Here is a 72,089-nt window from a genome sequence, read left to right as displayed (position 1 = left end):
TTTAAAGGCCTATCCCATTATTGGACTTTATTTAAAGGCCTATCCTATTGTTGGACTTTATTTAAAGGCCTATCCCATTGTTGGACTTTATTTAAAGGCCTATCCCATTGTTGGACTTTATTTAAAGGCCTATCCCATTGTTGGACTTTATTTAAAGGCCTATCCCATTGTTGGACTTTATTTAAAGGCCTATTCCATTGTTGGACTTTATTTAAAGGCCTATCCCATTGTTGGACTTTATTTAAAGGCCTATCCCATTGTTGGACTTTATTTAAAGGCCTATCCTATTGTTGGACTTTATTTAAAGGCCTATCCCATTGTTGGACTTTATTTAAAGGCCTATTCCATTGTTGGACTTTATTTAAAGGCCTATCCCATTATTGGACTTTATTTAAAGGCCTATCCCATTGTTGGACTTTATTTAAAGGCCTATTCCATTGTTGGACTTTATTTAAAGGCCTATCCCATTATTGGACTTTATTTAAAGGCCTATTCCATTGTTGGACTTTATTTAAAGGCCTATCCCATTGTTGGACTTTATTTAAAGGCCTATCCCATTGTTGGACTTTATTTAAAGGCCTATTCCATTATTGGTCTTTATTTAAAGGCCTATCCCTTGTTGGTATTTATTTAAAGGCCTATCCCATTGTTGGACTTTATTTAAAGGCCTATCCCATTGTTGGACTTTATTTAAAGGCCTATCCCATTGTTGGACTTTATTTAAAGGCCTATTCCATTGTTGGTCTTTATATATACTATATTATATATACTACTTGTTGTGTGTATGTACTGACAAGTCTGTGGAACTGATAGATTCACACACATGCTACATGTTAATATATTTAAATGTATGTAAATTGTAATGGTTTTAAATGTATGTAAATTGTAATGTATTTAAATGTATGTAAATTGTAAAGTATTTTGCCTGTAATGACTTTTTTAAATTAAAAAAAAAAATGTGTCGGACCGCAGTAAGACTAGCTGTCACCATTGGCTAATGAGGATCCTGATAAATACAATCAAAGGCACATTCCTTGTTGGTATTTATTTAAAGGCCCTATCCCTTGTTGGCATTTATTTAAAGGCCTATCCCTTGTTGGCATTTATTTAAAGGCCCATCCCTTGTTGGTATTTATTTAAAGGCCTATCCCTTGTTGGTATTTATTTAAAGGCCTATCCCTTGTTGGTATTTATTTAAAGGCCTATCCCTTGTTGGCATGTATTTAAAGGCCTATCCCTTGTTGGTATTTATTTAAAGGTCTATCCCTTGTTGGTATTTATTTAAAGGTCTATCCCTTGTTGGTATTTATTTAAAGGCCTATCCCTTGTTGGCATTTATTTAAAGGCCTATCCCTTGTTGGTATTTATTTAAAGGCCTATCCCTTGTTGGCATTTATTTAAAGGCCTATCCCTTGTTGGCATTTATTTAAAGGCCTATCCCTTGTTGGTATTTATTTAAAGGCCCATCCCTTGTTGGTATTTATTTAAAGGCCTATCCCTTGTTGGTATTTATTTAAAGGCCTATCCCTTGTTGGTATTTATTTAAAGGCCTATCCCTTGTTGGCATTTATTTAAAGGCCCATCCCTTGTTGGTATTTATTTAAAGGCCTATCCCTTGTTGGCATTTATTTAAAGGCCCATCCCTTGTTGGTATTTATTTAAAGGCCTATCCCTTGTTGGTATTTATTTAAAGGCCTATCCCTTGTTGGTATTTATTTAAAGGCCTATCCCTTGTTGGTATTTATTTAAAGGCCTATCCCTTGTTGGCATGTATTTAAAGGCCTATCCCTTGTTGGTATTTATTTAAAGGTCTATCCCTTGTTGGTATTTATTTAAAGGCCTATCCCTTGTTGGTATTTATTTAAAGGCCTATCCCTTGTTGGCATTTATTTAAAGGCCTATCCCTTGTTGGTATTTATTTAAAGGCCTATCCCTTGTTGGCATTTATTTAAAGGCCTATCCCTTGTTGGCATTTATTTAAAGGCCTATCCCTTGTTGGTATTTATTTAAAGGCCTATCCCTTGTTGGTGTTTATTTAAAGGCCTATCCCTTGTTAGCATTTATTTAAAGGCCTATCCCTCGTTGGTATTTATGTAAAGGCATATGTTTGGACTGTAGTTGAGTGAGGCTAGTTCCTGCTGTGTCCCATGGTCTGGACTGTACATCTCTGGCTCTGGTGGTCCATTGTGTGTGATACGTCTCTTAACTTCTGAACATGTCTTATGTTTCTTAAGGAGGCTAGGAAGAAGCAGGAAGCCAGCTTCAATGTGTTCAGCATGTTTCAGCAGAGACTCTCTACTTCTTTAGTCGTCTCCCTCTCTCCTTCTTTAGTCATCTCCCTCTCTCCTTTAGTTATCTCCCTTTCTCCTTCTTTAGTTATCTCCCTCTCTCCTTCTTTAGTTACCTCCCTCTCTCCTTTAGTTATCTCCCTTTCTCCTTCTTTAGTTATCTCCCTCTCTCCTTTAGTTATCTCCCTTTCTCCTTCTTTAGTCATCTCCCTCTCTCCTTTAGTTATCTCCCTTTCTCCTTCTTTAGTTATCTCCCTCTCTCCTTTTTTAGTTGTCTCCCTCTCTCCTTTAGTTGTCTCCCTCTCTCCTTCTTTAGTTATCTCCCTCTCTCCTTTAGTTATCTCCCTCTCTCCTTTAGTTATCTCCCTCTCTCCTTCTTTAGTTACCTCCCTCTCTCCTTATTTAGTTGTCTCCCTCTCTCCTTTAGTTGTCTCCCTCTCTCCTTTAGTTATCTCCCTCTCTCCTTCTTTAGTTACCTCCCTCTCTCCTTATTTAGTTGTCTCCCTCTCTCCTTTAGTTGTCTCCCTCTCTCCTTCTTTAGTTGTCTCCTCTTTCCTTCTTTAGTTATCTCCCTCTCTCCCTCTCTCCTTCATTTACTCTGTTGAACACACATACACAAAATGCCTACACACATTTCTATAGCGAAATGTACATGTTTCGTACATCAAAGGAATGAGAAAATAACATCAATGAATGTGTAATAAACAACAGAACCCGAGACAAATCAACAGAGCTGGTTTCCCATGGCAACGGGCGGGGAGCAGTAATCTGAGAGCTGGTTTCCCATGGCAGCGGGCGGTGAGCAGTAATCTGAGAGCTGGTTTCCCATGGCAGCGGGCGGGGAGCAGTAATCTGAGAGCTGGTTTCCCATGGCAGCGGGCGGGGAGCAGTAATCTGAGAGCTGGTTTCCCATGGCTGTATCCCGCTGCCTCATGGACCTCCACTCTGGACCTCTGATGGCTCCTGTGATTGCAATGATCCATCTTGCTGTCAGATGAAAAGAAAGAGAAAATCACACACAGTCTCCCTCCCTTCCTCCCATGTGTCCACCAAACAAGCTACCATGTTGTGTACTGAGCCAACACATGGACCACAGGCCCACTGTGTGTGTGTGTGTGTGTGTGTGTGTGTGTGTGTGTGTGTGTGTGTGTGTGTGTGTGTGTGTGTGTGTGTGTGTGTGTGTGCAGTGCATTATCAGTAACTTTGGTTAGGAAGATCTGTGAGATCTCATGAATGATTAAATGGACTGCAGCATTTCCCCAGTGGCCTGCCTGCTACTCTCATATCAACATGTCTCAGTTCACTAGAGAGGAACAACAAGAGAGATAGATCGGACATGAAAGGAGGGAAAGAATAATAAATACATAGTCCCAGTGTCATACACTGACAGAGATGATCAACACATGGTCCCAGTGTCATACACTGACAGAGATGATCAACACATAGTCCCAGTGCCATACACTGACAGAGACTATCAACACATAGTCCCAGTGCCATACACTGACAGAGATGATCAACACATAGTCCCAGTGCCATACACTGACAGGGATGATCAACACATAGTCCCAGTGCCATACACTGACAGAGACTATCAACACATAGTCCCAGTGCCATACACTGACAGAGACTATCAACACATAGTCCCAGTGCCATACACTGACAGGGATGATCAACACATAGTCCCAGTGCCATACACTGACAGGGATGATCAACACATAGTCCCAGTGCCATACACTGACAGAGACTATCAACACATAGTCCCAGTGCCATACACTGACAGGGATGATCAACACATAGTCCCAGTGCCATACACTGACAGGGATGATCAACACATAGTCCCAGTGCCATACACTGACAGGGATGATCAACACATAGTCCCAGTGTCATACACTGACAGAGATGATCAACACATAGTCCCAGTGCCATACACTGACAGGGATGATCAACACATAGTCCCAGTGCCATACACTGACAGGGATGATCAACACATTAGGCCAACAGTTGCAAACGAGAGTTTCTATTGGACAAATTCAGGTATGTTTATCCCTGTTTCATTCTGTTTGCTTCCATTTAAGAAACCCGGGCGACGCTAGGCCAAATGCGCGCTGTGTTAAGAAACAGCGCTGTACTGCAGCGCCAGCAGAGTCCCTGTCCATGGGCCTCCCGGTCACGGCCGGTTACAACAGAGCCTGGCCTGGGCACGAACCCAGGGACTCTACTGGCGCTGCAGTACAGCGCTGTTTCATAACACAGCGCACATCCATCCCGGAAGCCAGCCGCATCAATGTGTCGGAGGAAACACCTGGCAACCTTGGTCAGCGCACACTGATATCCCTACCGGCCAAGCCCTCCCTAACCCGGACGACACTAGGCCAATTGTGCGTCGCCCCACGGACCTCCCGGTCGGTTACGACAGAGCCTGGGCGCGAACCCAGAGTCTCTGGTGGCGCAGCTGGCGCTGCAGTACAGCACCCTTTAACCACTGCACCACCCGGGAGGCTAGCCCAGAATGTTTTTTGTGTTATTATATACAGCTGGAAATAACTTTTGGACATCAGAGCGGAGGTAACTCACCAGCATTATGACCAGGAATACGACTTTCCCGAATTGGATCCTTTGTTCGTACACCCCAGGGCAATTGAACTTATCCCAGGGGCTGCTCCAAGTATTCGGAGTGGACTTCTAGTCAGGCTCAGGAGACGTGCACACCATCCACCGCTTCCGAGTATATTACTCGCTAATGTTCACTTTCTGGACAATAAAGTAGACGAGCTCAGGGCCATTATCTCCTTCCAGAGATACATCAGGGTCTGTAACATATTCTGTTTCACGGCATCATGGCTCTCTGGGATATACTGTCCCCGTCCATACAGCCAGTTGGGTTCTTCCTACATCGTGCAGACAGGAATAAAGAACTCTCTGGGATATACTGTCCCCGTCCATACAGCCAGTTGGGTTCTTCCTACATCGTGCAGACAGGAATAAAGAACTCTCTGGGATATACTGTCCCCGTCCATACAGCCAGTTGGGTTCTTCCTACATCGTGCAGACAGGAATAAAGAACTCTCTGGGATATACTGTCCCCGTCCATACAGCCAGTTGGGTTCTTCCTACATCGTGCAGACAGGAATAAAGAACTCTCTGGGATATACTGTCCCCGTCCATACAGCCAGTTGGGTTCTTCCTACATCGTGCAGACAGGAATAAAGAACTCTCTGGGATATACTGTCCCCGTCCATACAGCCAGTTGGGTTCTTCCTACATCGTGCAGACAGGAATAAAGAACTCTCTGGGATATACTGTCCCCGTCCATACAGCCAGTTGGGTTCTTCCTACATCGTGCAGACAGGAATAAAGAACTCTCTGGGATATACTGTCCCCGTCCATACAGCCAGTTGGGTTCTTCCTACATCGTGCAGACAGGAATAAAGAACTCTCTGGGATATACTGTCCCCGTCCATACAGCCAGTTGGGTTCTTCCTACATCGTGCAGACAGGAATAAAGAACTCTCTGGGATATACTGTCCCCGTCCATACAGCCAGTTGGGTTCTTCCTACATCGTGCAGACAGGAATAAAGAACTCTCTGGGATATACTGTCCCCGTCCATACAGCCAGTTGGGTTCTTCCTACATCGTGCAGACAGGAATAAAGAACTCTCTGGGATATACTGTCCCCGTCCATACAGCCAGTTGGGTTCTTCCTACATCGTGCAGACAGGAATAAAGAACTCTCTGGGATATACTGTCCCCGTCCATACAGCCAGTTGGGTTCTTCCTACATCGTGCAGACAGGAATAAAGAACTCTCTGGGATATACTGTCCCCGTCCATACAGCCAGTTGGGTTCTTCCTACATCGTGCAGACAGGAATAAAGAACTCTCTGGGATATACTGTCCCCGTCCATACAGCCAGTTGGGTTCTTCCTACATCGTGCAGACAGGAATAAAGAACTCTCTGGGATATACTGTCCCCGTCCATACAGTCAGTTGGGTTCTTCCTACATCGTGCAGACAGGAATAAAGAACTCTCTGGGATATACTGTCCCCGTCCATACAGCCAGTTGGGTTCTTCCTACATCGTGCAGACAGGAATAAAGAACTCTCTGGGAAGAAGAAAGGAGCTGCTGTATGTTGCATGGTGTTATTGTGACAATGTACAGAAACTCAAGTCCTTTTGTTCAGTGGTGGAAAAAGTACCCAATTGTCATATTTGAGTAAAAGTAAAGATACCTTAATAGAATATGACTCCAGTAAAAGTGAAAGTCACCCAGTAAAATACTACTTGAGTAAAAGTCAAAAAGCATTTGGTTTTAATTATACTTAATTATCACAAGTGCATGTAATTGCTAAATTATACTTAAGTATCAAAAGTTAAAAGTAAAGTATTAATCTTTTCAAATTGCTTATATGAAGCAAACCAGGTGGCAAAATTGTATTTTTTATTATTTATTTTATTTACAGAAAGCCAGGGGCATGCTCCAACACTTGGTGAGTCCACCAGATCAGAGGCTCCAACACTCAGACATAATTTACAAAGGAAGCATGTGTTTGGTGAGTCCACCAGATCAGAGGCAGTAGGGATTACCAGGGATGTTCTCTTGTGTGAATTAGACAATTTTTCTGTCCTGCTAACCATTCAAAATGTAATAAATATTTTTGGGTGTCAGGGAAAAAATATTAAGTAAAAAGTACAATATTTTCTTTAGGAATGTAGTGGAGTAAAAGTAAAAGTATTAAAAAATATGAATAGTAAAGTTAAATACAGATACTCCAAAAAACGACTTAAGTAGTACTTTAAAAAGTATTTTTACTTAAGTACTTTACCCCACTGCTTTTGTTCACCCGACTTAGAATACCTCACAATCAAATGCCGACCGTATTACCTCCTAAGATAATTATCTTTGTTTACAGTCACAGCCGTGTATGTTCCCCCTCAAGCTGATACCACAACAGCCCTCAAGGAACTATACGGTGCAAACTGGAAACCACATATCCCGAGACGGCATTTATTATAACTGGGGATTTTAACAAAGCAAGTTTGAGGAAAACACTACCAAAGTTCTACCAACACATTGACTGTAGTACACACGCTGCTAAAACGGTCGACCACTGCTACTCCCCCTTCCGGGGGATACAAGGCTCTCCACCATCCTTCCTTTGGCAAATCAGATCACACCTCCATTTTGCTCCCTTCCTATAGGCTGAAACTCAAACAGGAAATAACCGTCTGTTCAATGCTGGTCTGGCCAATCAGAATCCATGCTTCAAGATTGTTTTGATCACGCGGACTGGGATAGAGTTGAAGTCGGAAGTTTACACACACCTTAGCCAAATACATTTAAACTCAGTTTTTCACAATTCCTGACATTTAATCCTAGTAAAAATTCACTGTCTTAGGTGAGTTAGGATCACAACTTTATTTTAAGAATGTGAAATGTCCAAATAATAGTAGAGTGATTTATTTCAGCTTTTATTTCTTTCATCAAATTCCCAGTGGGTCAGAAGTTTACATAAACTCAATTAGTATTGGGTAGCATTGCCTTTAAATTGTTTAAATTGGGTCAAATGTTTCAGGAAGCCTTCCACAAGTTTCCCACAATAAATTGGGTGAATTTTGGTCAATTCCTCCTGACACAGCTGGTGTAACTGAGTCAGGTTTGTAGGCCTCCTTGCTTGCACACTCTTTTTCAGTTCTGCCCACACATTTTCTCTAGGATTGAGGTCAGGGCTTTGTGATGGCAACTCCAATACCTTGACTTTGTTGTCCTTAAGCCATTATGCCACAACTTTGGAAGTATGCTTGGGGTCATTGTCCATTTGGGAGACCTATTTGCGACCAAGCTTTAACTGATGTCTTGAGATGTTGCTTACATATATATCCACATGATTTTCCTGCCTCATGATGCCATCTATTTTGTTAAGTGCACCAGACCTTCCTGCATCAAAGCACCCCCACAACATGATGCTGCCACCCCCGTGCTTCATGGTTGGGGTGGTGTTCTTCAGCTTGCAAGCCACCCCCTTTTTCCTCCAAACATAACAATGATCATTATGGCCAAACAGTTCTATTTTTGTTTCATCAGACCGGAGGACATTTCTCCAAAAAGTACGATCTTTGTCCCCATGTGTAGTTGCAAACCATAGTCTGGCTTTTTTTATGGCGGTTTTGGAGCAGTGGCTTCTTCCTTGCTGAGGGGCCTTTCAGGTTATGTCAATATAAGACTTGTTTTACTGTGGATATAGATACTTTTGTACCTGTTTCCTACAGTATATTCACAAGGTCCTTTGCTGTTGTTCTGGGATTGATTTGCACTTTTCGCACCAAAGTACGCTCATCTCTAGGATGACAGAACGCATCTCCTTCCTGAGCGGTATGACGGCTGTGTGGTCCCATGGTGTTTATACTTGCGTACTATTGTTTGTACAGATCAACGTGGTACGTTCAGGCATCTGGAAATTGTTCCTAAGGATGAACCAGACTTGTGAAGGTCTACATTTGGTTTTCTGAGGTCTTGGCTTTTCCCATGATGCCAATCAAAGAGGCACTGAGTTTGAAGGCAGGCCTTGAAATACATCCACAGGTACACCTCCAATTGACAAATTATGTCAATTAGCCTATCAGAAGCTTCTAAAGCCATGACATCATTTTCTGGAATTTTCCAAGCTGTTTAAAGGCACTTAGTGTATGTAATCTTCTGACCCACTGGAATTGTGATACAGTGAATTATAAGTGAAATAATCTGTCTGTAAACAATTGTTGGAAACATTACTTGTGTCATGCACAAAGTTGATGTCCTAACTGACTTGCCAAAACTATATTTTGTTCACAAGAAATGTGTGGAGTGGTTGAAAAACGAGTTTTAATGACTCTAAGCTAAGTGTATGTAAACTTCCAACTTTAACTGTATGTTCTAGGTAGCCTCTGAGAATAACAATGACGTATACACGGACACAGTGACTGAGTTCATCAGGAAGTATATTGGGGATGTCGTTCACACTGTAACTATTAAAACCTACCCAGACCAGAAACCGGGGATAGATGCCAGCATTCAAGAAAAACTGGGAAAACCAGCCCTGTCTCGGGACACTGAGGTCCTTCTCCCAGAGCAGTTAAACACCTCCTCCCGCTTTGAGGATAACACAGTACCACTGACGCGGCCCGCACCCAAGGACTGTAGGCTCTCGTTCTCCGTGGCCGACGTGAGTAAGATATTTAAGCTTGTTCACCCTCACAAGGCTGCCGACACAGACGGCATCCCTAGCCGCATTCTCAGAGTTTTGCAGACCAACTGCTGGGGCCGAGAGATTTGAAAAACAGCTTCGATATCAAGTCCCAGACTGTTAAAAAGCCATCACTTGCCGGCTACCACCAGGTTACTCCACAATGCACCTTAGAGAGTGCTTCCCTATATACATAGACAAGGAATCACTAGTCACTGTAATAATGGAACACTAGTCATTTTAATAATGTTTACATACTGCTTCACTCATTTCATTTGTATATACTGTATTTTAGTCAATGCCACTCCGACATTGTTCGTTCTAATATTTATATATTTCTTAATTACATTCTTTTACTTTTAGATTTGTGTGTATTGTTGTAAATTGTTAGATAGTACTGCCCGCCCTGTTGGAGCTAGGAACAGAAGCATTTTGCTACACCTGCAAGAATATATGCTAATAATGTGTATGTGACTAATAAAATGTGATTTTATTTTATTGTCAACATAGCCACTAGAACTAACGTGTTAGTAAATCCACTACAATCATGCAGTGTACAGTCAGAAAGCAGTTTTAGCAGTTACACCGGCGGGCCCTGGTGACAATAAATTAATAAAACCAAAAGCTTATCTTGACTTGGAAGTGTTCCAGTGTTGTGTTCCAGCCCTGTCCAGGGGTGTCATCGGATGGGGCCACAGTGTCTCCTGACCCCTCCAGTCTCAGCTTCCAGTATTTATGCTGCAGTAGTTTATGTGTCAGTAGTTTATGTTATATCTGGAGTACTTCTCCTGTCCTATCCGGTGTCCTGTGTGAACTCTCTAATTCTCTCTCTCTTTCTCTCTTTCTCTCTCTCTTTCGGAGGACCTGAGCCCTAGGACCATGCCTCAGGACTACCTGACATGATGACTCCTTGCTGTCCCCAGTCCACCTGGCCGTGCTGCTGCTCCAGTTTCAACTGTTCTGCCTGTAATTATTATTATTTGACCATGCTGGTCATTTATGAACATTTGAACATCTTGGCCATGTTCTGTTATAATCTCCACCCGGCACAGCCAGGAGGGGACTGGCCACCCCACATAGCCTGGTTCCTCTCTAGATTTCTTCCTAGGTTTTGGCCTTTCTAGGGAGTTTTTCCTAGCCACTGTGCTTCTACACCTGCATTGCTTGCTGTTTGGGGTTTTAGGCTTGGTTTCTGTACAGCACTTTGAGATATCAGCTGATGTATGAAGGGCTATATAAATACATTTGATTTGGATAGCCATAGTATGTCTTTGTACGGTTAACCTAATGTTTAGCTGTTTATAACCCAGCAGACAGCTCAGTTAACCTAATGTTTATAACCCAGCAGACATCTCAGTTAACCTAATGTTTATAACCCAGTAGACAGCTCAGTTAACCTAATGTTTATAACCCAGCAGACAGCTCAGTTAACCTAATGTTTATAACCCAGCAGACAGATCAGTTAACCTAATGTTTATAACCCAGTAGACAGATCAGTTAACCTAATGTTTATAACCCAGTAGACAGCTCAGTTAACCTAATGTTTATAACCCAGTAGACAGCTCAGTCAACCTAAATGTTTATAACCCAGCAGACATCTCAGTTAACCTAATGTTTATAACCCAGCAGACAGCTCAGTTAACCTAATGTTTAGCTGTTAATGACCCAGCAGACAGATCAGTTAACCTAATGTTTATAACCCAGTAGACAGATCAGTTAACCTAATGTTTATAACCCAGCAGACAGCTCAGTTAACCTAATGTTTATAACCCAGCAGACATCTCAGTTAACCTAATGTTTATAACCCAGTAGACAGATCAGTTAACCTAATGTTTATAACCCAGCAGACATCTCAGTTAACCTAATGTTTATAACCCAGTAGACAGATCAGTTAACCTAATGTTTATAACACAGCAGACATCTCAGTTAACCTAATGTTTATAACCCAGTAGACAGATCAGTTAACCTAATGTTTATAACCCAGTAGACAGATCAGTTAACCTAATGTTTATAACCCAGTAGACAGATCAGTTAACCTAATGTTTATAACCCAGCAGACAGCTCAGTTAACCTAATGTTTATAACCCAGTAGACAGATCAGTTAACCTAATGTTTATAACCCAGCAGACAGCTCAGTTAACCTAATGTTTATAACCCAGTAGACAGATCAGTTAACCTAATGTTTATGACCCAGTAGACAGCTCAGTTAACCTAATGTTTATAACCCAGTAGACAGATCAGTTAACCTAATGTTTATAACCCAGCAGACAGCTCAGTTAACCTAATGTTTATAACCCAGCAGACATCTCAGTTAACCTAATGTTTATAACCCAGTAGACAGATCAGTTAACCTAATGTTTATAACCCAGTGGACAGATCAGTTAACCTAATGTTTATAACCCAGCAGACAGCTCAGTTAACCTAATGTTTATAACCCAGCAGACATCTCAGTTAACCTAATGTTTATAACCCAGCAGACATCTCAGTTAACCTAATGTTTATAACCCAGCAGACAGATCAGTTAACCTAATGTTTATAACCTAGTAGACAGCTCAGTTAACCTAATGTTTAGCTGTTAATGACCCAGCAGACAGCTCAGTTAACCTAATGTTTATAACCCAGCAGACAGCTCAGTTAACCTAATGTTTAGCTGTTTATAACCCAGCAGACAGATCAGTTAACCTAATGTTTATAACCCAGCAGACAGCTCAGTTAACCTAATGTTTATAACCCAGTAGACAGATCAGTTAACCTAATGTTTATAACCCAGTAGACATCTCAGTTAACCTAATGTTTAGCTGTTTATAACCCAGCAGACAGCTCAGTTAACCTAATGTTTATAACCCAGTAGACAGATCAGTTAACCTAATGTTTATAACCCAGCAGACATCTCAGTTAACCTAATGTTTATAACCCAGCAGACAGATCAGTTAACCTAATGTTTATAACCCAGCAGACAGCTCAGTTAACCTAATGTTTATAACCCAGTAGACAGATCAGTTAACCTAATGTTTATAACCCAGCAGACATCTCAGTTAACCTAATGTTTATAACCCAGTAGACAGATCAGTTAACCTAATGTTTATAACCCAGCAGACATCTCAGTTAACCTAATGTTTATAACCTAGTAGACATCTCAGTTAACCTAATGTTTATAACCCAGCAGACAGCTCAGTTAACCTAATGTTTATAACCCAGCAGACATCTCAGTTAACCTAATGTTTATAACCTAGTAGACAGCTCAGTTAACCTAATGTTTATAACCCAGTAGACAGCTCAGTTAACCTAATGTTTATAACCCAGCAGACAGCTCAGTTAACCTAATGTTTATAACCCAGTAGACAGCTCAGTGAACCTAATGTTTATGACCCAGCAGACAGCTCAGTTAACCTAATGTTTATAACCCAGCAGACAGCTCAGTTAACCTAATGTTTATAACCCAGCAGACAGCTCAGTTAACCTAATGTTTATAACCCTGTAGACAGATCAGTTAACCTAATGTTTATAACCCAGCAGACAGATCAGTTAACCTAATGTTTATAACCCAGCAGACAGCTCAGTTAACCTAATGTTTATAACCCAGCAGACAGCTCAGTTAACCTAATGTTTATAACCCAGTAGACAGCTCAGTTAACCTAATGTTTATAACCCAGTAGACAGCTCAGTTAACCTAATGTTTATAACCCAGTAGACAGCTCAGTTAACCTAATGTTTATGACCCAGTAGACAGCTCAGTTAACCTAATGTTTATAACCCAGTAGACAGCTCAGTTAACCTAATGTTTATAACCCAGCAGACAGCTCAGTTAACCTAATGTTTATAACCCAGCAGACAGATCAGTTAACCTAATGTTTATAACCCAGTAGACAGATCAGTTAACCTAATGTTTATAACCCAGTAGACAGATCAGTTAACCTAATGTTTATAACCCAGCAGACAGCTCAGTTAACCTAATGTTTATAACCCAGCAGACAGCTCAGTTAACCTAATGTTTATAACCCAGTAGACAGCTCAGTTAACCTAATGTTTATAACCCAGTAGACAGCTCAGTGAACCTAATGTTTATAACCCAGCAGACAGCTCAGTTAACCTAATGTTTATAACCTAGTAGACAGCTCAGTTAGGGGTTTATAACAACAGGTAGTGGCTAGGGGTTATAACAACAGGTAGTGGCTAGGGGGTTATAACAACAGGTAGTGGCTAGGGGTTATAACAACAGGTAGTGACTAGGGGTTTATAAGAACAGGTAGTGGCTAGGGGGTTATAACAACAGTGACCAGGGGAAAATAACAACAGGTAGTGGCTAGGGTGTTATAACAACAGTGACTAGGGGTTATAACAACAGGTAGTGACTAGGGGTTTATAACAGCAGGTAGTGGCTAGGGGGTTATAACAACAGTGACTAAGGGAAAATAACAGCAGGTAGTGACTAGGGGTTATAACACCAGGTAGTGGCTAGGGTGTTATAACAACAGGTAGTGGCTAGGGGGTTATAACAACATTGACTAGGAGAAATTAACAACAGGTAGTGACTAGGGTGTTATAACAACAGTGACTAGGGGAAAATAACAACAGGTAGTGACTAGGGGATTATAACAACAGGTAGTGGCTAGGGGGTTCTCACAACAGGTAGTGGCTAGGGGGTTATAACAACATTGACTAGGAGAAATTAACAACAGGTAGTGACTAGGGTGTTATAACAACAGTGACTAGGGGAAAATAAGAACAGGTAGTGGCTAGGGGGTTATAACAACAGGTAGTGACTAGGGGTTATAACAACAGGTACTGGCTAGGGGTTATAACAACAGGTAGTGACTAGGGGTTTATAAGAACAGGTAGTGGCTAGGGTGTTATAACAACAGGTAGTGACTAGGGGTTATAACAACAGGTAGTGACTAGGGGTTTATAAGAACAGGTAGTGACTAGGGGGTTATAACAACAGGTACTGGCTAGGGTGTTATGACAACAGGTAGTGGCTAGGGGGTTATAACAACAGTGACCAGGGGAAAATATCAACAGGGGGTTTAGAACCGATGTCTAAAATGTAAGGGGTTCTGCAATGTCCAGCAAAGTTACCAATAGTGTTGTGTGTGAATTGCTAGAACAGTGACTATTTTATGATGATAAGACATTGATTATCACAACACAATTATGGAAAGTAATGTTCTATATTGATGTCACCAGACTCTCTATGTTAACAAAGGGATTTTCAATAGTCACATCGGTAGAGTAGAGAGAGGAAAGTTATTTATGGGGGTCATAAACCTCCCCCCTCAGGCCAACCTCATGACACAACACAGTATGGAAAGTCATGTTATGCATTGATGTAGCATTTGCTCATTTTCACTAACTGAATTAATAAGATGTTGAACGCTGTGAAATTATCACATAGCCAAACAAACACTAGGTGGACCACGGTGTGTATGTGGTGTGTGGTGTGTGTATGTGTGGTGTGTGTGTGTGTGTGTGTGTGGTGTGTGCGTGTGTGTGTATGTGTGTATGTGTCTGTGTGTGTGTGTGTGTGGTGTGTGTGTGTATGTCTGTGTGGTGTGTGTGTGGTGTGTGTGTGTGTGTGTATGTGTCTGTTTGTATGTGTGTGTGTTGTGTGTGTGTGCGCGTGTGTGTATGTATGTATGTGTGGTGTGTGTGTGTGGGGTGTGTTTGTGTGTGTGTGTGTGAGTGTGTGTGTATGTGTGTTTGGTGTGTGTGTGTGTAAAACATCAATAACACTGGACATCAGAACTGTATACCAGACAGTAAGTAACTCCATATGTGTGAACTGTGTGAACGGGTTTAATTGAGAGATAGATACAGTACACATCCACTGAGTGCAATGGCTTACAGACAGTACAACCACAACCATAGCCCTCACATAGTCCTCACATAGCCCTCACATAGCCCTCACATAGTCCTCACATAGCCCTCACATAGCCCTCACATAGCCCTCACATAGCCCTCACAGAGCCCTCACATAGTCCTCACATAGCCCTCACAGATCCCTCACATAGTCCTCACATAGCCCTCACAGAGCCCTCACATAGTCCTCACATAGCCCTCACAGAGCCCTCACATAGTCCTCACATAGCCCTCACAGAGCCCTCACATAGTCCTCACATAGCCCTCCACATAGCCCTCACACAGCCCTCACATAGTCCTCACATAGCCCTCACATAGCCATCACATAGCCCTCACACAGCCCTCACATAGCCCTCACATAGCCCTCACATAGCCCTCACAATCAAATTCAAAAGAGAATGACACATGAATTAACACAGTAACAGCAAGAGAACACGTAACAACAAAATGGCACGTTCCCTTTTTCCATCTACTAAATCACACTTAAAGGTTGCAACCGGAGGGTGCTCCAGAATCCGTGGTATTCAATACATCATACATGTCAGGTATTACACTGAAAACGGTGTGCAGTAAAAGGAGTACGTCAACATACACTGTGCTATTATAAGAACTTGAAAATACACTCTTAAATGAGACCATATAGGGTGAATGACCAATGACAGAGACACACTTATTTCTAGCCAATATCAGAAACATGACATGCCAAGAGAGACAGAACAGGACAGATCAGAGCAGACCAGAACCCAGCCACAGCAGCAGGACGTCTAACATCACCTCAGAGTTTGAGCCAGGTGGTTTCAGCCGAGCCAAAATACAATTTTTTTCATTTTTTACTTATTTTCGTTTTATGCACCAGAAGTTATTCGTTTCATTCGACTTATTTTTAATAATGTAGGCAGGAAGGTTGTCCAAAATCCTGCAGAACAGCACAGAACATGTTCTGGTTTCAGCTCTCAGAACAGAACATGGTCTGGTTTCAGCTCTCAGAACAGAACATGGTCTGGTTTCAGCTCTCACAACAGAACATGTTATTTAAATTGTGTACAAATACTACACAGAAGAGAGAATATATATGAGTATATTTCTGAAAATATATCCATTCATGCATTATGTAAATTAATACTTTCTGCAGGCTTTTTGATACTACACCTTTTCTATCAGACACACACACACACACACACACACACACACACACACACACACACACACACAAGACACTCATTGGTGTCTTAAAAAATACATGGTCTCCGTCTGGCCACCAGAGTGCTTCCTTGAGGATGGATGGGAGGAGATTTGGAGGGGCTGGAGTCGCCTGGTCTTGATGGTGGACTCGGCCAGTCTGGTCTTGATGGCGGACTCGGCCAGTCTGGTCTTGATGGCGGGGAAGGAAAAGGAGTCTGGTAGGCCTTCCAGTCCAGAGCCTGACTCCACTGGACTCTCTGCATACAGAAAAGGACAATGGTAGAAACCATGAGAACCAACATTAAGAGTCTCACTCTATTCTCTGGACCCAAGTAATACTATTCTGGAATTACGTTCCAGAGTCAGAAACCCCTCCCCCTTTACCATGGATGCCAATCATGTGTTCCAGAGTCAGAAACCCCTCCCCCTTTACCGTGGATGCCAATCATGTTTTCCAGAGTCAGAAACCCCTCCCCCTTTACCCTGGATGCCAATCATGTTTTCCAGAGTCAGAAAACCCTCCCCCTTTACCGTGGATGCCAATCATGTGTTCCAGAATCAGAAAACCCTCCCCCTTTACCGTGGATGCCAATCATGTGTTCCAGAATCAGAAACCCCTCCCCCTTTACCGTGGATGCCAATCATGTGTTCCAGAGTCAGAAACCCCTCCCCCTTTACCGTGGATGCCAATCATGTGTTCCAGAGTCAGAAACCCCTCCCCCTTTACCATGGATGCCAATCATGTGTTCCAGAGTCAGAAACCCCTCCCCCTTTACCGTGGATGCCAATCATGTGTTCCAGAATCAGAAACCCCTCCCCCTTTACCGTGGATACCAATCATGTATTCCAGAATCAGAAACCCCTCCCCCTTTACCGTGGATGCCAATCATGTGTTCCAGAATCAGAAACCCCTCCCCCTTTACCGTGGATGCCAATCATGTGTTCCAGAATCAGAAACCCCTCCCCCTTTACCGTGGATGCCAATCATGTGTTCCAGAATCAGAAACCCCTCCCGCTTTACCGTGGATGCCAATCATGTGTTCCAGAATCAGAAACCCCTCCCCCTTTACCGTGGATGCCAATCATGTGTTCCAGAATCAGAACTCTCTCTGCCAGGATCTTGAGAGCTTCCCTCAGCTGCTGCAATCCTTCAGCTTCCCCCTGAGAGACAGACAGATACAGACACTCCTTCAGCTTCCCCCTGAGAGACAGACAGATACAGACACTCCTTCAGCTTCCCCCTGAGAGACAGACAGATACAGACACTCCTTCAGCTTCCCCCTGAGAGACAGACAGATACAGACACTCACTCAGCGCCCCCCTGAGAGACAGACAGATACAGACACTCACTCAGCGCCCCCCTGAGAGACAGACAGATACAGACACTCACTCAGCGCCCCCCTGAGAGACAGACAGATACAGACACTCCTTCAGCTTCCCCCTGAGAGACAGACAGATACAGACACTCCTTCAGCTTCCCCCTGAGAGACAGACAGATACAGACACTCACTCAGCGCCCCCCTGAGAGACAGACAGATACAGGCACTCCCTCAGCTCCCCCCTGAGAGACAGACAGATACAGGCACTCCCTCAGCTCCCCCCTGAGAGACAGACAGATACAGGCACTCCCTCAGCTCCCCCCTGAGAGACAGACAGATACAGGCACTCACTCAGCTCCCCCCTGAGAGACAGACAGATACAGACACTCCTTCAGCTTCCCCCTGAGAGACAGACAGATACAGACACTCCTTCAGCTTCCCCCTGAGAGACAGACAGATACAGACACTCCTTCAGCTTCCCCCTGAGAGACAGACAGATACAGACACTCCTTCAGCTTCCCCCTGAGAGACAGACAGACACAGACACTCCTTCAGCTTCCCCCTGAGAGACAGACAGATACAGACACTCACTCAGCGCCCCCCTGAGAGACAGACAGATACAGACACTCCCTCAGCTCCCCCCTGAGAGACAGACAGATAAAGGCACTCCCTCAGCTCCCCCCTGAGAGACAGACAGATACAGGCACTCACTCAGCTCCCCCCTGAGAGACAGACAGATACAGACACTCCTTCAGCTTCCCCCTGAGAGACAGACAGATACAGACACTCCTTCAGCTTCCCCCTGAGAGACAGACAGATACAGACACTCACTCAGCGCCCCCCTGAGAGACAGACAGATACAGACACTCACTCAGCGCCCCCCTGAGAGACAGACAGATACAGACACTCCTTCAGCTTCCCCCTGAGAGACAGACAGATACAGACACTCACTCAGCTTCCCCCTGAGAGACAGACAGATACAGACACTCCTTCAGCTTCCCCCTGAGAGACAGACAGACACAGACACTCCTTCAGCTTCCCCCTGAGAGACAGACAGATACAGGCACTCCTTCAGCTTCCCCATGAGAGACAGACAGATACAGACACTCCTTCAGCTTCCCCCTGAGAGACAGACAGACACAGACACTCATTCAGCTTCCCCCTGAGAGACAGACAGACACAGACACTCCTTCAGCTTCCCCCTGAGAGACAGACAGATACAGACACTCACTCAGCGCCCCCCTGAGAGACAGACAGATACAGGCACTCCCTCAGCTCCCCCCTGAGAGACAGACAGATACAGGCACTCCCTCAGCTCCCCCCTGAGAGACAGACAGATACAGGCACTCCCTCAGCTCCCCCCTGAGAGACAGACAGATACAGGCACTCACTCAGCTCCCCCCTGAGAGACAGACAGATACAGACACTCCTTCAGCTTCCCCCTGAGAGACAGACAGATACAGACACTCCTTCAGCTTCCCCCTGAGAGACAGACAGATACAGACACTCACTCAGCGCCCCCCTGAGAGACAGACAGATACAGACACTCACTCAGCGCCCCCCTGAGAGACAGACAGATACAGACACTCCTTCAGCTTCCCCCTGAGAGACAGACAGATACAGACACTCACTCAGCTTCCCCCTGAGAGACAGACAGATACAGACACTCCTTCAGCTTCCCCCTGAGAGACAGACAGACACAGACACTCCTTCAGCTTCCCCCTGAGAGACAGACAGATACAGGCACTCCTTCAGCTTCCCCATGAGAGACAGACAGATACAGACACTCCTTCAGCTTCCCCCTGAGAGACAGACAGACACAGACACTCCTTCAGCTTCCCCCTGAGAGACAGACAGACACAGACACTCCTTCAGCTTCCCCCTGAGAGACAGACAGATACAGACACTCACTCAGCGCCCCCCTGAGAGACAGACAGATACAGGCACTCCCTCAGCTCCCCCCTGAGAGACAGACAGATACAGGCACTCCCTCAGCTCCCCCCTGAGAGACAGACAGATACAGGCACTCCCTCAGCTCCCCCCTGAGAGACAGACAGATACAGGCACTCACTCAGCTCCCCCCTGAGAGACAGACAGATACAGACACTCCTTCAGCGCCCCCCTGAGAGACAGACAGATACAGGCACTCACTCAGCTTCCCGAGGAGAGACAGACAGATACAGGCACTCACTCAGCGCCCCCCTTGAGATACAGACAGACACAGATAGACATGCATTCAGAAACACACTCACCTCCACGGGCAAAAAGAGCCATGAATACTCAGGGAAGCATATTAAAATCTACTGAGGTCCAATACTGTGCATACCTCAGGCAAACCCTCTCCTGGCTCCCCCTTCTGCCCAGACTGCCCCTGTAAACACAGTCACACATACATTACACATACATTATACACAGAGGCAACATACACAGACTACCTAGAATACACAGAATGTCTGGGTGTGTGGTGAAATACTATGTGCAAGACTAGGAGGTCAAATACATGTGTGCGTATGTTTGTGTGTGTGTGTGTGTGTGTGTGCACGTGTTGCGTGCAACACGTGCTATACTCACAGGCTGGCCGTGCTCCCCTGGTAATCCTGAAGGGCCCTATATATATATATATATATATATATATATATATATATATAGATAGAGAGAGAGAGAGAGAGAGAGAGAGAGAGAGAGAGAGAGAGAGAGAGAGAGAGAGAGAGAGAGAGTGAGAGAGAGAGAGAGAGAGAGAGACCGAGAGAGACCAGGCCCTGATTAAAAATAGTGCACTCTGTAGGGGACAGGGTTCCATTTGGGAGGTCTTTGAAGAGTGCCCATCTACCTCCTGATCAAACAGATGTCTTTTGCACAATGGAACAAAGACACTGTTGAAATAAACCCTCTGAACCTTTCATAGCGAATGAATTACAAAGCAGTCCAGTGTTTTCTTATGAGAACATTAGGGGTAACATTTTGCCTCACCCTCTCCCCTGCGTCTCCTTTAGGACCGGGATTCCCAGCCTTGCCTTGGAGACCTCCCTCTGCCTACAACGCACAAACAGGGCGACATTTCAGACACCTCCCTCACATAGCCAGGCTCACACCGCCCTGACCTTGACCATAGTAACATCTCTGTTATGTAATGTTGACTGTGACCATAGTAACATCTCTGTTATGTAATGTTGACCTTGACCATAGTAACATCTCTGCTATGTCATGTTGACTGTGACCATAGTAACATCTCTGTTATGTAATGTTGACCGTGACCATAGTAACATTGCTGCTATGTCATGTTGACTGTGACCATGGTAACATCTCTGCTATGTAATGTTGACCTGACCGTGACCATAGTAACATCTCTGCTATGTAATGTTGACCTTGACCATAGTAACATCTCTGCTATGTAATGTTGACCTGACCGTGACCATAGTAACATCTCTGCTATGTAATGTTGACCTGACCGTGACCATAGTAACATCTCTGCTATGTAATGTTGACCGTGACCATAGTAACATCTCTACTATGTAATGTTGACCTTGACCATAGTAATATCTCTGCTATGTAATGTTGACCTGACCGTGACCATAGTAACATCTCTGCTATGTAATGTTGACCTGACCGTGACCATAGTAACATCTCTGCTATGTAATGTTGACCTGACCGTGACCATAGTAACATCTCTGTTATGTAATGTTGACCTGACCGTGACCATAGTAACATCTCTGCTATGTAATGTTGACCTGACTGTGACCATAGTAACATCTCTGCTATGTAATGTTGAGCTGACCTTGACCATAGTAACATCTCTGCTATGTAATGTTGACCTGACTGTGACCATAGTAACATCTCTGCTATGTAATGTTGACCGTGACCATAGTAACATCTCTGCTATGTAATGTTGACCGTGACCATAGTAACATCTCTGCTATGTAATGTTGACCTGACCGTGACCATAGTAACATCTCTGCTATGTAATGTCACCCTGAACTTGACCATAGTAACATATCTGCTTTGTAATGTTGACCTTGACCATAGTAACATCTCTGCTATGTAATGTTGACCTGACCGTGACCATAGTAACATCTCTGCTATGTAATGTTGACTGTGACCATAGTAACATCTCTGCTATGTAATGTTGACCTGACCGTGACCATAGTAACATCTCTGCTATGTAATGTTGACCTTGACCATAGTAACATCTCTGCTATGTAATGTTGACCTGACCGTGACCATAGTAACATCTCAGCTATGTAATGTTGACCTGACCGTGACCATAGTAACATCTCTGCTATGTAATGTTGACCTGACTGTGACCATAGTAACATCTCTGCTATGTAATGTTGACCTGACCTTGACCATAGTAACATCTCTACTATGTAATGTTGACCTGACTGTGACCATAGTAACATCTCTGCTATGTAATGTTGACCTGACCGTGACCATAGTAACATCTCTACTATGTAATGTTGACCTTGACCATAGTAACATCTCTGCTATGTAATGTTGAGCTGACCGTTACCATAGTAACATCTCTGCTATGTAATGTTGACCTGACCTTGACCATAGTAACATCTCTGCTATGTAATGTTGACTGTGACCATAGTAACATCTCTGCTATGTAATGTTGACCTGACTGTGACCATAGTAACATCTCTGCTATGTAATGTTGACTGTGACCATAGTAACATCTCTGCTATGTAATGTTGACCTGACCTTGACCATAGTAAAATCTCTGCTATGTAATGTTGACCGTGACCATAGTAACATCTCTGACATTATACCAGACTATTTGGTACTCACATCTCGCCCTGGGAGACCTGGAACTCCTGCTGGTCCGATTGGTCCAGGGGGACCTGTGATGTCACAGAAACAGTTCCAGAACATATTCATGTCCATACTACCTGTAGTTCCGTCCTGATTCTTGGAGAAAAACACCAGCCACACACACACACACACACACACACACACACACACACACACACACACACACACACACACACACACACACACACACACACACACACACACACACACACACACACACATACACACACACACATACACACACACACACACACACACACACGTATACACACAGAACGGAAGTGGTACCTGGAGGTCCTAGGGGGCCAGATGGACCAGGAGGGCCAGCTACCAACTCAGGAAGAGTTGGAGTAAGACGGGTCTCCTCTGATTAAAACACAAACAAACAAACAAACAAAAAATACATTTAATTACTGTAGTTGTACCAATGCCGTAAAATACCAAATGGTGTTTCATTAAGGCTTGTAGGACCTCTGACCCAACACTTCACCCTTGGTTTGTCATCAAACATGTGTGTGTGTGTGTGTGTGTGTGTGTGTGTGTGTGTTTCATCATACAGTCTGAATATTGTAAGGAACTCCTTATGCGAAGACTACAGCTGGTATTTTACGGATCACTGTCTGCCAGAGATCTGGGTTCAGGACAGGGTTAGTCCGTCTCTGAGCTCAGTGTGCTGGATCAGAGCCTAGACATGTCGGCTGTCAACATTCTGTAGTGGTGTCTGTTGTTAGGGTAAACTGCTAGGGTAAAATAACTTTTTATCAAATGAGATGTGCATTTATATGAATACATGCATCTGTCTTGGTTGTGTTGGTTCCTGTGTGAATACATGCATCTGTCTTGGTTGTGTTTGTCCCTGTGTGAATACATTCATCTGTCTAGTATGTGTTGGTTCCTGTGTGAATACATGCATCTGTCTTGGTTGTGTTTGTCCCTGTGTGAATACATTCATCTGTCTAGTATGTGTTGGTCCCTGTGTGAATACATGCATCTGTCTAGGTTGTGTTGGTCCCTGTGTGAATACATGCACCTGTCTAGGTTGTGTTGGTCCCTGTGTGATTGTTTCTGTGTTAGTCTAAACCCCTAGTCTCTTCTCCTTCCTCTCAGTGGAAGCAAAATCAAATCAAATCAAATTTTATTTGTCACATACACATGGTTAGCAGATGTTAATGCGAGTGTAGCGAAATGCTTGTTAGGGTTAGGGTTAGGGTTAGGGTAATGTTGTGGAAGCATAGAGGGTCTAGTGGAAGCATAGAGGGTCTAGTGGAAGCATAGAGGCTCTAGTGGAAGCATAGAGGGTCTAGTGGAAGCATAGAGGTTCTAGTGGAAGCATAGAGGGTCTAGTGGAAGCATAGAGGGTCTAGTGGAAGCATAGAGGCTCTAGTGGAAGCATAGAGGGTCTAGTGGAAGCATAGAGGGTCTAGTGGAAGCATAGAGGGTCTAGTGGAAGCATAGAGGGTCTAGTGGAAGCATAGAGTTCTAGTGGAAGCATAGAGGGTCTAGTGGAAGCATAGAGGGTCTAGTGGAAGCATAGAGGGTCTAGTGGAAGCATAGAGGGTCTAGTGGAAACATAGAGGGTCTAGTGGAAGCATAGAGGGTCTGGTGGAAGCATAGAGGGTCTAGTTGAAGCATAGAGGGTCTAGTGGAAACAGTAGCGATGCGTGGCTCCCCCCCCCCCCCCCCCCCCCCCCTCTGCTTAGTCTAATACAGCGACAACTAAAATATACCAAAATAACGATGTAGTCCAATCAACATAAGCTACATATGATGTGGATGTGCATGGTTCTGATTTCTGTGTGTGTGTGTGCGTGTGCGTGTGTGTGTGTGTGTGTGTGTGCAAGTAGAAAAACATGTCGACTCACTCTACTTGTAGAGAAACAACTCCTCTCTTTCATATTGATGAAATAGTCTCTCACTCTGTCATACAGTACAGGCTTTTATATTCTGTTGTCCCAGGCTACTTGGCTAAAATGATTACTCGCTAGTCTAACTTCCATTCATGGGCAACGTTAGCTAGTTAACATTAGACTTCTATATCTAACTACCGTACATATTGACCTTCCATCCTCTCAGGCCGGGGACACAGCAAGGTATGAATTAATGATTGGATCAAAATCGCTGTTGTAATCATTGGCCAGTACGGAGAATGAAGTAAAACCACAAGTCCAAATCCCTACCTACATCCATGGCTAATTTAGGAAAGGGACAGTTTTAGCTACAGACACAGAGAGGCAAAAGATAGATTATAAATGTTTATTTGAAAAAAATACATGAATACCCGCCATTGAGTGGTAGCATCCCTCTAGAACTAATGAAAGCTGCTCATGCAGTCTCCCTCCATTCCATCTCTACAAGGGCCTGGGATTTGGCTCCTGGCTGGGCCTGCATTTTCAATTGCAGACTGCTGTGCTGACAGCTTACAAATGAGCTGTGATTTACAGCCAGCTGGCTCCAGCAGCCAACACAGCCAACAGCCTCTCTTCTCCTCTGCTCTCCACAGACCCAGATCTAGAGCCAGACCCACTCTGAGCCAGACCCACTCTGAGCCAGACCCACTTTGAGCCAGACTACTAATAAGCAGCTCAGGGCCATCACTATCTAGTTGCAAAGTCAGAAGCCCAGCCTAGACAAAGGAGATGATTGTGGACTACAGATAAAAGATGACCGAGCACGCCCCCATTCTCATTGACGGGCCTGCAGTGGAGTAGGTTGAGAGCTTCAAGTTCCTTGGTGTCCACATCACCAACAAACTAACATAGTCCAAGCACACAAAGACATTCGTGAAGAGGGCACGACAAAATCTATTCCCCCTCAGGAGACTGAAAAGGTTTGGCATGGGTCCTCAGATCCTCAAAAGGTTCTACAGCTGCACCATCGAGAGCATCACTGCCTGGAATGGCAACTGCTCGCCCCCGACTGCAAGGTACTACAGAGGGTAGTGTGAACAGCCCAGTACATCACTGGGGCCAAGCTTCCGGTCATCCAGGACCTCTATACCAGGCAACTTCATCTACAAGTCTCTGCTAGGTAAAGCCCCGCCTTAACTCAGCTCACTGGTCACCATAGCAGCACCCACGCGTAGCACGCACTCCAGCAGGTATATCTCACTGGTCACCTCCAAAACCAATTCTTCCTTTGGCCGCCTCTCCTTCCAGTTCTCTGCTGCCAATGACTGGAACGAACTGCAAAAATCTCTGAAGCTGGAGACTCTTACCTCCCTCACTAGCTTTAAACACCAGCTGTTAGAGCAGCTCACAGATCACTGCACCTGTACATAGCTCATCTGTAAATAGCCCATCCAATCTACCTCATCCCCATACTGTATTTATTTATTTATCTTGCTCCTTTGCACCCCAATATCTCAACTTGCACATTCATCTTCTGCACATCCTACCATTCCAGTGTTTAATTGCTATATTGTAATTACTTTGCCACCATGGCCTATTCTTTGCCTTACCTCTCTTATCCTACCTCATTTGCACTCACTGTATATAGATTTTCCTACTGTATTATTGATTGTATGTTTGTTTATTCCATGTGTAACTCTGTGTTGTTGTTTGTGTTGAACTGCATTGCTTTATCCTGGCCAGGTTGAAGTTGTAAATGAGAACTTGTTCTCAACTAGCCTACCTGGCTAAATAAAGGTGAAATAAACAATAAAGAAAGAGGAAGGCTCTAAAAATTGTCAAAGGCTCCAGCCACTCAAGTCATAGACTGTTCTCTCTGCTACCACACGGCAAGTGGTATCGGAGAGCCAAGTCTAGGTCCAAGAGGCTTCTAAACAGTTTTTATTCCCAAGCCATAAGACTCCTGAACACCTAATCAAATTTCTACCCAGACTATTTGCATTGACCCCCCCCCTTTTACACCGCTGCTACTCTCTGTTGTTATCTCTGCATAGTCACTTTAATAACTCTACCTACATGTACATACTACCTCAACTAACCGGTGCCCCAGCACATTGACTCTGTCCCGGTACCCCCCTGTATATAGTCTCCACATTGACTCTGTCCCGGTACCCCCTGTTTATAGTCTCCACATTGACTCTGTAACGGTACCCCCTGTATATAGTCTCCACATTGACTCTGTATCGGTACCCCCTGTATATAGCCTCCACATTGACTCTGTATCGGTACCCCCTGTATATAGCCTACACATTGACTCTGTCCCGGTACCCCCTGTATATAGTCTCCACATTGAATCTGTACCGGTACCCCCTGTATATAGCCTCCACATTGACTCTGTACCGGTACCCCCTGTATATAGCCTCCACATTGACTCTGTACCGGTACCCCAGGTATATAGCCTCCACATTGACGCTGTACTGGTACCCCCTGTATATAGCCTCCACATTGACTCTGTACCGGTACCCCCTGTATATAGCCTCCACATTGACTCTGTACTGGTACCCATTGTATATAGCCTCCACATTGACTCTGTACTGGTACCCCCTGTATATAGCCTCCACATTGACTCTGTACTGGTACCCCCTGTATATAGCCTCCACATTGACTCTGTACCGGTACCCCCTATATATAGCCTCCACATTGACTCTGTACCGGTACCCCCTGTATATAGCCTCCACATTGACTCTGTACAGTTACCCCCTATATAAAGTCTCCACATTGACTCTGTACCGGTACCCCCTATATATAGTCTCCACATTGACTCTGTACCGGTACCCCCTGTATATAGTCTCCACATTGACTCTGTACCGGTACCCCCTATATATAGTCTCCACATTGACTCTGTACCGGTACCCCCTATATATAGCCTCCACATTGACTCTGTACCGGTACCCCCTGTATATAGTCTCCACATTGACTCTGTACCGGTACCCCCTATATATAGCCTCCACATTGACTCTGTACCGGTACCCCCTGTATATAGCCTCCACATTGACTCTGTACCGGTACCCCCTGTATATAGCCTCCACATTGACTCTGTAACGGTACCCCCTGTATATAGTCTCCACATTGACTCTGTACCGGTACCCCCTATATATAGCCTCCACATTGACTCTGTACCGGTACCCCCTGTATATAGCCTCCACATTGACTCTGTACCGGTACCCCCTGTATATAGTCTCCACATTGACTCTGTACTGGTACCCCCTATATATAGTCTCCACATTGACTCTGTACCGGTACCCCCTATATATAGCCTCCACATTGACTCTGTACCGGTACCCCCTGTATATAGTCTCCACATTGACTCTGTACCGGTACCCCCTATATATAGCCTCCACATCGACTCTGTAACGGTACCCCCTGTATATAGTCTCCACATTGACTCTGTACCGGTACCCCCTATATATAGCCTCCACATTGACTCTGTACCGGTACCCCCTGTATATAGCCTCCACATTGACTCTGTACCGGTACCCCCTGTATATAGCCTCCACATTGACTCTGTACCGGTACCCCCTGTATATAGCCTCCACATTGACTCTGTACCGGTACCAAACCTGTATATAGCCTCCACATTGACTCTGTCCCGGTACCCCAGGTATATAGCCTCCACATTGACTCTGTACCGGTACCCCCTGTATATAGCCTCCACATTGACTCTGTACCGGTACCCCCTGTATATAGCCTCCACATTGACTCTGTACCGGTACCAAACCTGTATATAGCCTCCACATTGACTCTGTCCCGGTACCCCCTGTATATAGCCTCCACATTGACTCTGTACCGGTACCCCCTGTATATAGCCTCCACATTGACTCTGTAACGGTACCCCCTGTATATAGCCTCCACATTGACTCTGTACCGGTACCCCCTGTATATAGCCTCCACATTGACTCTGTAACGGTACCCCCTGTATATAGCCTCCACATTGACTCTGTACCGGTACCAAACCTGTATATAGCCTCCACATTGACTCTGTCCCGGTACCCCCTGTATATAGCCTCCACATTGACTCTGTACCGGTACCCCCTGTATATAGCCTCCACATTGACTCTGTACCGGTACCCCCTGTATATAGTCTCCACATTGACTCTGTACCGGTACCCCCTATATATAGTCTCCACATTGACTCTGTACCGGTACCCCCTATATATAGCCTCCACATTGACTCTGTACCGGTACCCCCTGTATATAGTCTCCACATTGACTCTGTACCGGTACCCCCTATATATAGCCTCCACATTGACTCTGTACCGGTACCCCCTGTATATAGCCTCCACATTGACTCTGTACCGGTACCCCCTGTATATAGCCTCCACATTGACTCTGTAACGGTACCCCCTGTATATAGCCTCCACATTGACTCTGTACCGGTACCAAACCTGTATATAGCCTCCACATTGACTCTGTCCCAGTACCCCCTGTATATAGCCTCCACATTGACTCTGTACCGGTACCCCCTGTATATAGCCTCCACATTGACTCTGTAACGGTACCCCCCATATATAGTCTCCATATTGACTCTGTACCGGTACCCCCTGTATATAGTCTCCACATTGACTCTGTACCGGTACCCCCTATATATAGTCTCCACATTGACTCTGTACCGGTACCCCCTATATATAGCCTCCACATTGACTCTGTACCGGTACCCCCTGTATATAGTCTCCACATTGACTCTGTACCGGTACCCCCTATATATAGCCTCCACATTGACTCTGTAACGGTACCCCCTGTATATAGTCTCCACATTGACTCTGTACCGGTACCCCCTATATATAGCCTCCACATTGACTCTGTACCGGTACCAAACCTGTATATAGCCTCCACATTGACTCTGTACCGGTACCCCCTGTATATAGCCTCCACATTGACTCTGTACCGGTACCAAACCTGTATATAGCCTCCACATTGACTCTGTCCCGGTACCCCCTGTATATAGCCTCCACATTGACTCTGTACCGGTACCCCCTGTATATAGCCTCCACATTGACTCTGTAACGGTACCCCCTGTATATAGCCTCCACATTGACTCTGTACCGGTACCAAACCTGTATATAGCCTCCACATTGACTCTGTAACGGTACCCCCTGTATGTAGCCTCCACATTGACTCTGTACCGATACCAAACCTGTATATAGTCTCACTATTGTAATTTTACTGCTGCTATTTAATTACCTCTTACATTTATTTCTTATTCTTATCCTTTCAAAAAAATCTGCATTGTTGGTTAGGGGCTCGTTGTAACGCTCGTCGAAATGGGTAGACCAAGGCGCGGCGGGATTTGGGTTCATCAACATTTATTTCAATGTGAACCAGCAACAAAACAATAAAGAGAAACAAACAAACGAACGTACAGCCTTGTAGGGCTCAAAAGCAACAATACTGTCACGCCCTGGCCTTAGTATTCTGTGTTCTCTTTATTATGTTGGTTAGGCCAGGGGGTGACATGGGTGATTTATGTGTCTTGTTTTGTCTAGGGGTTTTGTAGTCTATGGGGTTGTGTTCAGTTGAGTGTTCTAGGTAAGTCTATGGTTGCCTGGAGTGGTTCTCAATCAGAGGCAGGTGTTTATCGTTGTCTCTGATTGGGAACCATATTTAGGCAGCCATATTCTTTAGGTATCTTGTGGGTGATTGTTCCGGTCTCTGTGTTTTGCACCAGTTAGGACTGTTTTTTTTTTTTTTTTTTTCTTATTTTGTATAGTGTTCACGGTTTCATCTTTCATTAAAGATGTTTATAAATAACCACGCTGCATTTTGGTCCGCCTCTCCTTCCCAGGAAGAAAGCTGATACAAAAACAAAATCCCACAAACAACAGGTGGGAAAAAGCTGCCTAAATATGATCCCCAATCAGAGACAACGATAGACCTCTGATTGGGAACCATACCAGGCCAACATAGAAACATAGAAATACAAAAACTAGACTACACAGGGAAAAGATCAACTAGATCACCCCCCAGTCACGCCCTGACCTACTCCACCATAGAAAATAAAGTATTTCTATGGTCAGGACGTGACACTCGTAAGTAAGGATTTCACTGGTAGAAACATAGAAATACAAAAACTAGATTACACAGGGAAAAGATCAACTAGAACACCCCCCAGTCACTGTAAGGTCTACAACTGTTGTGTTCGGCGCATGTGACTAATAAAATTTGATTCGATTTACTTCTACATTTTCTCTGATATTTGACTTGAAACTTAACCCTAACCTTAACTCTAACCTTAACATACATTTAAACTTTACCCTAACCTTAACCACACTGCTAACCTTATGCCTTACCCTAACCTTAACCACACTGCTAACCTTATGCCTTACCCTAACCTTAACCACACTGCTAACCTTATGCCTTACCCTAACCTTAACCACACGAGACGGCCTACAGGGAGGAGGTGAGGGCCCTCGGAGTGTGGTGTCAGGAAAATAACCTCACACTCAACGTCAACAAAACTAAGGAGATGATTGTGGACTTCAGGAAACAGCAGAGGGAACACCCCCCTATCCACATCGATGGAACAGTAGTGGAGAGGGTAGCAAGTTTTAAGTTCCTCGGCATACACATCACAGACAAACTGAATTGGTCCACTCACACAGACAGCATTGTGAAGAAGGCGCAGCAGCGCCTCTTCAACCTCAGGAGGCTGAAGAAATTCGGCTTGTCACCAAAAGCACTCACAAACTTCTACAGATGCACAATCGAGAGCATCCTGGCGGGCTGTATCACCGCCTGGTACGGCAACTGCTCCGCCCTCAACCGTAAGGCTCTCCAGAGGGTAGTGAGGTCTGCACAACGCATCACCGGGGGCAAACTACCTGCCCTCCAGGACACCTACACCACCCGATGTCACAGGAAGGCCATAAAGATCATCAAGGACATCAACCACCCGAGCCACTGCCTGTTCACCCCGCTATCATCCAGAAGGCGAGGTCAGTACAGGTGCATCAAAGCTGGGACCGAGAGACTGAAAAACAGCTTCTATCTCAAGGCTATCAGACTGTTAAACAGCCACCACTAACATTGAGTGGCTGCTGCCAACACACTGACACTGACTCAACTCCAGCCACTTTAATAATGGGAATTGATGGGAAATGATGTAAATATATCACTAGCCACTTTAAACAATGCTACCTTATATAATGTTACTTACCCTACATTATTCATCTCATATGCATACGTATATACTGTACTCTATATCATCGACTGTATCCTTATGTAATACATGTATCACTAGCCACTTTAACTATGCCACTTTGTTTACATACTCATCTCATATGTATATACTGTACTCGATACCATCTACTGTATCTGCCTATGCTGCTCTGTACCATCACTCATTCATATATCCTTATGTACATATTCTTTATCCCCTCACACTGTGTACAAGACAGTAGTTTTGGAATTGTTAGTTAGATTACTTGTTGGTTATTACTGCATTGTCGGAACTAGAAGCACAAGCATTTCGCTACACTCGCATTAACATCTGCTAACCATGTGTATGTGACAAATAAAATTTGATTTGATTTGATTTGATTTGATTTGACTGCTAACCTTATGCCTTACCCTAACCTTAACCACACTGCTAACCTTATGCCTTACCCTAACCTTAACCACACGAGACGGCCTACAGGGAGGAGGTGAGGGCCCTCGGAGTGTGGTGTCAGGAAAATAACCTCACACTCAACGTCAACAAAACTAAGGAGATGATTGTGGACTTCAGGAAACAGCAGAGGGAACACCCCCCTATCCACATCGATGGAACAGTAGTGGAGAGGGTAGCAAGTTTTAAGTTCCTCGGCATACACATCACAGACAAACTGAATTGGTCCACTCACACAGACAGCATTGTGAAGAAGGCGCAGCAGCGCCTCTTCAACCTCAGGAGGCTGAAGAAATTCGGCTTGTCACCAAAAGCACTCACAAACTTCTACAGATGCACAATCGAGAGCATCCTGGCGGGCTGTATCACCGCCTGGTACGGCAACTGCTCCGCCCTCAACCGTAAGGCTCTCCAGAGGGTAGTGAGGTCTGCACAACGCATCACCGGGGGCAAACTACCTGCCCTCCAGGACACCTACACCACCCGATGTCACAGGAAGGCCATAAAGATCATCAAGGACATCAACCACCCGAGCCACTGCCTGTTCACCCCGCTATCATCCAGAAGGCGAGGTCAGTACAGGTGCATCAAAGCTGGGACCGAGAGACTGAAAAACAGCTTCTATCTCAAGGCTATCAGACTGTTAAACAGCCACCACTAACATTGAGTGGCTGCTGCCAACACACTGACACTGACTCAACTCCAGCCACTTTAATAATGGGAATTGATGGGAAATTATGTAAATATATCACTAGCCACTTTAAACAATGCTACCTTATATAATGTTACTTACCCTACATTATTCATCTCATATGCATACGTATATACTGTACTCTATATCATCGACTGTATCCTTATGTAATACATGTATCACTAGCCACTTTAACTATGCCACTTTGTTTACATACTCATCTCATATGTATATACTGTACTCGATACCATCTACTGTATCTGCCTATGCTGCTCTGTACCATCACTCATTCATATATCCTTATGTACATATTCTTTATCCCCTCACACTGTGTACAAGACAGTAGTTTTGGAATTGTTAGTTAGATTACTTGTTGGTTATTACTGCATTGTCGGAACTAGAAGCACAAGCATTTCGCTACACTCGCATTAACATCTGCTAACCATGTGTATGTGACAAATAAAATTTGATTTGATTTGATTTGATTTGATTTGACTGCTAACCTTATGCCTTACCCTAACCTTAACCACACTGCTAACCTTATGCCTTACCCTAATCTTAACCACACTGATAACCTTATGCCTTACCCTAACCTTAACCACACTGATAACCTTATGCCTTACCCTAACCTTAACCACACTGCTAACCTTATGCCTTACCCTAACCTTAACCACACTGCTAACCTTATGCCTTACCCTAACCTTAACCACACTGCTAACCTTATGCCTTACCCTAACCTTAACCACACTGCTAACCTTATGCCTTACCCTAACCTTAACCACACTGCTAACCTTATGCCTTACCCTAACCTTAACCACACTGCTAACCTTATGCCTTACCCTAACCTTAACCACACTGCTAACCTTATGCCTTACCCTAACCTTAACCACACTGCTAACCTTATGCCTTACCCTAACCTTAACCACACTGATAACCTTATGCCTTACCCTAACCTTAACCACACTGCTAACCTTATGCCTTACCCTAACCTTAACCACACTGCTAACCATATGCCTTACCCTAACCTTAACCACACTGCTAACCATATGCCTTACCCTAGTCTTAACGTTTTCATTTTGCAGCATGGCCAAACACTGGTAACCCCTGAGCCTCAACCTGTCAGCCTGTACTGCCCTCTGGTGGTAAATTAGAGCACATTAACCTGTGTTTGTCTTGTCCGGACCATTCTAGTCACCAACACTATCTCATCCATGGAAAACAGTTACTGTATGCATTTGGATACTGGTCCTGTTATTAATTAATCATAGAATATTTCAGTTTGAATTCTAGAATTCTAGAATAGGTATTTGTTTGTGAAATTGAGTTGAATTGCAGTGGCCAATGGAGATAAAGACCCATGGTAGCTGTTAGCATCTGCAGTGGCCAGGGGGGGATAAAGACCCATGGTAGCTGTTAGCATCTGCAGTGGCCAGTGGAGATAAAGACCCATGGTAGCTGTTAGCATCTGCAGTGGCCAATGGAGATAAAGACCCATGGTAGCTGTTAGCATCTGCAGTGGCCAGGGGGGGATAGAGACCCATGGTAGCTGTTAGCATCTGCAGTGGCCAGGGGGGGATAAAGACCCATGGTAGCTGTTAGCATCTGCAGTGGCCAATGGAGATAAAGACCCATGGTAGCTGTTAGCATCTGCAGTGGCCAGGGGGGGATAGAGACCCATGGTAGCTGTTAGCATCTGCAGTGGCCAGTGGAGATAAAGACCCATGGTAGCTGTTAGCATCTGCAGTGGCCAGTGGAGATAAAGACCCATGGTAGCTGTTAGCATCTGCAGTGGCCAATGGAGATAAAGACCCATGGTAGCTGTTAGCATCTGCAGTGGCCAGGGGGGGATAGAGACCCATGGTAGCTGTTAGCATCTGCAGTGGCCAGTGGAGATAAAGACCCATGGTAGCTGTTAGCATCTGCAGTGGCCAATGGAGATAAAGACCCATGGTAGCTGTTAGCATCTGCAGTGGCCAGGGGGGGATAGAGACCCATGGTAGCTGTTAGCATCTGCAGTGGCCAGGGGGGGATAAAGACCCATGGTAGCTGTTAGCATCTGCAGTGGCCAGTGGAGATAAAGACCCATGGTAGCTGTTAGCATCTGCAGTGGCCAATGGAGATAAAGACCCATGGTAGCTGTTAGCATCTGCAGTGGCCAGGGGGGGATAGAGACCCATGGTAGCTGTTAGGATCTGCAGTGGCCAGGGGGGATAAATACCCATGGTAGCTGTTAGCATCTGCAGTGGCCAGCGGGGGATAGAGACCCATGGTAGCTGTTAGCATCTGCAGTGGCCAGTGGAGATAAAGACCCATGGTAGCTGATAGCATCTGCAGTGGCCAGGGGGGGATAAAGACCCATGGTAGCTGTTAGCATCTGCAGTGGCCAGTGGAGATAAAGACCCATGGTAGCTGTTAGCATCTGCAGTGTGAATGTGAACACAAGGAAACAATCAACTTCATTCAACCCAGTATTTCCTGTTGTAGTAATTCTAACATTTTGATCCTGGTAAATAGCAACCTGATGCCCTTTTAAATGACATGAACTACTAATGAAAAGCCTTTACTACAGGCTATGAAGCAAACAATGCTATGTCGAGGGGGACAGTTAGTCTGAGGGCCCTCTCAGTGGTTATAACTAATTGTTTCCCCTTCGTGGATATGAACATATTCAGTAACAGAGCGTGCATTCCCACTTGTGCCCCTGTCTTCACATTGTTCTGCATTCATTGGTCCTTGGCCAGTGTTCCAATCATTGCTGACAGGAAGAGCTCTTAGAAACAATACCATCTACAGAGGCTGAGATGGTAATGAGGGTGGTTGGGGGAGGGGGGGGGGGGGGGGGGGGGGTCCACTCACCCTGCTCGTCGAACCCAAACATGTCACCTCTCGGCCGGGTAGAGGAGGACGTTGGCCCCGGAGGGCCTGGATGTCCGATCTCTCCTGGTCTTCCTCTCTCTCCCATTGGCCCTGGGAATCAGAGGGGTCATATCTTCTCACAACAATAGGCACATATTGTCGTCAGATAAGATAAAGACCTGAACATGCATTGTCTTACGTCAGGTGGCGTCACTCCTACGCAATCCTAAGAAGACAATCCACAACATATTGGAAAAACAGAATGAATCTTATACAATACCATCAGAGTTACATGGGGAATATCAGGATGGATCACCTGTGGGGCCGGTCTGTCCTGGAACCCCTGCCTCGCCAGCTGGGCCTGGAATTCCTGGTGATCCGATTGGCCCCGGTGGTCCTCTTCCTCCTATTGACCAGAACCAGAACCATGTGTTTAACATGTTGAGAGGAAACCTCCCCAGAGGTGATATATGGCTGTATGTGTGTGTGTGTGTGTGTGTGTGTGTGTGTGTGTGTGTGTGTGTGTGTGTGTGTGTGTGAGACACTGTATAGGGGTGGGGTTGGGGGTGTTACTGGCTGTAGTATGGAGGGCGTATAGGGGTGGGGGTTGGTGTGTTACCTGGTTATAGATAAGATGGAGGGCGTATAGGGGTGGGGGTTGGTGTGTTACCTGGTTATAGATAAGATGGAGGGCGTATAGGGGTGGGGGTTGGTGTGTTACCTGGTTATAGATAAGATGGAGGGCGTATAGGGGTGGGGGTTGGTGTGTTACCTGGTTATAGATAAGATGGAGGGTGTATAGGGGTCGGGGTTGGTGTGTTACCTGGTTATAGATAAGATGGAGGGCGTATAGGGGTGGGGTTGGTGTGTTACCTGGTTATAGATAAGATGGAGGGCTTATAGGGGTGGGGGTTGGTGTGTTACCTGGGTGCAGGTAGGATGGAGGGCGTATAGGGGTGGGGGTTGGTGTGTTACCTGGTTATAGATAAGATGGAGGGCGTATAGGGGTGGGGGTTGGTGTGTTACCTGGTTATAGATAAGATGGAGGGCGTATAGGGGTGGGGGTTGGTGTGTTATCTGGTTATAGGTAAGATGGAGGGCGTATAGGGGTCGGGGTTGGTGTGTTACCTGGTTATAGATAAGATGGAGGGCGTATAGGGGTGGGGGTTGGTGTGTTACCTGGTTATAGATAAGATGGAGGGCGTATAGGGGTGGGGGTTGGTGTGTTACCTGGTTATAGATAAGATGGAGGGCGTATAGGGGTGGGGGTTGGTGTGTTACCTGGTTATAGGTAAGATGGAGGGCGTATAGGGGTCGGGGTTGGTGTGTTACCTGGTTATAGATAAGATGGAGGGCGTATAGGGGTGGGGGTTGGTGTGTTACCTGGTTATAGATAAGATGGAGGGCGTATAGGGGTGGGGGTTGGTGTGTTACCTGGGTGCAGGTAGGATGGAGGGCATATAGGGGTGGGGGTTGGTGTGGTACCTGGTTATAGATAAGATGGAGGGCGTATAGGGGTGGGGGTTGGTGTGTTACCTGGGTGCAGGTAGGATGGAGGGCGTATAGGGGTGGGGGTTGGTGTGTTACCTGGTTATAGATAAGATGGAGGGCGTATAGGGGTGGGGGTTGGTGTGTTACCTGGTTATAGATAAGATGGAGGGCGTATAGGGGTGGGGGTTGGTGTGTTACCTGGGTGCAGGTAGGATGGAGGGCGTATAGGGGTGGGGGTTGGTGTGGTACCTGGTTATAGATAAGATGGAGGGCGTATAGGGGTGGGGGTTGGTGTGTTACCTGGGTGCAGGTAGGATGGAGGGCGTATAGGGGTGGGGGTTGGTGTGTTACCTGGTTATAGATAAGATGGAGGGCGTATAGGGGTGGGGGTTGGTGTGTTACCTGGTTATAGATAAGATGGAGGGCGTATAGGGGTGGGGGTTGGTGTGTTACCTGGTTATAGATAAGATGGAGGGCGTATAGGGGTGGGGGTTGGTGTGTTACCTGGGTGCAGGTAGGATGGAGGGCGTATAGGGGTGGGGGTTGGTGTGTTACCTGGGTGCAGGTAGGATGGAGGGCGTATAGGGGTGGGGGTTGGTGTGGTACCTGGTTATAGATAAGATGGAGGGCGTATAGGGGTGGGGGTTGGTGTGTTACCTGGGTGCAGGTAGGATGGAGGGCGTATAGGGGTGGGGGTTGGTGTGTTACCTGGTTATAGATAAGATGGAGGGCGTATAGGGGTGGGGGTTGGTGTGTTACCTGGGTGCAGGTAGGATGGAGGGCGTATAGGGGTGGGGGTTGGTGTGTTACCTGGTTATAGATAAGATGGAGGGCGTATAGGGGTGGGGGTTGGTGTGTTACCTGGGTGCAGGTAGGATGGAGGGCGTATAGGGGTGGGGGTTGGTGTGTTACCTGGTTATAGATAAGATGGAGGGCGTATAGGGGTGGGGGTTGGTGTGTTACCTGGTTATAGATAAGATGGAGGGCGTATAGGGGTGGGGGTTGGTGTGTTACCTGGTTATAGATAAGATGGAGGGTGTATAGGGGTCGGGGTTGGTGTGTTACCTGGTTATAGATAAGATGGAGGGCGTATAGGGGTGGGGTTGGTGTGTTACCTGGTTATAGATAAGATGGAGGGCTTATAGGGGTGGGGGTTGGTGTGTTACCTGGGTGCAGGTAGGATGGAGGGTGTATAGGGGTGGGGGTTGGTGTGTTACCTGGTTATAGATAAGATGGAGGGCGTATAGGGGTGGGGGTTGGTGTGTTACCTGGTTATAGATAAGATGGAGGGCGTATAGGGGTGGGGGTTGGTGTGTTACCTGGTTATAGGTAAGATGGAGGGCGTATAGGGGTCGGGGTTGGTGTGTTACCTGGTTATAGATAAGATGGAGGGCGTATAGGGGTGGGGGTTGGTGTGTTACCTGGTTATAGATAAGATGGAGGGCGTATAGGGGTGGGGGTTGGTGTGTTACCTGGGTGCAGGTAGGATGGAGGGCGTATAGGGGTGGGGGTTGGTGTGGTACCTGGTTATAGATAAGATGGAGGGCGTATAGGGGTGGGGGTTGGTGTGTTACCTGGTTATAGATAAGATGGAGGGTGTATAGGGGTCGGGGTTGGTGTGTTACCTGGTTATAGATAAGATGGAGGGCATATAGGGGTGGGGGTTGGTGTGTTACCTGGGTGCAGGTAGGATGGAGGGCGTATAGGGGTGGGGGTTGGTGTGTTACCTGGTTATAGATAAGATGGAGGGCGTATAGGGGTGGGGGTTGGTGTGTTACCTGGTTATAGATAAGATGGAGGGCGTATAGGGGTGGGGGTTGGTGTGTTACCTGGTTATAGATAAGATGGAGGGCATATAGGGGTGGGGGTTGGTGTGTTACCTGGTTATAGATAAGATGGAGGGCGTATAGGGGTGGGGGTTGGTGTGTTACCTGGTTATAGATAAGATGGAGGGCATATAGGGGTGGGGGTTGGTGTGTTACCTGGGTGCAGGTAGGATGGAGGGCGTATAGGGGTGGGGGTTGGTGTGTTACCTGGTTATAGATAAGATGGAGGGCGTATAGGGGTGGGGGTTGGTGTGTTACCTGGGTGCAGGTAGGATGGAGGGCGTATAGGGGTGGGGGTTGGTGTGTTACCTGGTTATAGGTAAGATGGAGGGCGTATAGGGGTGGTATTGGTGTTGGCGGTTGGGGGTGTTACCTGGGTGCAGATAAGATGGAGGGCCAATGGGGGTGGGGGTGGGGGGGGGGTTACCTGGGTGCAGATAAGATGGAGGGCCGGTGGGGGTGGGGGTGTTACCTGGGTGCAGGTAAGATGGAGGGCCGGTGGGGGTGGGGGTGTTACCTGGGTGCAGGTAAGATGGAGGGCCGGTGGGGGTGGGGGGGTACATGACGTTGTCACTGGAGCCCTCTGTTGAGTTGTTGAAGGACGGTGATGGTGAACCTGCTCCCTCTAGCAGCTTAATCTGGAATTACAAAAACCCAGGGTCAGATTAAAAATGATTTATTTAATGTGGTTCTCCGTAGCTCAGTTAGTAGAACATGCCTCTTGCCAGGATTGTGGGTTCGATTCCCAGGACCACCCGTATGTAAAATGTAAGCACGCATGACTGTACATCGCTTTGGATAAAAGTGTCTGCTAAATGGCATTATTAATATGCTATTATATTATTAGATATACTGATGTGACAGGTAACATCCATCTTCCTGTGACTCCTTTCCTCCTGTCCTTCATTCTTACCTTGGATTCGATGAAGTTCAGTCGGTTGTTTATGTCAGTGAAGCCAGTGCAGTTCATACACTCTGCAACGAGAGAGAGAGGAGAGATGAGAGAGGCAAGAGAGACAAGAGAGAGAGGAGAGACAAGAGAGACAAGAGAGAGAGAGGAGAGACGAGAGATGAGAGACGAGAGAGAGGAGAGACAAGAGAGAGAGGAGAGAGACGAGAGGAGAGACAAGAGAGTCAAGAGAGAGAGAGAGGAGAGACGAGAGATGAGAGACAAGAGAGAGAGGAGAGACAAGAGAGGAGAGAGAGAAGAGAGATGAGAGGAGAGACAAGAGAGAGAGGAGAGAGAGAGGAGAGAGAGATGAGAGACAAGAGAGAAAGGAGAGACGAGAGGAGAGACAAGAGAGAGAGAGAGACGAGAGGAGAGACGAGAGAGGAGAGGAGAGATGAGAGAGAGAGAGATGAGATACGAAGGGGTTAAAGGTGAGAGGAGATCACACACACAGGCACGCACCATACGCACACACACACACACACACACACACACACACACACACACACACACACACACACACACACACACACACACACACGCAGCTCAGATTGTTTTCTGCCTACCCATTTGCAGTGCACCTCTGTATGGCCAGCCTTCTTCCAGCAACATGAAGGGGTATGAGAGTCTAGGACAGATCTTCTCCAGCAACATGAAGGGGTATGAGGGTCTAGGACAGACTTTCTCCAGCAACATGAAGGGGTATGAGGGTCTAGGACAGACTTTCTCCAGCAACATGAAGGGGTATGAGGGTCTAGGACAGACTTTCTCCAGCAACATGAAGGGGTATGAGAGTCTAGGACAGACTTTCTCCAGCAACATGAAGGGGTATGAGGGTCTAGGACAGACTTTCTCCAGCAACATGAAGGGGTATGAGAGTCTAGGACAGACTTTCTCCAGCAACATGAAGGGGTATGAGAGTCTAGGACAGACTTTCTCCAGTAACATGAAGGGGTATGAATTAATCCAATAGGTTTAATTGGCATCCAATGGTTTTAAGAGAGAAAACCCAAGTCAAGATCATATCAACTAATCTACTGGTTGCCACAATGGGGTCATCAAGGCACCACTTGTATAAGAATCCAGTCACCTCTGGGTAACCGAGACGATACGCGCGGAAGAACATTGGTCAAGTAAATAGAACGTTTCAAATAGAAAGTTATGATCTAGAAAAGTCAATAACAGAAGTGTTCCGGAATGTTCCCCATTCCACAGACACATCTGACCACACTGGCCACACAAACCTAATGATGTAGAATGCCATAGCCATGGACAACTAGCAGTCATAAATAACTAGTCATTGCAACAACAAAAACGAGCTAAACGGTTCTGGCTTCCCTACATCATGGTTTAACCACAGTACAGTGGCAGACATTGAGGTTTCTGTGTTAAAATAGGACAGACAGGGTTTGGGTGGGTTAGGGTGTGTTGGTGTGTGTTTTTTTCCTGCAAAGTATTTATTTACCATTAGTATAAGCGTACATGAATACATCCACAAACAGAAGCAAAGATCAAGGGCTCAACCAAACACATTCCTCCGTAATTCATCAGCCCACACACTCAGTACTGTTATCTGCCCACGCACTCAGTACTGTTATCTGCCCACACACTCAGTACTGTTTATCAAGCCACTTCAGTGAGACCAAAAATAACCAAATGATCTCCTTTTGATAAGAGTAATATCCCTGAGAATCAGTATAGTAGGGGGTGATGTATGTAACGAGTGATGTGGGGTGTACAAGGTACAATGTAGGGTGGTTTGGTTACAGCACTGAACTGAAATGACCCTCTATCCCTCTCTGTTCCCAATGAGGGGTTTGGGATCATAAACACGCGCCACAGAGACGAGTCATTATGTCTTTAACATGAGCCTGGAGTGATCTACACCAACACCAATGTGCAGAGGTAGCAGGGTTCTGTTTGGGAGGGAATGTAAGGTTCCGTTGTATGAAAGCTAACACAGTACTTACAGTGGAACTACAATCTACAGGGGACGTATACCAAGACAACATGACAACATAAAGATATGGAGTCTCATAATGATACCATGACAACATAAAGATATGGAGTCTCATAATGATACCATGACGACATAAAGATATGGAGTCTCATAATGATACCATGACAACATGACAACATAAAGATATGGAGTCTCATAATGATACCATGACGACATAAAGATATGGAGTCTCATAATGATACCATGACGACATAAAGATATGGAGTCTCATTATGATACCATGACAACATAAAGATATGGAGTCTCATAATGATACCATGACAACATAAAGATATGGAGTCTCATAATGATACCATGACAACACGACAACAAAAACATATGGAGTCTCACAATGACACCATGACAACATAAAGATATGGAGTCTCATAATGATACCATGACGACATAAAGATATGAAGTCTAGTAATGATACTATGACACCATGACAACATAAAGGTATGGAGTCTCACAATGACACCATGACAACGTAAAGATATGGAGTCTCACAATGACACCATGACAACATAAAGATATGGAGTCTCATAATGATACCATGACAACATAAAGATATGGAGTCTAATAATGATACCATGACAACATGACAACATAAAGATATGGAGTCTCACAATGACACCATGACACCATAAATATATGGAGTCTAGTATTGATACCATGACAACATGACAACATAAAGATATGGAGTCTCATAATGATACCTTGACAACATGACAACATAAAGATATGGAGTCTCACAATGACACCATGACAACATAAATATATGGAGTCTAGTATTGATACCATGACAACATGACAACATAAAGATATGGAGTCTCATAATGATACCATGACAACATAAAGATATGGAGTCTCATAATGATACCTTGACAACATAAAGATATGGAGTCTCATAATGATACCATGACAACATAAAGATATGGAGTCTAATAATGATACCATGACAACATGACAACATAAAGATATGGAGTCTCATAATGATACCATGACGACATAAAGATATGGAGTCTCATAATGATACCATGACGACATAATAGATATGGTCTCATTATGATACCATGACGACATAAAGATATGGAGTCTCATAATGATACCATGACAACATAAAGATATGGAGTCTCATAATGATACCTTGACAACATGACAACATAAAGATATGGAGTCTCACAATGACACCATGACACCATAAATATATGGAGTCTAGTATTGATACCATGACAACATGACAACATAAAGATATAGAGTCTCATAATGATACCATGACAACATAAAGATATGGAGTCTCATAATGATACCACAACAACATAAAGATATGGAGTCTCATAATGATACCATGACGACATAAAGATATGGAGTCTAGTAATGATACCATGACAACATGACAACATAAAGATATGGAGTCTCACAATGACACCATGACAACATAAATATATGGAGTCTAGTAATGATACCATGACATGACAACATAAAGATATGGAGTCTCATAATGATACCATGACAACATGACCACATAAAGATATGGAGTCTCATAATGATACCATGACAACATAAAGATATGGAGTCTCATAATGATACCATGACAACATAAAGATATTTAGTCTCATAATGATACCATGACGACATAAAGATATGGAGTCTCATAATGATACCATGACAACATGACAACATAAAGTTATGGAGTCTCATAATGATACCATGACAACATAAAGATATGGAGTCTCATAATGATACCATGACGACATAAAGATATGGAGTCTCATAATGATACCATGACAACATGACAACATGACAACATAAAGATACGGAGTCTCATAATGATACCATGACAACATAAAGATATGGAGTCTCATAATGATACCATGACGACATAAAGATATGGAGTCTCATAATGATACCCTACACCCCAACCTGAGGTCAAACCCTACACCCCAACCTGAGGTCAAACCCTACATCTCAACCTGAGGTCAAACCCTACACCCCAACCTGTGGTCAAACCCTACATCCCAACCTGAGGTCAAACCCTACATCCCAACCTGAGCACTCTGTTCTGCCACCTCTGGTCTCTTGCCCCCCCCCGACACACACACACACACACACACATACTAACACACACACACACACACCACAACCACAGAGCACACCCTGTCACACATAGTTGTGGAAAGTATTTTCCGTGAGCATTTCTTGTTGCATAAAAAGGCTCTTGTTGTACATCATTTTTTAACAGCTTTATGTGTGACAAACAATCAGCCCATAATGCATTGCAGATACCTAACTATAGAAGTAAGGCTTCCCGAGTGGAGATCCCACTAGAGATCTTGGTTCGAGTCCAGGCTCTGTCGCAGCCGGCCGCGACCTGGAGGCCCATGGGGCGGCGCACAATTGGTCCAGCGTCGTCTGGGTTAGGGGAGGGTTTGGCCGGCAGGGATGTCCTTGTTCCATCGCGCTTTAGCGACCCCTGTGGCGAGCCGGGCGCAGTGCACGCTGACATGGTGGCCAGGTGTATGGTGTTTCAACCGACACATTGGTGTGACTGGCTTCCGGGTTAAGCTGGCATTGTGTCAAGAAGCAGTGAGGCTTGGCTGGGTTGTGTTTCGGAGGACGCACGGCTCTCGACCTTCGACCTCTCCTGAGTCTGTACGGGAGTTGCAGCGATGGGACAAGACTGTAACTACCAATTGGGGATTAAAAAGAGAAGTCGGAATAGAGAAACATGCTCAATAAAATAGGCCTAATGACATCAAGTTAAAATAATCTCACCCTTAGCATCACTTAGCACATCACTTGGGTCCTTTAAGTAATATCTACAATAAACACATACTCTATAATGTAGTTATACAGACATCTCTTTACTAAATATAACTAATTATAATTATAACGCAGACCTTTTATTTGCAATCATTGTATTTCCCATCCTCTCTGCTAAGACAAACCCCTGCATGTGTGTGTGTGTGTGTGTGTGTGTGTGTGTGTGTGTGTGTGTGTGTGTGTGTGTGTGTGTGTGTGCACAGTGGAACATCCGCATTGCTTAGGCCTCCAGCCCACAACAGAGACATGCACAGGAAGGAGAATGCTGTCATTTATCCAAAATACACAGCAGGGTGGGCAGTGTGAGTGTGTGTGTGTGTGTGTGTCTATCTAGTGTGGTGTCATAGACAGTCTCCCAGGGCTGGCCATTTCCCAGCAGTCTGTGCTGTATCTGCCCAGGACCAACGTGTGGTCAGCCATCGATGGCAACAGGAGCGGGAGGCACTGAACGCTCTGTGCCCAAACCAGGATGCCAAGGATGCCCAGCTCTCCCCAGCGGGACCATATGGAATTTCTCATCCACATGCCAGCCTACTGACCGCTCACAACCAAACTTAGGCTCAATAACAGTGTTCTGCAATTTTTGTCCTGATGACTCACAGTGTGCAGTAGCTTTTGTTCCCACCCAGCACTAACAGAGATAATTCAATAAATTAACTGATCTCCAAGCGCTTGATTGGATGAGCCAAGTGCGCTAGTGGTATGGCAATCTCTCGTGGGCAGACTGTGTAAATATAAATTCTATGGTTAGATCTAGATTCTATGGGTACAGACAGCTAACGAGCAGCACTAGTTCCGGTGATTGTGTTGTTTTTGTTGTCACTGGTAATTTGGACGAATCATGATTTCGCAGGTTATAGCATCTTTCGAATTACGGAAAGTGGGAGGGGACATTCGGCCCATAGACTTGCCCGTAAAGAGAGAGAGAGAGAGAGGGGAGGGGGGGGGGGGGGGGGGGGGTGTAGCTCCTCATTCTGGTTGTAGCATCTCTTCTCTTACCAGGTATTGACCAAGAACTTAATCGAGCAGCTTTCCAATTACATGAGATTTCAATTGTGGGTTACCTGAGATTGGTACAGTATTATGCTGTGTCTAGGGGCAGCAGGTAGTGGTTAGAAGAGGAAGGTAGTCTAGTGGTTAGAGGAGGAAGGTAGCCTAGAAGGTAGCCTAAACTATCTTGGTAGATAGTGTGGTCTACAGCTTATCATGAGGTACTCTACCTCAGGCGAGCAATACCTGGAGACTACCCTAATATTAGACATCGCATACCAGCTGTTATTGACAAATAGACACACACCCCCACCCCTCGTCTTACCAGATGTAGCTGTTCTATCCTGCCGATGCACGGAAAACCCAGCCAACTGTATATTATCCAGTCAGCCACGACTCGGTGAAACATAAGATATTACAGTTTTTAATGTCCCGTTGGTAGGATAGTCTCGAATGGAGCTGAACTAGTTAATTCTCCAGTGATTGCACGTTGGCTAATAGAATGGATGGTAAACAAATTCGCCGACAAATTCTCACGAGGCACCCTGATCTCTTCCCCCTGTATTTCCTTCTTCTCTTCATGTGAAGATTTGGACCTTGTCCGAGAGCAACACCATATCCTTCACGTCCGACTCATTAAAGAGAAAATCGCTGTTCTGATGTCCAGACGCTCTTTTCGTATGCTATCCATTTGTTGTTTGTATGCTGTTCTTTGTATGCCATTTGAATATTTGATTATTAACCAATTATATTAGGACACTCTTGGCCATGATTACAGACACCTGTGTCTTTTGACTACATAAACGAGTCATCCCGCAGTGTTTGATGAAGACAGCTAGGCTGTTGAAACGTTGGTAATTAAATGTTTGCATCTGAGCTCCTAGAGTGTGCGGCTCTCTTTAATTTTCAAGACGCTCTTTTCGGTAGCATCAACATTATGTACAAAATAAGTTACAAACAATTTGAAAAAAAAAAATCACAAAATAGCACACACACACATATACAAACATATATATACATACACACACACAGTTCACCATCCAGCCTGCTTCACAGCCAAAACATCCACATCTGGCCCAGGACACTACAACTACAGACTGTTGATCCACACATCATCTAGCCCAGGACACTACAACTACAGACTGTTGATCCACACATCATCTGGCCCAGGACACTACAACTACAGACTGTTGATCCACACATCATCTGGCCCAGGACACTACAACTACAGACTGTTGATCCACACATCATCTGGCCCAGGACAATACAACTACAGACTGTTGATCCACACATCATCTGGCCCAGGACACTACAACTACAGACTGTTGATCCACACATCATCTAGCCCAGGACACTACAACTACAGACTGTTGATCCACACATCATCTAGCCCAGGACACTACAACTACAGACTGTTGATCCACACATCATCTGGCCCAGGACACTACAACTACAGACTGTTGATCCACACATCATCTAGCCCAGGACACTACAACTACAGAGTGTTGATCCACACATCATCTAGCCCAGGACACTACAACTACAGACTGTTGATCCACACATCATCTGGCCCAGGACAATACAACTACAGACTGTTGATCCACACATCATCTGGCCCAGGACACTACAGACTGTTGATCCACACATCATCTGGCCCAGGACACTACAACTACAGACTGTTGATCCACACATCATCTGGCCCAGGACACTACAACTACAGACTGTTGATCCACACATCATCTGGCCCAGGACAATACAACTACAGACTGTTGATCCACACATCATCTGGCCCAGGACACTACAACTACAGACTGTTGATCCACACATCATCTAGCCCAGGACACTACAACTACAGACTGTTGATCCACACATCATCTAGCCAGGACACTACAACTACAGACTGTTGATCCACACATCATCTGGCCCAGGACACTACAACTACAGACTGTTGATCCACACATCATCTAGCCCAGGACACTACAACTACAGACTGTTGATCCACACATCATCTAGCCCAGGACACTACAACTACAGACTGTTGGTCCACACATCATCTGGCCCAGGACAATACAACTACAGACTGTTGATCCACACATCATCTGGCCCAGAACACTACAGACTGTTGATCCACACATCATCTAGCCCAGGACACTACAACTACAGACTGTTGGTCCACACATCATCTGGCCCAGGACAATACAACTACAGACTGTTGGTCCACATATCATCTGGCCCAGGACACTACAACTACAGACTGTTGATCCACACATCATCTAGCCCAGGACACTACAACTACAGACTGTTGATCCACACATCATCTGGCCCAGGACACTACAACTACAGACTGTTGATACACACATCATCTGGCCCAGGACACTACAACTACAGACTGTTGATCCACACATCATCTAGCCCAGGACACTACAACTACAGACTGTTGATACACACATCATCTGGCCCAGGACAATACAACTACAGACTGTTGGTCCACACATCATCTGGCCCAGGACACTACAACTACAGACTGTTGATCCACACATCATCTAGCCCAGGACACTACAACTACAGCTTGTTGATCCACACGGACTGCTCAGATAGATGCCCTTAGAACACAGACAGACTGACAGGTCCAGGACCAGGTATGGCTCTCCCCAAACACCGTGGGGTCAATGGTAACTGTCTAGCTTTTGTCTGCTCTCAGAACAGCCAGAAACAGAGACATTACTTATCATGCCCTCTCACATGGGGGATATGGTGCTGTTCTATCACTTTAACTGAGAAGAGCGGAAAGACTGAATGGAGGAGAGAGAGAGAGAGAGAGAGAGAGAGAGAGGGGGTAGTTTGAGATGGACAGGGAGAGAGATATGAAAAGGAGAACCCAGGGAAGGAGAGAATAGGGAGAGCTGAGGGACGAGAGGAAGGGAGAGCTGAGGGAGGAGAGGAAGGGAGAGCTGAGGGAGGAAGAGAGGAAGGGAGAGCTGAGGGAGAAGAGGAAGGGATAGTGAAGGATGGAGGCGAGGAAGGGAGAGCTGAGGAAGGAGGAGAGGAAGGGAGAGTTGAGGGAGGAGGAGAGGAAGGGAGAGCTAGAGAGGAGAGGTGTTGAATGACTAATGGAACTATGAAGCGCTGCCAATATTAAGAGAGAGAGGGTAGTTAGAGATGGACAGGGAGAGAGATATGAAAAGGAGAACCCAGGGAAGGAGAGAATAGGGAGAGCTGAGGGACGAGAGGAAGGGAGAGCTGAGGGACGAGAGGAAGGGAGAGCTGAGGGAGGAGGAGAGGAAGGGAGAGCTGAGGGAGGAGGAGAGGGAGGGAGAGCTGAGGGAGGAGGAGAGGAAGGGAGAGCTGAGGGAGAAGAGGAAGGGAGAGCTGAGGGAGGAGGAGAGGAAGGGAGAGCTGAGGGAGAAGAGGAAGGGATAGTGAAGGATGGAGGTGAGGAAGGGAGAGCTGAGGGAGGAGGAGAGGGAGGGAGAGCTGAGGGAGAAGAGGAAGGGATAGTGAAGGATGGAGGCGAGGAAGGGAGAGCTGAGGAAGGAGGAGAGGAAGGGAGAGTTGAGGGAGGAGGAGAGGAAGGGAGAGCTAGAGAGGAGAGGTGTTGAATGACTAATGGAACTATGAAGCGCTGCCAATATTAAGAGAGAGAGGGTAGTTAGAGATGGACAGGGAGAGAGATATGAAAAGGAGAACCCAGGGAAGGAGAGAATAGGGAGAGCTGAGGGAGGAGGAGAGGGAGGGAGAGCTGAGGGAGGAGGAGAGGAAGGGAGAGCTGAGGGAGAAGAGGAAGGGAGAGCTGAGGGAGGAGGAGAGGAAGGGAGAGCTGAGGGAGAAGAGGAAGGGATAGTGAAGGATGGAGGTGAGGAAGGGAGAGCTGAGGGAGGAGGAGAGGGAGGGAGAGCTGAGGGAGAAGAGGAAGGGATAGTGAAGGATGGAGGCGAGGAAGGGAGAGCTGAGGAAGGAGGAGAGGAAGGGAGAGTTGAGGGAGGAGGAGAGGAAGGGAGAGCTAGAGAGGAGAGGTGTTGAATGACTAATGGAACTATGAAGCGCTGCCAATATTAAGAGAGAGAGGGTAGTTAGAGATGGACAGGGAGAGAGATATGAAAAGGAGAACCCAGGGAAGGAGAGAATAGGGAGAGCTGAGGGACGAGAGGAAGGGAGAGCTGAGGGACGAGAGGAAGGGAGAGCTGAGGGAGGAGGAGAGGAAGGGAGAGCTGAGGGAGGAGGAGAGGGAGGGAGAGCTGAGGGAGGAGGAGAGGAAGGGATAGCTGAGGGAGAAGAGGAAGGGAGAGCTGAGGGAGGAGGAGAGGAAGGGAGAGCTGAGGGAGAAGAGGAAGGGATAGTGAAGGATGGAGGTGAGGAAGGGAGAGCTGAGGGAGGAGGAGAGGGAGGGAGAGCTGAGGGAGAAGAGGAAGGGATAGTGAAGGATGGAGGCGAGGAAGGGAGAGCTGAGGGAGGAGGAGAGGAAGGGAGAGTTGAGGGAGGAGGAGAGGAAGGGAGAGCTGAGGGAGGAGGAGAGTAAGGGAGAGCTGATGGAGGAGAAGAGGAAGGGAGAGCTGAGGGAGGAAGAGAGGAAAGGAAAAGCTGAGGGAGGAGGAGAGACAATGAGAGCTAGAGAGGAGAGGTGTTGAATGACTAATGGAACTATGAAGCGCTGCCAATATTAAATCCTACAAAACTCGTAAACGTGCCGAGCAAAGCCCACCCATAGCGTTACAGGAATAAATGATTGACAGCCGAATAATTCCTCCTTAATGGATCTTCATATCCTTTATGTCCTCCCTCATTTGCATGAAGCTCATCCTGGGTGTTAAGCTGTGGAATTGATTCAGGATAACCTGCAGGTTAGCAGAGTAAATGGGAATATATTCACTTCTCTTGACAGGATTTGGGAATAGAAAGATTATCTCCAAAGTAAGTGTTGCTGAAGTTTTGGTAAAATAGTTTAGAGGTTGTCTATTCAGTAAATGTTGGTGAAGTTTTGGTAGAGTATGTGGGAGTTTAGAGGTTGTCTATTCAGTAAGTGTTGGTGAAGTTTTGGTAGAGTATGCAGGAGTTTAGAGGTTGTCTATTCAGTAAGTGTTGGTGAAGTTTTGGTAGAGTATGTGGGAGTTTTATTTAGTTGCCAGTAAGGCGACTCCGGGTTAGGTCCTGGCATTGTTGCTACATAACTTCCTTCTCACACAGCCCCATTACCTTGTTAATGTGTGGAGATAGGCATCAAGGTGCCGCTACGACAAAGTGGAGAAGAGACAGGGGCCAACGGCAGCTAAATTACTTCCACATTTCTCCCAAATGTTTTCCATGCCGTCATGTGTCTGTACTACACACACTGACCCATGTACACACAAGCAGGAAACACACACACATACACACATTTTTCCTGCCTCAGCAAAAATCCATTGTAGAAACATTGATTGCGAACAAAAGGATTTTTGGTGGTTTATTTTATAGAGAGGAAGATGAGTTTATTTTATAGAGAGGAAGATGAGTTTATTTTATAGAGAGGAAGATGAGTTTATTTTATAGAGAGGAAGATGAGTTTATTTTATAGAGAGGAAGATGAGAGTAAAGGGAATAAGGCTAAAAGAAGAAGAAAAGAGGAAGGACAGAAGAGAAAGAGGAGGAGGAGAGAGGAGGAGAGAGAGGAGGAGAGAGGAGGAGAGAGGAGGAGGAGAGAGGAGGAGAGAGGAGGAGGAGGGAGGAGAGGAGGAGAGAGGAGGAGAGAGAGGATGAGAGAGGAGGAGAGAGGAGGAGAGAGAGGAGGAGAGAGGAGGAGAGAGGAGGAGGAGGGAGGAGAGAGGAGGAGAGAGAGGAGGAGAGAGGAGGAGAGAGAGGATGAGAGAGGAGGAGAGAGAGCAGGAGAGAGGAGGAGGAGAGAGGAGGAGAGAGGAGGAGGAGAGAGGAGGAGAGAGAGGAGGAGAGAGGAGGAGGAGAGAGGAGGAGAGAGAGGAGGAGAGAGGAGGAGAGAGAGGATGAGAGAGAGGAGGATAGAAGAAGAGAAAGCAGGAGAGAGGAGTATAGAAGGAGAGAGAGCAGGAGAGAGGAGGAGGAGAGAGGAGGAGAGAGAGGAGGAGAGAGAAGAGGAGAGAGGAGGAGAGAGGAGGATAGAAGAAGAGAGAGGAAGAGAGAGGAGGATAGAAGAAGAGAGAGCAGGAGAGAGGAGGATAGAAGAAGAGAGAGCAGGAGAGAGGAGGAGGAGGGAGGAGAGAGAGGAGGAGAGAGGAGGAGAGAGAGGATGAGAGAGGAGGAGAGAGAGCAGGAGAGAGGAGGAGGAGAGAGGAGGAGAGAGGAGGAGGAGAGAGGAGGAGAGAGGAGGAGAGAGGAGGAGGAGAGAGGAGGAGAGAGAAGAGGAGAGAGGAGGAGAGAGAGGATGAGAGAGAGGAGGAGAGAGGAGGAGAGAGAGGATGAGAGAGAGGAGGATAGAAGAAGAGAAAGCAGGAGAGAGGAGGATAGAAGGAGAGAGAGCAGGAGAGAGGAGGAGGAGAGAGGAGGAGAGAGAGGAGGAGAGAGAAGAGGAGAGAGAAGAGGAGAGAGGAGGATAGAAGAAGAGAGGAAGAGAGAGGAGGATAGAAGAAGAGAGAGCAGGAGAGAGGAGGATAGAAGAAGAGAGAGCAGGAGAGAGGAGGAGGAGAGAGGAGGAGAGAGAGGAGGAGAGAGGAGGAGAGAGGAGGATAGAAGAAGAGAGAGGAAGAGAGAGGAGGATAGAAGAAAAGAGAGCAGGAGAGAGGAGGTGTAGAGAGGAGTAGAGAGAGGAGGAGAGAGAAGAGGAGAAAGGAGGCGAGAGGAGGATAGAAGAAGAGAGAGGAAGAGAGAGGAGGAGAGAGAGGAGGAGAGAGAGGAGGAGAGAGGAGGATAGAAGAAGAGAGAGGAGAGAGGAGGATAGAAGAAGAGAGAGCAGGAGAGAGGAGGAGGAGAGAGGAGGAGAGAGAGAATGAGAGAGGAGGAGAGAGAGGATGAGAGAGGAGGAGAGAGAGCAGGAGAGAGGAGGAGGAGAGAGGAGGAGAGAGGATGAGGAGAGAGGAGGAGAGAGAGGAGGAGAGAGGAGGAGAGAGGAGGAGGAGAGAGGAGGAGAGAGAAGAGGAGAGAGGAGGAGAGAGAGGATGAGAGAGAGGAGGAGAGAGGAGGAGAGAGAGGATGAGAGAGAGGAGGAGAGAGGAGGAGAGAGGAGGAGGAGAGAGGAGGAGAGAGAGGAGGAGAGAGGAGGAGAGAGAGGAGGAGAGAGGAGGAGAGAGGAGGAGGAGAGAGGAGGAGAGAGAGGAGGAGAGAGGAGGAGAGAGAGGATGAGAGAGAGGAGGATAGAAGAAGAGAAAGCAGGAGAGAGGAGTATAGAAGGAGAGAGAGCAGGAGAGAGGAGGAGGAGAGAGGAGGAGAGAGAGGAGGAGAGAGAAGAGGAGAGAGGAGGAGAGAGGAGGATAGAAGAAGAGAGAGGAAGAGAGAGGAGGATAGAAGAAGAGAGAGCAGGAGAGAGGAGGATAGAAGAAGAGAGAGCAGGAGAGAGGAGGAGGAGAGAGGAGGAGTGAGAGGAGGAGAGAGAAGAGGAGAGAGGAGGAGAGAGGAGGATAGAAGAAGAGAGAGGAAGAGAGAGGAGGATAGAAGAAAAGAGAGCAGGAGAGAGGAGGTGTAGAGAGGAGTAGAGAGAGGAGGAGAGAGAAGAGGAGAAAGGAGGCGAGAGGAGGATAGAAGAAGAGAGAGGAAGAGAGAGGAGGAGAGAGAGGAGGAGAGAGGAGGAGAGAGAGGAGGAGAGAGGAGGATAGAAGAAGAGAGAGGAGAGAGGAGGATAGAAGAAGAGAGAGGAGAGAGGAGGATAGAAGAAGAGAGAGCAGGAGAGAGGAGGAGGAGAGAGGAGGAGAGAGAGAAGGAGAGAGAAGAGGAGAGGAGGAGAGAGGATAGAAGAAGAGAGAGGAAGAGAGAGGATGAGAGAGAGGAGGAGAGAGGAGGATAGAAGAAGAGAGAGCAGGAGAGAGGAGGAGAGAGAGGAGGAGAGAGAAGAGGAGAGAGGAGGAGAGAGGAGGAGAGAAGAAGAGAGAGGAGGAGAGAGGAGGATAGAATAAGAGAGAGCAGGAGAGAGGAGGAGGAGAGAGGAGAGAGGAGGATAGAAGAAGAGAAATGAGGAGAGAGGAGGAGAGGAGGAGAGAGGAGGATAAAAGAGAGGAGGAAAAAGGAGGAGAGAGGAGGATAGAAGAAGAGAGAGGAAGAGAGAGGAGGATAGAAGAAGAGAGAGGAAGAGAGAGGAGGAGGAGAGAGGAGGAAAGAGAGGAGGAGAGAGGAGGAGAGAGGTGGATAAAAGACAGAGGAGGAGAAAGGAGGAGAGAGGAGGAAAGAAGAAGAGAGAGGAAGAGAGAGGAGGATAGAATAAGAGAGAGGAGGAGAGGAGGAGAGAGGAGGAGAGAGGAGGAGAGGAGGAGAGAGGAGGATAAAAGACAGAGGAGGAGAAAGGAGGAGAGAGGAGGATAGAAGAAGAGAGAGGAGGAGAGAGGAGGAGAGGAGGAGAGAGGATGATAAAACACAGCGGATGAGAAAGGAGGAGAGAGGAGGATAGAAGAAGAGAGAGGAGGAGAAAGGAGAGAAGAGGAGAGAGGAGGAGAGAGAGGAGGAGAGAGGAGTAGAGAGTGGGAGAGAGGAGGAGAGGAGGAGAAGAGGAGGAAAGAGGAGGAGAGGGGAGGATAGAAGAGAGAGAGGGAGGGAGGATGAGATAGGAGGAGAGAAGAAGAGAGAGGAGAGAGAGAGGAGGATAGAAGACAGAGGAGGATAGTGGGAGAGAGGAGGAGAGAGGAGGAGAGAAGAGGAGAGAGGAGGAGAAAGGAGAGAAGAGGAGAGAGGAGGGGAGAGAGGGGGAGAGAGGAGGAGAGAGGGGGAGAGAGGAGGAGAGAGGAGGAGAGAGGAAGAGTAGAGAGGAGGAAAGAGGAGGAGAGAAGAGGAGAGAGGAGGGGAGAGAGGGTGAGAGAGGAGGAGAGAGGAGGAAAGAGGAGTAGAGAAGAGGAGAGAGGAGGAGAGAGGGGGAGAGAGGAGGAGAAAGGAGAGAAGAGGAGAGAGGAGGGGAGAGAGGGGGAGAGAGGAGGAGAGAGGGGGATAGAGGAGGAGAGAGGAAGAGTAGAGAGGAGGAAAGAGGAAATAGAGAAGAGGAGAGAGAAGGATAGAGAAGGAGCGAAGAGGAGGAGAGAAGAGGAGAGAGGAGGATAGAGAAGGAGCGAAGAGGAGCGAAGTGGAGAGAGGACAACAAGTCAGCAGTTTGATTGATGTATAAGGAGACTTCTCAAATATCCACCATGACCCAGCCGCCAGAGGACAACACAGACAGGGCTGAGCAAACGATGCATTGGCCTTCAGAGTTTATTAGTGGGGCTCAACAGAATGTGTCTCATCGATGGCACTGATCTAGGATTATTTTACCTTCCCAAAACCTTTACGTAGCCATTGAGGTATATGCAAGACTGACCCTACAGGGGAAGTGCTCAGTTGCTCCATCCATTAAAGTTGGTGCCCAGTGGAAAGCTTTTTTTGACCTCAATGTTTGTAAACAAAGTAAATGTAAACAAACACTATAGCCTCAAAACATGTTTAAAACTATAGTGTTGATATCATGGGTCCTTCCATCCATAGCTCTGACTATGAACTTGAGAGTGGTTACATTTCTCCAACACAATCACTCAGCTGTTTACCGAAATTGTTATTGTTTCAACTGCTGATTACCGCTTTAAACCAATGTGTTGGGACAACTCAATCCTACTACCCAACTAAGGCAGGTGGCTGGCCTGTAAAATGAATCCAGAGAGAATCACATCGAACCAAAAACATTTTGGATCACTTCTGTTTGTTGGGTAACAGCATGGTGATGTCATCCTCTTATCTAGTGGCCGGACGAGAATGAGACTTTCTCACCCCCCCGAAACACAACAAACCATCATTACATTTACATGTTAGTCATTTAACAGACGCTCTTATTCAGAGAGACTTACAGTAGTGCATTCATGCATCTTTCATGGTAAGGTAGCAAGGACTACAGAGACAACCAACAGGACTACAGACAACCAACAGGACTATAGAGACAACCAACAGGACTACAGAGACAACCAAAAGGACTACAGAGACAACCAACAGGACTACAGAGACAACCAAAAGGACTACAGAGACAACCAACAGGACTACAGACAACCAACAGGACTACAGACAACCAACAGGACTATAGAGACAACCAACAGGACTACAGAGACAACCAAAAGGACTACAGAGACAACCAAAAGGACTACAGAGACAACCAACAGGACTACAGAGACAACCAACAGGACTACAGAGACAACCAACAGGACTACAGAGACAACCAACAGGACTACAGAGACAACCAACAGGACTATAGAGACAACCAACAGGACTACAGAGACAACCAAAATGACTACAGACAACCAAAAGGACTACAGAGACAACCAAAAGGACTACAGAGACAACCAAAAGGACTACAGAGACAACAAAAAGGACTACAGAGACAACCAAAAGGACTACAGAGACAACCAACAGGACTACAGAGACAACCAAAAGGACTACAGAGACAACCAAAAGGACTACAGAGACAACCAAAAGGACTACAGAGACAACCAACAGGACTACAGAGACAACCAAAAGGACTACAGAGACAACCAAAAGGACTACAGAGACAACCAACAGGACTACAGAGACAACCAACAGGACTACAGAGACAACCAAAAGGACTACAGAGACAACCAAAAGGACTACAGAGACAACCAAAAGGATGACAGAGACAACCAAAAGGACTACAGAGACAACCAAAAGGACTACAGAGACAACCAAAAGGACTAGACAACCAAAAGGACTACAGAGACAACCAACAGGACTACAGACAACCAAAAGGACTACAGAGACAACCAACAAGACTACAGAGACAACCAACAGGACTACAGAGACAACCAACAGGACTGCAGAGACAACCAACAGGACTACAGAGACAACCAACAGGACTACAGAGACAACCAAAAGGACTACAGACAACCAAAAGGACTACAGAGACAACCAAAAGGACTACAGAGACAACCAAAAGGACTACAGAGACAACTAAAAGGACTACAGACAACCAAAAGGACTACAGAGACAACCAAAAGGACTACAGACAACCAACAGGACTACAGAGACAACCAACAGGACTACAGACACAACCAACAGGACTACAGACAACCAACAAGACTACAGAGACAACCAAAAGGACTACAGAGACAACCAAAAGGACTACAGAGACAACCAACAGGACTACAGACAACCAACAGGACTACAGAGACAACCAAAAGGACTACAGAGACAACCAAAAGGACTACAGAGACAACCAAAAGGACTACAGAGACAACCAACAGGACTACAGAGACAACCAAAAGGACTACAGAGACAACCAAAAGGACTACAGAGACAACCAAAAGGACTACAGAAACAACCAACAGGACTACAGAGACAACCAACAGGACTACAGACAACCAACAGGACTATAGACAACCAACAGGACTACAGACAACCAAAAGGACTACAGAGACAACCAAAAGGACTACAGAGACAACCAAAAGGACTACAGAGACAACCAACAGGACTACAGACAACCAACAGGACTACAGAGACAACCAAAAGGACTACAGAGACAACCAAAAGGACTACAGAGACAACCAAAAGGACTACAGAGACAACCAAAAGGACTAGACAACCAGAAGGACTACAGAGACAACCAAAAGGAATAGACAACCAACAGGACTACAGAGACAACCAACAGGACTACAGAGACAACCAACAGGACTACAGAGACAACCAAAAGGACTACAGAGACAACCAAAAGGACTACAGAGACAATCAAAAGGACTACAGAGACAACCAAAAGGAATACAGACAACCAACAGGACTACAGACAACCAAAAGGACTACAGAGACAACCAAAAGGACTACAGAGACAACCAAAAGGACTACAGAGACAACCAACAGGACTACAGAGACAACCAAAAGGACTATAGAGACAACCAAAAGGACTACAGACAACCAAAAGGACTACAGAGACAACCAAAAGGACTACAGAGACAACCAAAAGGACTAGACAACCAAAAGGACTACAGAGACTACCAAAAGGACTAGACAACCAACAGGACTACAGAGACAACCAACAGGACTACAGAGACAACCAACAGGACTACAGAGACAACCAAAAGGACTACAGAGACAACCAAAAGGACTACAGAGACAACCAAAAGGACCACAGAGACAACCAAAAGGACTACAGAGACAACCAAAAGGACTACAGAGACAACCAAAAGGACTACAGAGACAACCAAAAGGACTACAGAGACAACCAAAAGGAATAGACAACCAACAAGACTACAGAGACAACCAACAGGACTACAGAGACAACCAACAGGACTACAGAGACAACCAAAAGGACTACAGACAACCAAAAGGACTACAGTCAACCAACAGGACTACAGAGACAACCAAAAGGACTACAGAGACAACCAAAAGGACAACAGAGACAACCAACAGGACTACAGACAACCAACAGGACTACAGAGACAACCAAAAGGACTACAGAGACAACCAAAAGGACTACAGACAACCAACAGGGATACAGACAACCAACAGGACTACAGAGACAACCAAAAGGACTACAGAGACAACCAAAAGGACTACAGAGACAACCAAAAGGACTATAGACAACCAACAGGACTACAGAGACAACCAAAAGGACTACAGAGACAACCAAAAGGACTACAGAGACAACCAAAAGGACTTCAGAGACAACCAACAGGACTACAGAGACAACCAAAAGGACTTCAGAGACAACCAACAGGACTACAGAGACAACCAACAGGACTACAGACAACCAACAGGACTACAGAGACAACCAAAAGGACTTCAGAGACAACCAACAGGACTTCAGAGACAACCAACAGGACTACAGAGACAACCAACAGGACTACAGAGACAACCAAAAGGACTACAGAGACAACCAAAAGGACTTCAGAGACAACCAACAGGACTACAGAGACAACCAAAAGGACTACAGAGACAACCAACAAGACTACAGAGACAACCAACAGGACTACAGAGACAACCAACAGGACTGCAGAGACAACCAACAGGACTACAGAGACAACCAACAGGACTACAGAGACAACCAAAAGGACTACAGACAACCAAAAGGACTACAGAGACAACCAAAAGGACTACAGAGACAACCAAAAGGACTACAGAGACAACCAAAAGGACTACAGACAACCAAAAGGACTACAGAGACAACCAAAAGGACTACAGACAACCAACAGGACTACAGAGACAACCAACAGGACTACAGACACAACCAACAGGACTACAGACAACCAACAAGACTACAGAGACAACCAAAAGGACTACAGAGACAACCAAAAGGACTACAGAGACAACCAACAGGACTACAGACAACCAACAGGACTACAGAGACAACCAAAAGGACTACAGAGACAACCAAAAGGACTACAGAGACAACCAAAAGGACTACAGAGACAACCAACAGGACTACAGAGACAACCAAAAGGACTACAGAGACAACCAAAAGGACTACAGAGACAACCAAAAGGACTACAGAAACAACCAACAGGACTACAGAGACAACCAACAGGACTACAGACAACCAACAGGACTATAGACAACCAACAGGACTACAGACAACCAAAAGGACTACAGAGACAACCAAAAGGACTACAGAGACAACCAAAAGGACTACAGAGACAACCAACAGGACTACAGACAACCAACAGGACTACAGAGACAACCAAAAGGACTACAGAGACAACCAAAAGGACTACAGAGACAACCAAAAGGACTACAGAGACAACCAAAAGGACTAGACAACCAAAAGGACTACAGAGACAACCAAAAGGAATAGACAACCAACAGGACTACAGAGACAACCAACAGGACTACAGAGACAACCAACAGGACTACAGAGACAACCAAAAGGACTACAGAGACAACCAAAAGGACTACAGAGACAATCAAAAGGACTACAGAGACAACCAAAAGGAATACAGACAACCAACAGGACTACAGACAACCAAAAGGACTACAGAGACAACCAAAAGGACTACAGAGACAACCAAAAGGACTACAGAGACAACCAACAGGACTACAGAGACAACCAAAAGGACTACAGAGACAACCAAAAGGACCACAGAGACAACCAAAAGGACTACAGAGACAACCAAAAGGACTACAGAGACAACCAAAAGGACTACAGAGACAACCAAAAGGACTACAGAGACAACCAAAAGGAATAGACAACCAACAAGACTACAGAGACAACCAACAGGACTACAGAGACAACCAACAGGACTAAAGAGACAACCAAAAGGACTACAGACAACCAAAAGGACTACAGTCAACCAACAGGACTACAGAGACAACCAAAAGGACTACAGAGACAACCAAAAGGACTACAGAGACAACCAACAGGACTACAGACAACCAACAGGACTACAGAGACAACCAAAAGGACTACAGAGACAACCAAAAGGACTACAGACAACCAACAGGGATACAGACAACCAACAGGACTACAGAGACAACCAAAAGGACTACAGAGACAACCAAAAGGACTACAGAGACAACCAAAAGGACTATAGACAACCAACAGGACTACAGAGACAACCAAAAGGACTACAGAGACAACCAAAAGGACTACAGAGACAACCAAAAGGACTTCAGAGACAACCAACAGGACTACAGAGACAACCAAAAGGACTTCAGAGACAACCAACAGGACTACAGAGACAACCAACAGGACTACAGACAACCAACAGGACTACAGAGACAACCAAAAGGACTTCAGAGACAACCAACAGGACTACAGAGACAACCAACAGGACTACAGAGACAACCAAAAGGACTACAGAGACAACCAAAAGGACTTCAGAGACAACCAACAGGACTACAGAGACAACCAAAAGGACTTCAGAGACAACCAACAGGACTACAGAGACAACCAACAGGACTACAGAGACAACCAAAATGACTACAGAGACAACCAAAAGGACTACAGAGACAACCAAAAGGACTACAGAGACAACCAAAAGGACTACAGACAACCAACAGGACTACAGAGACAACCAAAAGGACTACAGAGACAACCAAAAGGACTACAGACAACCAACAGGACTACAGACAACCAACAGAACTACAGAGACAACCAAAATGACTACAGACAACCAAAAGGACTACAGAGACAACCAAAAGGACAACAGAGACAACCAAAAGGACTACAGAGACAACCAAAAGGACTACAGAGACAACCAAAAGGACTTCAGAGACAACCAACAGGACTACAGAGACAACCAACAGGACTACAGACAACCAACAGGACTACAGAGACAACCAAAAGGACTTCAGAGACAACCAACAGGACTTCAGAGACAACCAACAGGACTACAGAGACAACCAACAGGACTACAGAGACAACCAAAAGGACTACAGAGACAACCAAAAAGACTTCAGAGACAACCAACAGGACTACAGAGACAACCAAAAGGACTTCAGAGACAACCAACAGGACTACAGAGACAACCAACAGGACTACAGAGACAACCAAAAGGACTACAGAGACAACCAAAAGGACTACAGAGACAACCAAAAGGACTACAGACAACCAACAGGACTACAGAGACAACCAAAAGGACTACAGAGACAACCAAAAGGACTACAGACAACCAACAGGACTACAGACAACCAACAGAACTACAGAGACAACCAAAAGGACTACAGACAACCAAAAGGACTACAGAGACAACCAACAGGACTACAGAGACAACCAAAAGGACTACAGAGACAACCAAAAGGACTTCAGAGACAACCAACAGGACTACAGAGACAACCAAAAGGACTTCAGAGACAACCAACAGGACTACAGAGACAACCAAAAGGACTACAGAGACAACCAAAAGGACTACAGACAACCAACAGGACTACAGACAACCAACAGAACTACAGAGACAACCAAAATGACTACAGACAACCAAAAGGACTACAGAGACAACCAAAAGGACTACAGAGACAACCAAAAGGACTACAGAGACAACCAAAAGGACTACAGAGACAACCAAAAGGACTTCAGAGACAACCAACAGGACTACAGAGACAACCAACAGGACTACAGACAACCAACAGGACTACAGAGACAACCAAAAGGACTTCAGAGACAACCAACAGGACTACAGAGACAACCAACAGGACTACAGAGACAACCAAAAGGACTACAGAGACAACCAAAAGGACTTCAGAGACAACCAACAGGACTACAGAGACAACCAAAAGGACTTCAGAGACAACCAACAGGACTACAGAGACAACCAACAGGACTACAGAGACAACCAAAAGGACTACAGAGACAACCAACAGGACTACAGAGACAACCAAAAGGACTACAGAGACAACCAAAAGGACTACAGAGACAACCAAAAGGACTACAGACAACCAACAGGACTACAGAGACAACCAAAAGGAGTACAGAGACAACCAAAAGGACTACAGACAACCAACAGGACTACAGACAACCAACAGAACTACAGAGACAACCAAAAGGACTACAGACAACAAAAAGGACTACAGAGACAACCAAAAGGACTACAGAGACAACCAAAAGGACTACAGAGACAACCAAAAGGACTACAGAGACAACCAAAAGGACTACAGAAAACCAAAAGGACTACAGAGACAACCAAAAGGACTACAGAGACAACCAAAAGGACTATAGACAACCAACAGGACTACAGAGACAACCAAAAGGACTACAGAGACAACCAAAAGGACTACAGAGACAACCAACAGGACTACAGAGACAACCAAAAGGACTTCAGAGACAACCAACAGGACTACAGAGACAACCAACAGGACTACAGACAACCAACAGGACTACAGAGACAACCAAAAGGACTTCAGAGACAACCAACAGGACTTCAGAGACAACCAACAGGACTACAGAGACAACCAAAAGGACTTCAGAGACAACCAACAGGACTACAGAGACAACCAAAAGGACTTCAGAGACAACCAACAGGACTACAGAGACAACCAACAGGACTACAGAGACAACCAAAATGACTACAGAGACAACCAAAAGGACTACAGAGACAACCAAAAAGACTACAGAGACAACCAAAAGGACTACAGAGACAACCAAAAGGACTACAGACAACCAACAGGACTACAGACAACCAACAGAACTACAGAGACAACCAAAATGACTACAGACAACCAAAAGGACTACAGAGACAACCAAAAGGACTACAGAGACAACCAACAGGACTACAGAGACAACCAAAAGGACTACAGAGACAACCAACAGGACTACAGAGACAACCAAAAGGACTACAGAGACAACCAAAAGGACTTCAGAGACAACCAACAGGACTACAGACACAACCAACAGGACTACAGACAACCAACAGGACTACAGAGACAACCAAAAGGACTTCAGAGACAACCAACAGGACTTCAGAGACAACCAACAGGACTACAGAGACAACCAACAGGACTACAGAGACAACCAAAAGGACTACAGAGACAACCAACAGGACTTCAGAGACAACCAACAGGACTACAGAGACAACCAACAGGACTACAGAGACAACCAAAAGGACTACAGAGACAACCAAAAGGACTACAGACAACCAACAGGACTACAGACAACCAACAGGACTACAGACAACCAACAGAACTACAGAGACAACCAAAATGACTACAGACAACCAAAAGGACTACAGAGACAACCAAAAGGACTACAGAGACAACCAAAAGGACTACAGAGACAACCAACAGGACTACAGACAACCAACAGGACTACAGAGACAACCAAAAGGACTACAGAGACAACCAAAAGGACTTCAGAGACAACCAACAGGACTACAGAGACAACCAAAAGGACTACAGACAACCAACAGGACTACAGAGACAACCAACAGGACTACAGAGACAACCAAAAGGACTACAAAAGGAAACAATTTTTTTCTAGAAGTTTACTAAGGTTTGGTAACAGGCTGGTTGGTCAGCTATTTGAGTTTGAGTTTGAGTTTATTTTATTTTTACAGGGACAGTGCACATTAATCAACGTTTCAGTAAAAGTGCCGGTTTTAGCCAGCCGGCTAATTTTCAACCGCAGTCCCTGGGCAGGTTATTAAAAACAATTACAATATAGACAATAGCAGCATAGAACAAGCAAGACATAGCAACATAGGACAAGCAAGACATAGCATACAGACAGAGCAACATAGGACAAGCAAGACGCAGCATACAGACAGAGCAACATAGGACAAGCAAGACGCAGCATACAGACAGAGCAACATAAAATAAAAAGCAGCAAGACAAAATTCATAAAAGCAACAAAGTGTTTCCACACCTCACAAGCTACAGACAACATGGAAAGCGACTTCAAAACACACCTCTCTCATTCACGAGGCTGTTGGTCTCGGAGAGAGGTGAACAGAGAGGCCTGACAAGATGGACACTGCCCTGCCTTGGACACCGCCCTGCCGTGTGTGTGTGTGTGTGTGTGTGCGTGTGTGTGTGTGTGTGTGTCTGTGTCTGTGTGTGTGTCTCTGTGTGTGTGTGTGTGTGTGCACTTGCGTGCGAATCTAAGATGCAAGGTGCCCCTGGAGAATTAAGTTCATGTTCATTGTATGATGCTGTATGTACAGGGCCTTCAGAAAGTGTTCACACCCCTTGACTGTTCCCACATTTATCAGCCTGAATTTATGTTGTGTCACTAAATCAATACCCTATAATGTCATAGACGAAATAAAAAATTCTAACTGTAAATGTCTTGAGTCAATAAGTATTCAAGCCTTTTGTCATGGCGATGCCTACATCAGTTCAGGAGTAAGCATTTGCTTAACAAGTCACATAATAAGTTACGTGGACTCACTCTGTGTGCAATAATAGTGTTGAAAATACCTTTTGAATGACCACCTTGTAATTAATTGTCTGTAAGGTCCCTCAGTCGAGCAGTGAATTTCAAACACGGATTCAACCACAAGGACCAGGGAGGTCTCCCGATGCCTCACAAAGAAGGCCACCTGGACGACGCTGTGCCACATGTGCGCCGCCCTGTGAGACTCCCGATCACCAGCTGGTTGTGATACAGCTTGGAATTGAATCAGGGTGTCTGTTGTGACGCCTCTAGCACTGAGATGCAGTGCCTTAGACCGCTGTGCCGCTCGGGAGCATTGAATGGTCTTGACTGGCCTAGTAACACTTTTGACTTAAAATCGTCTTGAAAATCTATGGAAAGACTTGAAAATGGCCGTCTAGCAATGATTAACAATAAACTTAACAGAGCTTGAAGAATTCTTTAAATAATAATGTGCAAATATTGTACAATTCAGGTGTGCAAAGCTCTTAGAGACTTACCCAGAAAGACTAAGCTGTAATCGCTGCCAAAGGTGATTCTAATGCGTATTGACTCAGGGGTGTGAATACTTATGTAAATTAGACATTTCTGTACTACATTTTCAATAAATTAACTAAAATGTCTAAAAACATGTTTTTACTTTGTCATTATGGGGTATTGTGATGTCATTATGGGGTATTGTGGTGTCATTATGGGGTAATGTGAAGTCATTATGGGGTATTGTGATGTCATTATGGGGTATTGTGATGTCATTATGGGGTATTGTGGTGTCATTATGGGGTATTGTGGTGTCATTATGGGGTATTGTGTGTCGATGAGCGAATGTTTTTTAAAAATCAATTTAGAATTCAGGCTGTAACACAACAAAATGTGGAATAAGTCAAGGGGTATGAATACTTCTGAAGGCTCTGTGTGTGCAGTAAGTGAGTGTGGTGCTTGCCAAAGTGTGAAGGTATATTTAGTAGACTAAACCCTGGAGACAAGAGAGCTGGGGCCTACACTCCACATCCTCCCACTCTGTTTTCAGCCAGTCTGACCGCTTCTAGTGGTTCCCCCCAGTCCAACCTCTCTTTACTGGGCAGGAAGTCTCGAGCAGTTCCTCTAAGTCCAACCTATCTCTTTACTGGACTGGGAGCCTGAGGTTTGTGGTGCCCTGCCTCCCTATCGCCTCACGCTTTACAAGACTCTCTACCTCGTTTTTTTATGGTTCATAGAGCCTATTTTTCAACCCTTTCACTATAATGGGGAAATATGGGGAGGGGGAGTAAGAGAAACATCTCTTGCTCCTGCTGACCGGATCCTGTAGTCACAGACATACCATATGAATCTTGTTATCATAACATCTAACACAGGTCACAATGTAAGGTTGTCAAATACTCTAAAAACATCTCCTGTATATGTTTTATACATCCCTACAATAACCCTTCATCCACTATAGGAGATATAAATCCTACAATAACCCTTCATCCACTATAGGAGATATAAATCCCTACAATAACCCTTCATCCACTATAGGAGATATAAATCCTACAATAACCCTTCATCCATTATAGGAGATATACATCCTACAATAACCCTTCATCCACTATAGGAGATATAAATCCCTAAAATAACCCTTCATCCACTATAGGAGATATAAATCCTACAATAACCCTTCATCCACTATAGGAGATATAAATCCTACAATAACCCTTCATCCACTATAGGAGATATAAATCCTACAATAACCCTTCATCCACTATAGGAGATATAAATCCCTACAATAACCTTTCATCCACTATAGGAGATATAAATCCCTACAATAACCCTTCATCCACTATAGGAGATATAAATCCCTACAATAACCCTTCATCCACTATAGGAGACATAAATCCCTACAATAACCCTTCATCCACTATAGGAGATATAAATCCCTACAATAACCCTTCATCCACTATAGGAGATATAAATCCTACAATAACCCTTCATCCACTATAGGAGATATACATCCTACAATAACCCTTCATCCACTATAGGAGATATACATCCCTACAATAACCCTTCATCCACTATAGGAGACATAAATCCCTACAATAAACCTTCATCCACTATATGAGATATACATCCTACAATAAACCTTCATCCACTATAGGAGATATAAATCCTACAATAACCCCTTCATCCACTATAGGAGATATAAATCCCTACAATAACCCTTCATCCACTATAGGAGATATAAATCCTACAATAACTGCAAGCATCAGCTCTTCCCCCTTTTCCCCAGAAATCTGATATCAGAGCTGATAACCAACAGTTTTAGTCATACATTAAACATTTCTCTATCAATGGTGACGTTGTAAATACATGATGTTTCATTTTGACAAATCTCCTGCGCCTACAATAGCTGACAACCTCGTCTGTCTGTCTGTCTGTCTGTCTGTCTGTCTGTCTGTCTGTCTGTCTGTCTGTCTGTCTGTCTGTCTGTCTGTCTGTCTGTCTGTCTGTCTGTCTGTCTGTCTGTCTGTCTGTCTGTCTGTCTGTCTGTCTGTCTGTCTGTCTGTCTGTCTGTCTGTCTGTCTGTCTGTCTGTCTGTCTCTCTCTCTCTCTCTCTCTCTCTCTCTCTCTCTCTCTCTCTCTCTCTCTCTCTCTCTCTCTCTCTCTCTCTCTCTCTCTCTCTCTCTCTCTCTCTCTCTCTCTCTCTCTTCTCTCTCTCTCTCTCTCTCTCTCTCTCTCTCTCTCTCTCTCTCTCTCTCTCTCTCTCTCTCTCTCTCTCTCTCTCTCTCTCTCTCTCTCTCTCTCTCTCTCTCTCTCTCTCTCTCTCTCTCTCTCTCTCTCTCTCTCTCTCTCTCTCTCTCTCTCTCTCTCTCTCTCTCTCTCTCTCTCTCTCTCTCTCTCTCTCTCTCTCTCTCTCTCTCTCTCTCTCTCTCTCTCTCTCTCTCTCTCTCTCTCTCTCTCTCTCTCTCTCTCTCTCTCTCTCTCTCTCTCTCTCTCTCTCTCTCTCTCTCTCTCTCTCTCTCTCTCTCTCTCTCTCTCTCTCTCTCTCTCAGACACAAAAACATCTTGATTAAAGACCCGAGGAGTATGTACACAACTACAGAGCCTCAGCAGACCTTTAAATTTGGGAACATGTTCCTAAATAAAAACAGGCTCCTCGGTCCCAACTTTTAATTCAACACACCTTAAGTTCCCAAACCTACAGTAATGTAGCAGGATATCAACCAGCAGTCGTTCATAACTACAGTACTTCTCACAGTTACTTTTCTCCCTCGTGTGCCAGGTAACAGCTCTCATTCCTTATTCCTCCTCGGCCATACTAACGTCAAGTCTGAGTCTGTTACAGTCCCCGTACAACAGCAACTGGCTAACACCTTTAAAAAAGACCTCCCCTCAGTATCTTAAACATTACTCTGACCAAATACATACAGAATTTTTTTTAGAATGTTTGCTTTGCCGAACTAACATTATCACCTGAGGAAATGGAGAACAGGTAGAGGATTATAACCAGTGGGTTATACGGGTTTACATTAGGGTGAGGACAGATGGAGGGTTATACGGGTTTACATTAGGGTGAGGACAGATAGAGGGTTATACGGGTTTACATTAGGGTGAGGACAGATGGAGGGTTATACGGGTTTACATTAGGGTGAGGACAGATAGAGGGTTATATGGGTTTACATTAGGGTGAGGAAAGATACAGGGTTATATGGGTTTACATTAGGGTGAGGACAGATAGAGGGCATGATTATGAGTGTGAATGCTCACCTTCTCGACATTCATCTCCTACAAACCCAGGACAGCACCTCCACTCCCGAGCTGTGATCTGCCGATAGGCCACCTTGTACGACGGCCTGACCACGGTCCTGTAGCTGACGGAGGAGGGACAGGGTCAACACAGGAACATCTTCATGTAAACTATTGCTACTATATACACTATAAGATGGCATTTATATCAAAACAGTACTCTGGGGTCGTCTGGTCCAGTCCTACCTGATGAGTTTGGAGCAGGGTCCTGGCCAGCGGCAGCCTTGAAACACTCGCTGTACCATGGTCTCTGTCCCATTATGCACCTGGCACTTCACTGTCCTCAACACAGTGTACTGGCACCAGTTCCTGTAGTCACAGACAGACCATGTGGATCTTGTTATCATAACATCTAACACAGGTCACAATGTAAGGTTGTCAAATACTCTAAAAACGTCTCCTGTATATGTTTTATACATCCCTACAATAACCCTTCATCCACTATAGGAGATATAAATCCTACAATAACCCTTCATCCACTATAGGAGATATACATCCTACAATAACCCTTCATCCACTATAGGAGATATAAATCCCTACAATAACCCTTCATCCACTATAGGAGATATACATCCTACAATAACCCTTCATCCACTATAGGAGATATAAATCCCTACAATAACCCTTCATCCACTATAGGAGATATAAATCCCTACAATAACCCTTCATCCACTATATGAGATATACATCCTACAATAACCCTTCATCCACTATAGGAGATATAAATCCCTACAATAACCCTTCATCCACTATAGGAGATATAAATCCCTACAATAACCCTTCATCCACTATAGGATATATAAATCCTACAATAACTGCAAGCATCAGCTCTTACCCCTTTCCCCCAGAAATCTGATACCAGAGCTGATAACCAACAGTTTTAGTCATACATTAAACATTTCTCTATCAATGGTGACATTGTAAATAAATTATGTTTCATTTTGGCAAATTCTGGCCATCCTCACAATGAATTCTCTCCGTGCGTCATGATGTGCTCACCTGAGGTGAATGTTTGATCCGCTGCCTGGTGAACCTGTGGTCGCGCTCTGCTCCGAGTTGACGCTTTGGCCAGTCACTCCGGGAAACTGGTAAATAAATCCCGTTCCCGTCGAATGACAGATCAGACATATCCATATTATGCACAGAGCGCACGGGAGCGATGTCATTGCCAATGGCGTCTCCACAGAGTTCCAAAACGCTAGTTGCTGTAGGCTTCCGTTGATTTAAAAAAGAAAAGAGTTTGAATCTCTTCGAAGGGTTAGATCTTTGTCAGATGTGGAATAAATACACCGTAGTAGTCAACAGTACAGCGTTTATGAGTTCGCCATGGTACAGACTACAAGACAGAGCGCTGGATAAATCCAATAACTCAAGTCAAAATGCATTACACTGACACCCATGCCCAGGGAATAATCTGCGTTTTAAACACTTCTCTGACGTTGGACCCCCCTGCGAGGATGAAGGAGTCAGATATCCACTGTAGCTGGTGCGCGTAAAAAGCGTGCAGAAATCTGGTGAGGTAGAAAACCACATCGGAACCGCATTTAATAGGAGAGATTTTGGGATTTAGATCAGCTGCTTCTCACAATTTTGATTTAGAATAAAGGTTAAATTGCTAGGAATTAAAACGGGTTCACTTAATCCTATGGATTATAAAAGTACATCCTGTCACATTTTAGGGACTGTAAATTATTTATAATGAGTGGAACCTGGAGAAAATCGGATCTCTCAGAAATGAAAATGGATGGCCCTCCCTTCAGTAAAATACACTACCGTTCAAAAGTTTGGGGTCACTTAGAAATGTCCTTGTTTTTCATGAAAACATACATGAAATGAGTTGCAAAATGAATAGGAAATATAGTCAAAACGTTGACAAGGTTATAAATAATGATTTTTAATTTAAATAGTAATTGTGTCCTTCAAACTTTCTTTGTCAAAGAATCCTCCATTTGCAGCAATTACTTGCAGACTTTTGGCATTCTAGTCATCAATTTGTTGAGGTAATCTGAAGAGATTTCACCCCATGCTTCCTGAAGCACCTCCCACAAATTGGATTGTCTTGATGGGCACTTCTTATGTACCATATGGTCAAGCTGCTCCCATAACAGCTCAATAGGGTTGAGATCCGGTGACTGTGCTGGCCACTCCATTATAGACAGAATACCAGCTGACTGCTTCTTCCCTAAATAGTTATTGCATAGTTTGGGGCTGTGCTTTGGGTCATTGTCCTGTTGTAGGAGGAAATTGGCTCCAATTAAACGTATGGCATGGCGTTGCAAAATGGAGTGATAGCCTTCCTTCTTCAAGATCCCTTTTACCCTGTACAAATCTCCCACTTCACCTCCACCAAAGCACCCCCAGACCATCACATTGCCTCCACCATGCTTGACAGATGGCATCAAGCACTCCTCCATCATCTTTTCATTTTTTTCTGCGTCTCACAAATGTTCTTCTTTGTAATGCGAACACCTCAAATTTAGATTTGTCTGTCAATAACACTTTTCTTTCTTTGTCCAGTGTCTGTGTTCTTTTGCCCATCTTAATCTTTTATTTTTATTGGCCGGTCTGAGATATGATTTTTTCTTTGCAACTCTGCCTAGAAGGCCAGCATCCCAGATTCGCCTCTTCTCTGTTGACGTTGAGACTGATGTGTTGCATGTAGTATTTAATGAAGCTGCCAGTTGAGGACTTGTGAGGCGTCTGTTTCTCAAACTAGACACTCTAATGTACTTGTCCTCTTGCTCAGTTGTGCACCGGGGCTTCCCACTACTCTTTCTATTCTGGTTAGAGCCAGTTTGCGCTGTTCCGATGAAGGGGTTTAGCACAATGCGCTGTATGAGATCTTCAGTTTCTTGGTAATTTCTCGCATGAAATAGTCTTTATTTCTTAGAACAAGAACAGACTGACGAGTTTCAGAAGAAAGTTATTTGTTTCTGGCCATTTTGAGCCTGTAATCGAATCCACAAATGCTGATGCTCCAGATACTCAACTAGTCTAAAGGCCAGTTTTATTGCTTCTTTAATCAGTACAACAGTTTTCAGCTGTGCTAACATCATTGCAAAAGGGTTTTATAATGACCAATTCGCCTTTTAAATGATAAACTTGGATTAGCTAACACAACGTGCCATTGGAACACAGGAGTGATGGTTGCTGATAATGAGCCTCTGTACGCCTATGTAGATATCCCATTAAAAATCAGCCGTTTCCAGCTACAATAGTCATTTACAACACTAACAATGTCTACGCTGTATCAATTTGTTGTTATTTTAATGGACAAAAAATTTGCTTTTCTTTCAAAAACAAGGACATTTCTAAGTGACCCCAAACTTTTGAACAGTAGTGTATATATTTAACCCGATCCACCCAGAACGAACCCCCCCCCCCCCCCCAAAAAAAACTCCACTGTACCCAAAATAATAATTAAAACATAAGTGGATAGCAGAGAACATGCTTTTTTCAGCAACACGTTTACCCTCACCCATAGGACAACCTTAGATATGCAGTTTTAGAAACAATTCTTCTTTTTGTAAGCATGATATGGCAAAGTAGCCAGAAGGTTTGTTGATTCGCAGACCACCATGGACAGGGACTA

At 45.3% G+C, this 72,089-nt stretch overlaps 1 protein-coding gene across 3 annotated transcripts; it reads right to left on the bottom strand.

Annotated features, from left to right (window-relative positions):
* Nucleotides 1-15,282: 15,282 nt before the first annotated feature.
* Nucleotides 15,283-69,939, bottom strand: LOC110508057 (collagen alpha-1(XXVI) chain). 3 transcript variants are annotated; one of them, XM_036965661.1, is made up of 14 exons: nucleotides 69,497-69,939; nucleotides 68,684-68,806; nucleotides 68,459-68,556; nucleotides 39,966-40,027; nucleotides 39,570-39,690; nucleotides 36,052-36,141; nucleotides 35,736-35,846; nucleotides 22,967-23,044; nucleotides 22,655-22,707; nucleotides 20,837-20,899; nucleotides 20,438-20,473; nucleotides 20,193-20,237; nucleotides 17,618-17,708; nucleotides 15,283-16,804 (listed from the first exon to the last, which is right to left on the bottom strand). In XM_036965661.1, the coding sequence occupies exons 1-14, from the start codon at nucleotides 69,661-69,663 to the stop codon at nucleotides 16,584-16,586; spliced, it is 1,359 nt and encodes a 452-aa protein (XP_036821556.1). In that variant the 5' UTR covers nucleotides 69,664-69,939; the 3' UTR covers nucleotides 15,283-16,583. The 3 variants fall into 3 exon arrangements, with proteins under 3 accessions (XP_036821556.1, XP_036821555.1, XP_036821557.1); XM_036965660.1 differs by having other exon boundaries at nucleotides 68,459-68,562; nucleotides 69,497-69,938; XM_036965662.1 differs by lacking the exon at nucleotides 20,837-20,899 and having other exon boundaries at nucleotides 68,459-68,562.
* Nucleotides 69,940-72,089: the final 2,150 nt, after the last annotated feature.

Source organism: Oncorhynchus mykiss, chromosome 27, assembly GCF_013265735.2.
Source record: "Oncorhynchus mykiss isolate Arlee chromosome 27, USDA_OmykA_1.1, whole genome shotgun sequence".
Lineage (NCBI taxonomy): Eukaryota > Metazoa > Chordata > Actinopteri > Salmoniformes > Salmonidae > Oncorhynchus > Oncorhynchus mykiss.
Note: the sequence above shows the minus strand (reverse complement) of the source record. Positions and strands in the feature narration are given on the sequence as shown.

What these genes read in the sequence shown, in the direction of transcription:
- LOC110508057 (XM_036965660.1), bottom strand. Translation starts at nt 69,663, where the DNA reads ATGACATCGCTCCCGTGCGCTCTGTGCATAATATGGATATGTCTGATC. An exon ending in AGGACAGACCGGCCCCACAG is followed by an intron (nt 35,847 to 36,051) that starts GTGATCCATCCT and finishes TCTGATTCCCAG; the next exon opens with GGCCAATGGGAGAGAGAGGA. An exon ending in TGGCCCCCTAGGACCTCCAG is followed by an intron (nt 22,708 to 22,966) that starts GTACCACTTCCG and finishes GTGACATCACAG; the next exon opens with GTCCCCCTGGACCAATCGGA.